The sequence below is a fragment of the Pseudorca crassidens genome, chromosome 15, assembly GCF_039906515.1.
Source record: "Pseudorca crassidens isolate mPseCra1 chromosome 15, mPseCra1.hap1, whole genome shotgun sequence".
Classification (NCBI taxonomy): Eukaryota; Metazoa; Chordata; class Mammalia; order Artiodactyla; family Delphinidae; genus Pseudorca; species Pseudorca crassidens.
This window is the reverse complement of record NC_090310.1, coordinates 50,535,540-50,601,216: the sequence shown is the minus strand read 5'-3', so window position 1 is coordinate 50,601,216 and position 65,677 is coordinate 50,535,540. Positions and strand designations below refer to the sequence as shown.

General features: G+C 48.7%; 1 protein-coding gene across 2 annotated transcripts; it reads right to left on the bottom strand.

The window, feature by feature from the left end:
- Window positions 1-6,528: 6,528 nt before the first annotated feature.
- JAG1 (jagged canonical Notch ligand 1) lies at window positions 6,529-42,265 on the bottom strand. Of its 2 annotated transcripts, XM_067707479.1 has the most exons (26): window positions 41,645-42,264; window positions 40,915-41,220; window positions 32,287-32,338; window positions 26,701-26,955; window positions 24,949-25,009; window positions 21,001-21,131; window positions 20,646-20,765; window positions 20,094-20,207; window positions 18,599-18,712; window positions 17,902-18,015; window positions 17,443-17,489; window positions 16,934-17,107; window positions 16,383-16,533; window positions 15,417-15,581; window positions 14,823-14,936; window positions 14,216-14,329; window positions 14,019-14,132; window positions 13,763-13,879; window positions 13,247-13,274; window positions 12,700-12,785; window positions 11,478-11,591; window positions 10,722-10,831; window positions 10,408-10,641; window positions 10,065-10,196; window positions 9,725-9,875; window positions 6,529-8,742 (listed from the first exon to the last, which is right to left on the bottom strand). In XM_067707479.1, the coding sequence occupies exons 1-26, from the start codon at window positions 41,723-41,725 to the stop codon at window positions 8,285-8,287; spliced, it is 3,657 nt and encodes a 1,218-aa protein (XP_067563580.1). In that variant the 5' UTR covers window positions 41,726-42,264; the 3' UTR covers window positions 6,529-8,284. The 2 variants fall into 2 exon arrangements, with proteins under 2 accessions (XP_067563580.1, XP_067563581.1); XM_067707480.1 differs by lacking the exon at window positions 10,065-10,196 and having other exon boundaries at window positions 41,645-42,265.
- Between the last annotated feature and the right edge of the window lie 23,412 nt (window positions 42,266-65,677).

Genomic DNA, 65,677 nt, shown 5'->3' with positions numbered 1-65,677 from the left:
ACCCCCTTTACAAGAGGCCTGCATTGGTTTGCTATTGCTGCGTAACAAATCACCACAAACTAGCAGCTTCAAACAACACATAGGTATTATCTCGGTTCCTGACACCTTTTAGCTGGGTCCTCCGCTTTGGGTCTCAAAAGGCTGGAATCAAGGTATCAGCTGGGCTGTGTCCTCATCTGGAGGCTCGACTAGTGAAAGGCCCACTTCCAGGCTCCTTTGGGTTGTTGGCAGCCGTGAGACTAAGAGCCCTGGGGTCCTGCTGGTGGTTAGCTGGGAGGGGTTTGCTCAGCATCTCCTGGCTGTTCTCAGGACCTTGCCACATGCCTACCCCTCCATCTCAGTAATGGAGAAACCCCTTGTGCTGAATCTTTTTCATATTTTGAATCTCTCTGACTTCTCCTTCTGTGACCAGCCTGAGAAAACTCCCTGCTTTTAAAGCTCCTGTGATTAGGTCAGCCCCACTGGGATAATCTCCATATTTTAAGGCTAACTGAATTTGGGACTTTAATTAGGTCTGAAAAATCCCTTCACAGTAGGACTTAGATTAGGGTTTGGTCAAAGAACCAGGAACCAGGAGTCTTTGGGAGCCATCTACCACCAGATCCAGCAGCCCTTGGCTCTTCTCTGACAGGGGCCCAGTTCAATGGTAAGAGCGGAGGCTGTCACTGAAATCTAGCTGGATTCCTTCATCTTTTAATGGACTCTCTGGTCTCACGGGATGCTAAGAGAAGTACTGAGAGCAGCGTTCTTTCTTCCTGCGGCCCTTTTTCATGAATACTAACAGTGGCACACATTTCTTATCACCATCTCACAGATGGGGAAACTGAGGCACAGGGAATTTTGGAAAGTTTCCCCGAGTTGGTAAGTGGCAGAGCCTAGAATCCAGGCCTGTCCAAACCCAAAGCCCAGAAATTGCTGTTGGGCCGCTCTAGTGTGCGCCTAACACCTCCCAGGCAGAAAATACTAACGCCAGGAGTTGGGATGGAATAGCTGCAAGGGAATCAAGGAAGTGCGGCTTCAGAGTGCAGGCCCCTGACGGCTCAGTGCTCAGCCTGGCCCTGTGCCCGAGAAGGTGAAAGTGACAGGCCCAGTTGGAGGCAGAGCACCCAGGAGGAGATGTTTGGGCCTATCTATTTAAATTGAACCATAGTTGACTTATAATATTGTGTTAGTTTCAGGTGTACAACTTCAGATGGTTTTCCATTATAGGTTATTACAAGATATTGAATATAGTTCCCTGTGCTATATGGTAAATCCTTGTTGTTTATCTATTTTATACATAATGGTATGTTTCTTTTAATCGTATACTCCTAATTTATCCCTCCCTCTTCCCGTTCACCTTTAGTAACCATAAGTTTCTTTTCTATGTCTGTGAGTCTGTTTCTGTTTTGCAAATAAGTTGATTGGTATTATTTTTTTTAGATTTCACATATAAGTGATATCATATGATATTTGTCTTTCTCTGTCTAACTTCACTTAGTGTGATAATCTCTAGGTCCATCCGTGTTGCTGCAAATGACAATATTTCATTCTTTTTTGTGGCTGAGTAATATTCCATTGCATATATATACACCACATCTTCTTTATCCATTCATCTGTTGTTGGACACTTAGGTTGCTTCCATGTCTTGGATGTTGTGAATAGCGCTGCTATGAACATTTGGGTGCATGTATCTTTTCAAATTAGAGTTTTCATCTTTTCCAGATGTACGCCCAGGAGTGAGATTGCTGGATCATATGGTTAGCTCTATTTTTAGTTTTTTAAGGAAACTCCAGACTGTTTTCCATAGTGGCTGCATCAATTTACATTCTGTTCGGGGCCTCTTTTGTTGAGTGTTGGACCGAGAAGGCACAGGAAGCAAATGCAGAGATACCGGCCTTGGGTGCTGGGAGAGCAGAGGGGGTGGGGAGGCCTGACTCGCCCCTCCCACTCCCTTTCCTTCACATCTCAGCCACCATGCCCTCAGTTTTGTGCAAAACTGTAGCTGTTTCACATTTGTGCTCTTCCTTTCTGTTTTGTGCCTTGGATTCTTTCAAAAACACTTCCCAAAACCATCCCTGCCAAGCCAGAGAGCCTTGTGAGGGTATCTGATTGTCTGTGTCCTGAACTTGGAGGGTTGACATTTCTGTCCCCAGGATGGAGTTTTCCCAAATCGGTCGGCGCTGGTGCCTCAGCGCATAGGAAACTTTAGCATACTACGCCTAATTCTGGCCTCCCCAACATGACAAACAGGTTAGAGATGTGGGACCCACTCCCATCCCTCCTCAGCGGGTGGGGAGAGCACAGGTGTTGGTGGAAGAGGCAGAGTGGCCCACGGGCGGTTCCAGGAACTCCCAGGTGCGTCTGTGCCAGCCCCGCTGCATCCCGTCATGGCGTGGCTGCACCCTGTCGTGGCGTGGCATCACGTTCAACTGCCTTGGCTTTTCATCTTTTTAGCTGCTCAAGGGCTTTTTGCTCCATAACCTGGACGTAACCTGCCAGGGAGGCAAGCGTGGTTAAGGGGTGTGAGAGGAGGCCTGTTGTAATTGCAAATCACCTGACACTGGCCGGCACCCTCCCAACTGCCTCAGACACGGAGAGTGTCGTGATCATCCTGAAAACCCCTGTGGAAGGGCGTGCACGTGTGTGCAGCGCAGGGAGGAGTAGGACCTAGGGGCCTGTCACTGGCTTTCCTTTCTGAGCCTCTTTTCCTGCGATTCATCTTCTAATTCTATGAAGCAGAAACTAAAAAGGACGTGTGAAGCTGCCCAAGAACAAGGAAATCACCTCCAAAGGGATGCGCTTTCATCTGCCTTTGGTTAGGAAAATATCTGTTGCTCACAGATTTATAAAGATGTCACTTTCTAGGCAAAGCCCAGAGGAGGCACAGCTCAGATCAATGCCACTGTCTTTACAGCAGCTTCCTGCGGCCCCCCTTTTTGTTAATTGCTGATCTCCCAATTCTTTACCTTTGAAAATCACATCAAGGGCAGGATCTGGACATAAACCTGGCAAATCCCCGGAAGACGCAGAAAACGCAGAGCAGCCCAGCTAGCAGGAGCCCCAGGTTCTAGTCTTGGCTGCCGCTAACTCTGTGTGGCCTGGGACAGGTCCCCGATCCTCTCTAGGCCTCAGCTTCCCCTTCTGGGAAAGTAAGGAGGGGTGGATCCTTTCACTGGTAAGGTCACCTATTGCATTAATACCCGGGCGAGTCTCCAATGAAGGCTTTTCAACTGCACATTTCTCAGAAAGGATGAAGTAAAGCAGCTTTTCAGTCTTCAGGTGCAAAACAGAGCCGGGGGCCAACCCGTCTGGGCGCTGAGTAGTCATTAGGAAGCCAGCTGCTAACTTGTGTTCCCCTGGGGATCGTGGAGGAGCCCCACTGTCCCTGCCAGGAGAGCTTCTCTTTGAAACAAAGCTGTTACTTTCATGTTGCTGGCATCTGCTTTTGCTCTCGGAGTAATTCAACCCTTGGGTGCCCTGATGTGGACAGTTGCAGGGGACGGGGCGGGGCGGCGGGGAGGCCTCCATTCAAGGTTCTCATTGGGTTTAAGAGCCTTTACTCTCCAAGTTAATTTCCCCAACTTTCATATCACAGGTTAATACGGGGCCCGTGCATAATGATACAGAATTTAAGACTTGTAAAAGCTGCCTGGGACTTGAAAGAAACACACTGTAAGCCAGGAGGCTGTGCCCGGCATGTGGGAGCAAGTGACACAGGTAGAATTCATGTCCAAAGCCAGGGAGCCGCACCCTCGTGACACGATCTCAGAGGGTGCCATGCAGGTGTGCAGGCCCGTCTGTGCCAGGCAGCGGTACCCACAGCCCTGCGAGCATCACCCCCACTTGCCCTTACTTTTAACCACCATCAGAAGGCAGTTGTTCACAAAGGGCAATTCGTTATTCTTAATAGACCCAGGAATATCTCACGGACTTAAAGTACTTAAAGTGACACAACACGATTGCCCTGATGGTTTCTAAACTTTGTTTTTAAGACTTCTGGGGCCAGAACCCCACAGAACGGCCTTGGGGCACCCTTCTACCTCTGATGACCAAGCTGTCTGTTGGCACAGTTGGAGCCTGACATAGCCCGAGCCGGCATGTTTAGCTGCTTGTGGGATGGAAAAAAAAATGTTAAGAAAAATAATTGTTGTTTTTGCAAACTATCTATTTAAAAACAGAACCTCAGGAAGCAGATTTCTGTTTCAATGCTCAGATGAATCAGAGTTTACAAAGTATAAATACACATTAGCAGGAGGAGACTTCCCATAACCCAGTACTTGTGTGTCTTCCCAGCCCGGGAACCTCTGAACTCCTGTTTCTCATTCCCAGTAGAGGCAAGAAAGAAAGCCGCCGTCGAAGCGGAAACTTTGCTGGAACTTTGCTCAGCCTAGGTCGCAATCCTCTGCAGGCCGGTGGGACATTTTTTTTTTTTCTTTAAAGGTAACTAACTGGTTTTTAGCCGCACGCTTGCTCACTTTGGGGTCGACAGGTGTATGCCGTTCAGAAATGTGGGAAACCCACAGTCTGGTTCCTTGGGCTCTTTGCTACCTAAGAAATATTACCAAATAAGTTAACTTTGACTCACTGACCCCCTCAGATCAGCCAATAAAATGAAGCTCTTACACCACAACTTGTTCAAGGGGAGGTGTCGTTAATTTACTTAAAAATGATGTCAGGTGGCAATTGAGCAACAAACCAGCTTCCAGAATACTTAATTCAGTTTAACAAGGAGGAAAAACCTTGTAATTAATGGAAGAGCTTGTACTTTAGTACTTTAGTGAAGCTGTTCTCAAAGTTTGCTGTACCTAAACCAGGGAGGATTGGGGGAGGAGGGGACAGCTTGTTGAAAATACAGGTTCCCAGGCTCCACTTATGAATCATGGGCCAGGCCTGGGACTCTGTATTTAAGAGAAACCCCCTCCCCAGCTTACAAGTTCTGCTTCTGCTCATCACCCAGTCTCACTGGGCTTTTAGTCAAGATATACCCCTCTGTTCTAACTCTGCATTACGTAAGTCTAGAATCCCAGGACAGTGTCCCATCCTAAAGCACCCAACTGTGAGCTGATGCTTTCCCGGAGTTTCATGGTATATATGTGTTCTAATGCTGGAGTTCTAGTTAGCCATGTTTCTGGACGGAAAATTCTTCCTTTTCCAGGGCCTGCTTACAGAGGGCACAGAACATTCCCAGGGGATAGGGAAGGTTCTAAGTCCCTTCTTTTGCACATTCCTGCCCCCAGGATAACCAGGGCCTGGAGAAAGGGGACCACCTCCCTTAACGACCAAGGTCGTGGCTTTGAGCCCTGTCCAGATGAGACCATCTCATCCTTTCCACTACCCAGCGTGTCCTGCATAGAAGGCTCCTTAAAGTAACAATCACAAGATCGCTTCCCTCCTGGAATAAAGAATTGAAGAGGCTCATTAAACTCTTTTCTTGGCACACAAGCCTTTGGCAACTACCCAGGGAATTCTGGGTCCTGCAGAATCCAAGTTTACAAACCACCGGGGCAAGGTAGCATTTGAACTCAGACTGTCCTGCTCGTCGGGTCTGTACCGGGAAAGCACTGCTCCCTCCCTCTGACCTGAGCCCCGCAGAGCAGTGATACGGGGTCCCGTTCCAGGACAGGCAGACATCGTGGAAACCCAGACCCGTCACGGTCCAGGTCCTTCGCGCTCCCTCCCCGAGCCAAAACTCTGTCCCGGACTGATTCCCCTGATGGCCTCCACTCGTGCACGAGGAACCAGGGGACTGATTCCCCTGATGGCCTCCACTCGTGCACAAGGAACCAGGGACGCTTCAACCCGCCATCCATTCTTAACCAAGATGCCCATCGGGACACGCCTCCTAACCTGGTAGAAAGAGAAGCTTCCCAAGAATGAAGAAAGATAAACATCCCCGTAGCTTTTCCTCTGCTCAGTTTGTCACTCCAGCTGGAGTTCTACTATGAAGACTGGAGGGGGGGTGACAGCCTGGGTGTCACAGCTCCGAGGAGGGTAAGCTATAGCTTCCTAACCAGAGGAGGGAACTCCTGGCAACTCCTCAAAGCTGCTGGAAGCTGTCCACATGCCTGTCACTGGTGGTTCATCCCTCGGTGCCGAGATGCCAGAGGCAAAGCTTCCCCCACTCTACCCCGCCGCGCCATGTGGGGCAGGCTTGTTGGCCTCTGGCCCCAGCAGCCACGAGCAACAACCACAGCTCACCTGCCCTTTACAGGTAGGAGCAGCCCGGCTCTGCACGGGAGGCCAGCCACTCGCGCACTCCCTAGGAGCAAGGTGGTGAGGGGCAGAAGGGCCCTCACCCCAGAAGCTTGTAACCACCACCTCCTGCGGAGACCAGCCCAGAGGTACAAGGTGCACGAAAGCCACAAGGGTGTGGTCTGCAGTGACGGCAGGACATCCACATTCATCCAAACAGCCAGGGAAAAATAAGAGAAAGCATCCAGTCTCCCTCCTAATCCCCCAGCACCAATTCCAAGCTATTTAAAACCCTTTTACTGCGGTGGGCGTTCCCCCGCAAGTGCTCAAAACAATTCAGTCCACACTGCAGGCCATTAATCCAGTGGTGTTTATTCAAGCAGTATTCACACTTGCTGTCGAATAACAAGGGCATCTAGGCCCCCAAGACGGGGCTCACAGCTCCAGCTTCACAGCAGCCCCTCGGGGTTTCGAGAATGTTATGGCTGAAAAGGCTTTCCGTTCTTGATGGGGGACCCTGTCAAGCACAGCCTACTTCTCACACCCCAGTCACCAGGACAGACCCAGGGCGCTGGCAAAGGCACAAGGCAGAGCCAGGCAGAACTACATAAGCTCAGAAGAGGCCACACTGGTCCGTGTTTTCGTACAAAAAAATTTAATAAATATGACTTTTCAAAATTTATTGCCAGGAACAACACATCAAAGATGTATGTTTATGTTCGTATAACACTAAGAGGGCAATACAAAGGATCTTCACGGTCTTAACGGTGAACCGACGAAGTCAATTTTTAATAAGTCTTTTTGATCTTAAATTTCGTCATAGCATTTTGATTTCCTCACTTAAGGCAGGCAGTGGACTCTGGCAAATCTAAACAGTGACCTTTCTGGACATTTTACGGTTCAAGTATTCAACTAGCTTATGAGAATACTCCCTAAATGCAGTAGATAACAACACAAAATCAAATCTACAAGTGGTTCAGTCTTACATTACGAATGATGAAAAGAAATCAGAATTTACAAGATAAGATTGGTGTGCTTCCAACTTCACACAATTAATTTGATATCTTTAATGATCTTCAACCACTCACGTTTTGGCTACGTTTAGTCATAGCTCAGCTTGTTCCCTTAAACTGCTCGGTAGCAGATCACCTGCCTGTCTCTTTCAAGTCTAAAGCAAAACAAAAAAAACGAAAAAAAAAAACACTTGTTCTAGACTAACTCTCAAACTGCCTCAGTCGGGGTTTTAAACATCTGACGTCGTACGAAAAAAAAAAAAAAAACAACTCCACCAGTATTCCAGGCACAGAAGGCCATCCTATTGTCTTAAAATAAACTATTTTCAAACACCTTAATTTTGGCTTATAGGCAACACGTAATAAGAAAATAAGGTCAAAAAAATAAAGCCATACGCTTACAACGCTATCAAAAACCTTCAATTCTAAACACGTACATATAAATAAAAAGGAATGATGTCTTAAGGCTCTTGATTATTAAGTTAATAAATCAAATATACACAGTGATTAATAAAAAAGAATTATTTACAGAACTATACAAAATTCTACTTTTGACACATTTTTCCTCTTTAAATTCTTCATTTTACCAGCAACTGCTGACATCAAAGTCCCCCTCCCCCAACAACAACAACAAAATACAATAAAAAAAATAAATAATAAACTCATTTGTGATAGTTGCTGTGGTTCTGAGCTGCAAAGGCACTTTTCAAATACAGAACTACTTGGACGTCATCATAAAACCAATATACAAAAACAACTCAAGAGTCAATAAATATAAATAAAAACTATGATCCTAAGACTGCATCACCATCGGGACATCTGGCAGAAGTGGAGGCTGGAGACCTCGGGGGGCCGGGTGTTCTCCTGGGAGCCTGATCCGACAGGGGCGGGGCCCCGGGGCCTGGTGTTTGCATAGCTGTGCGATGCAGTGCTGCCCAGCCAACCACAGAAACTACCATTGCCAGTGTAAGCCAGCTTGTCAGAACTTAAATTAACACAGGGGTTCTACGTCAAGGACAGCCTGGGACCGGAACACGACAGGACAGCTGGAGAAGCTTCAGGAACCCCGGGCGCCCTCAGACTCCGCCCGCCGTCTGCTATACGATGTACTCCATGCGGTTCAGGCTCTGCGCGCTCTCCAGGTCTCTGTTGTCCTGTTTGTTTGTCCAGTTCGGGTGTTTGGCCGGCGTGCCGTGGGGGGGCTTCTCCTCTCTGTCGACCAGCGTGTACGTGGCCTGCCTGGCGAAGCGGGCTTTCTGCTGGTGCTTGTCCATGTCGTCCTCTTCCACCTCCGAGTTGTGTGTCCTTATTTTGGACATTTTGGAGTTCTTGTTCTCGTAGTCCTTGATGGGGACTGTGTTGGCCCCGTGCTTCTCGATGGGGTTCTTGATCTGGTTCAGCTGCTCCCGCACGTTGTTGGTGGTGCTCTCCTCAGAGGCCGAGCGCGCGTGGCTGCCGGGCTTCCGCCGCTTGCGCACGCACCAGTAGAAGGCGGTCACCAGGCAGCAGACCCAGGCCACGGTCAGGACCGAGCTCAGCAGGGGCACCAGGAAATCTGCAAGGCAGGGGCACCCCCGTGAGTCCCGCGCCCACGGCTCCCGTCCTTGGTCCCTAAGAAGGGCGCATGGGGACGAGTCCCTTTCCCAACCACACATCGTCACCTCCCAGCATCCCTGAAGAGACTAGGCCGAGCAGCAGCCCGTAGAGGCTCCCGCCTCGGCGCGGAGCAGCATCTGGGCCGGTCACGGGGAGGCTGGCTACTTAGGCAGCTCATTAGAGGAGCCGGTTTTCGGAAGCATCAGCAAGAGGCTCCCGGCATGGACGGCTCAAATGCCCCCAGTGGTCCTGCGCCCGGCAAGTCGCTTCACTAGAACGGTGATGCTCGGGGCATCCACGGGGGACTCTGGACATCCTGCGGGGCCATCGAGCCATCTATCAAACCCGTGTCTCAGTGCTTAGGACGGGCTGTCCCCCGATACCGGAGCACAGGACAGGCTCCGCACAGACACACGCTCAAGGCACAGCCATGCTCTTCCCAGGACCCAGAGACAATGTGTGCCTGGAAGGGCGCCCGCCTGCTGGAGCACAGCTTGCAGGCAGGGGAACAAGTCAGGGACGCCTCTGCCCTTTGCCATGTGACCTTGGTCACGTCAGATGGCCTCTGTTTTCTCAGTTAAAAGTGGGGGGTCCTTGAGTAGGGAACCGTCAAGTAACTCCCCACCCTGGAGGTTTTACTGGACGCCGGTTGTATTGGTCTTATTTTATTTTTTTTTTGCGGTACACGGGCCTCTCACTGTTGTGGCCTCTCCCGTTGCGGAGCAACAGGCTCCGACGCACAGGCCCAGTGGCCATTTCTCACGGGCGCAGCCGCTCCGCGGCACGTGGGACCCTCCCGGACTGGGGCACGAATCCGTGTCCCCTGCATCGGCAGGCGGACTCTCAACCACTGCGCCACCAGGGAAGCCCTGTATTGGTCTTATCGATGAGATGGACGTGACAGTCCTCACAGAAAGGGACCACTGCCCCCATCCACCTACCTGTTCTGTTCTTCAGAGGACGCCTCTGAACTCTCACTTCCGCAACGGCGGCGATCAGTGAGCTGTTCCCTTCACGTTTACTAACAAGATCTATAATTTTGTCGGTGATTTCCTTGATTGGGTTTCCATCATCCCGGATGTCTTCAGCAGACTGGAAAAGGAAGACTCATCAGACCAGAGGGTCAGGGACACTCCACAGTCACCTTCATTCAAAATTATTTGACCACACGTGTATGTCAAGCTCTCCTTCAATGTATCTGCTCATCTGGACACTGGCTAAGTGAAGTTTCTGAGCTACTTGGCAATCGAACAACTAAGCGTGCATGGGTCTCATACTCACAATGGCCACGTGTATTTCATTGTTTGCAGAAGGGGAAGGCTCGCAAGCTATGTAGATTGAATATTCAGCAGAAACATTCTTCAAAATATTCAAATTCCGCAACTGGCTGCAAATATGCTCTGTGGTGAGACCCTAGAACGAGATTTTTAAATCCACACACACGTAAAAGAGCGGAAGGAAAAAAGGCTGCTGTTTGCTTGAAAGTGAAGCTATATTCAGAAGCTGAGCTCTGGTGTAAGACAAGAATCTAGGCTAAGGAGGAGGAGATCCGAGCTCGTGACACCCCTGCTTTAGGGCAAGCAGACACACCCCACCTCTCCAAAGCCAGCAAGGTGTTCCGTACCGGCGACATCATCTCCTTGTTGAAGGTGAACGTGATGTTGGCACAGTTGTCCTGGTAGTAGGGGTCGGAGGCACACTTGGTCTTCACGGGCTGGAGGCTGGAGGACCGGCACTCACCCACACCAGTGCAGGGGCGCACGAAGCACTGGGCGTCCAGGATGGGGATGCAGCTCTGCCCGCTGGGGCACTCGCTGTGCCCTTTGTGCAGCGAGCAAGGGCGGGGGCCACACCACACCTGCAGAGACAGAGTAGAGCTCAGGAGACGCTCGTTGGCAGTTCCAGAACCAGAACGCCGGTGGCTGGGGCCACGCCTACCTTCGAGCAGGCAATCCTCCCGTCCAGGCACTGGCAGGTGTTGCAGTCATCGTCCCACTTGGCCCCATCAGGTATCACGCTCCCCACGGTGATGCAAGATCTCCCTGAAACTGAGGTGGAGACTCGTGAGTGGGAGGAGTTGCCTTTTCTGGAGACAGTTCTCCTGATTCTTCACTCCCTGCCTGTCGGGAAGTGATTACACCTGTTGCCCCTTGCCCCATAACAACACAGTTGCTCCCACTATGGGCAAGCATCCCTCCCTCCCCGGTGGCCTTTGCACCCGGCCACGTGACCGGCTTTGGTCAGTGCAGTGCGTTGGGATGCGATGTGAGCAGAGTCTCTCCCGGGTGAGCTTGGCCCCTTGAGAGCCTACTGTTTGCCAGGGAAAGGACATGCCCTGGATACAGTGCTGGTCCAAGGAGGATGGGGTGGCACACAGACCTGGGCACCCAAGCCGAGGCATCCATCGCTCTGCTTGTGCCTTTGTGCCCACGAGCAACACCAATACTTGTCGTACACACGGAGATCGGGGATGGTTGTCACACAGCATAGTTGTGGCAACAGCTGGCTAAAACCAACAGCTACGCTGTTTTCACGGGACCGCCCCCCCTCAGGTTTCCCCTTCCCTGTGGTCCCAAGTGGATGTCCCCCCTCCGTGTTCTCTGAGCGTAGTTCCACTCACGAACAGTCAAAACAGTGACTGCAGTGCCCGCTCAGCCCGCAGGACACACGGGCAGCTGGGCCCGGCCCACTTACCTTCCTGGCATTTAGCACCACTGTGCCCTGGGGGGCAGACACACCGGTACCCATTGATCTCATCCACACACGTTGCCCCGAAGGCACAAGGTGAAGACTGGCATTCGTTGATGTCTAGGAAAAATGGAGTTCGAGCTTAGGCCCCAGTGGGAGGCAGCAACGTTTTTCTAAGTTTTTACTGACAAAACGTACAGATAAGCTTTCTAAGTATAACCTTAACGCATTTTCATCACATGACCAGCACCCAAATAAAGAAACAGATCATCAGTACTCCCAGAGTCTCCAGTCACTGCCCCGCAAGGACCACCACTAGCCTGATTTCTAACAGCTGAGAATCATATGGGGAAGCAGCAATTTTTAACTGAGGTTCCTTTTTCTCTGATAGTACGATTTAGAACAAGGGCCGGCAAAGATCTTGAAAAGGGTCAGCTAGTAACTATTTTAGGCTTTGCAGGCCATGTAGTCTCCGTCATGTCATGACTGCTCAACTCTGTTGCAGCATGAAAGCAGCCCTAGACAGTACATCAACAAGGGTGTGGCTGTGTGTCAATAAAACTTTATTTTGGCCCCCAGGCCATAATTTGCTGACGCCCGATTCAGAAACATGAAACAGATACACAGTTCCCCCATCTAGTAGTTCTTGAAGTCCCAGACCTGGGGACCTCAAGGACCAGTAAAACTTTAAATACTTTAGGGACAAGGACACAAAAGTAGTACAACTAAATCTATCACCTTTTTTGGCAAAAGAAAGGGCATGTAAAAAAAAAAAAGTAGGGAAAAGGCTCAAAATAAAGAATAAACTGTGAACTTCCTGAAAAACTGCATTGCCTGCCTCCATTTTGTTTAATCATTTCACCGGGGCCTGATCAAGCCCTGGAAACCGCAGCCCCAGTCCCTTCTGTGGCCTTAGCTCTGTCCCCTACCAGCATGGATGTGGCAACGTCCGCTTGCCCATAATTTCATGTTAGTCACGGGGACAGGCACACTCTTTCCTTAGGACCTCAGAGTAGATTAATCACCAAATTCTGTGGCTGACGCTCTCTCCCCTAGAGCAAGGAGGGCTGTGTCCCCCAGGGAGGGGCCGGCCAGAGCCGTCTTAATCCCAGCTGGAGGCAGATTACTTGTCAAGGCTACTTAGAACCATGGCCATAATTATTTTAAAGATGAAAACTCTCAGGCTGAGGGTTTGGAGTGGGAAGACCCAGTCGGAGGTGGTCCTTACTTATCCTGCAGTCGGGCCCAGCGAAGCCGGGGGCGCACTCACAGCGGTACCAGTTCTCTCCATCCACGCATGTGCCACTGTTGTAACTATGAAAGCAAAGACCCCTCGGTCACCACCAGTCCACCACTTCCCCTGCCAGTTCAAAGGTAGCCGTGCCAGTTACGATCAGCGGCTCTCACCCCTGCTCACACGCACCACTGCCTGGGAGCTTTAAAAACACTGATGCCTGGGTCCCACCCCCAGAGAGTCTAACATCACAGGTCTCGGTTGCAGCCCAGGGACTGGAACTTATAAATGCTCCCCGGGTAATTCTCGCGTGCAGCCAAGTTTGAGAATCACTGCTCTAAATGAGAACACAACCTGACTAAAGTGTGGTCCGCGGACCAGCAGGATCGGCATTGCCTGGGAGCCTGTCAGAGAAGAGGAATGTGCAGCAGCTCCCAGACCTCCTGCATCCGAACCTGCACTTTAAACAAGATCCCCAGGAGACGCCCACACGTGTCACAGCCAACAATAAAGCGCCGGCTTAAAAGGTGGCCATGCTTACCAGGGATGAGGACTGCAGTCATTGGTATCTGCAAAGTAAAAAAAGACAACTTAACGGCGAGGCCTTCTTAGCCCTAAGTCAAAACACCAGTGATTTCCACAATACCCAGATGATAAAGCTGTCGTTAACACCGGCAGAAGGAGCTTAAGACCTCTGCTCAATTGGAACCAGGCCCACACCACACTTGGTCCCATTCACCGTGGGACACATGTACACAGGAAGAGGCCCTGGGTGGGGTGGGCAGGGGGTGTGAGAATGGATGGAGACAGGCTGCTGGTCAGACCAGAGCTGAGAACCACGACGCCATCTGTCTCCACTTATCTCCTCGGCGACTTTCTCATGCCCAGGTCAGGGCTGCATCCCATCAAGTCATTAGAACAGACCCAGGTGATGCAGAAGCAGACATCAAACAGCTCTGCTTCTGGTTTCCATTGCCAGTCCCTGGGGGTGTCAGGATGGACTCCTGCAGCCCTCAGAGAGTTCAAGGTGGCAAGCGGGGGGAGGGGAAACACTCACTCTGTGTACAGATGGGCCCCTCCCAGCCTTCTTTGCAGACACACGTGAAGGACTCGCCGTTGACCACACAGGTGCCCCCATTGTGGCAGGGGTTAGGCAGGCAGCTACTGTTTCGGGCTATGAGACAAGAGCAGACAAGGCCACCCTCCCTGAGGATCCAGTGACAGTCTGGAGGGGCAGAAACCAGGTCCCAGGAAACAGTCATAGGCTCACAGGCCCACAGCCCCTGTGAGGCCCAGGGAGGGCGGAAAGATACCTATGTTACAGGTCGTTCCTTCCCAGCCTCCGGGACACATGCACTTGAAAGCGTCCCCCTCGTCATAGCAGGTGCCACCATTGTTGCACGTAGCCTCATCACACTGGCTGTCACCTGGAGGAGAAGATCCCGCCGTGAGCCCCTGGCCGGCCCTGCTCACGGAAGACAGGGCAGGATCCTAGCCGGCCACCACTTACGTGAGTGGCAGGTCTTGCCTTTCCACCCGTTTTTACAGTCGCAGTAAAAGTCGTTGACCAGGTCGCGACACGAGCCCCCGTTGTGGCAGGGGTTCTGGCTGCAGTCGTTAATATCTGCAATCAGAGGAGACAGCCGGCTGAAGACGCTCCCAAGCCCATCCACGCCCCGCGACGCCTAAGGACTGCATCTCTCCGCCCCCAGCCCCTGCTTTCCACGCCCACTTCAAAACCAGCAGACACCCGGGGACTTAAACACGGTCACCCTTTCCCAGGAATAAAGGAGCCCCCGACAGGCCATGGAAGTTAAAGTCAAGATGGGCAGAAAGGACAACCCAAACAGCAAGATGATCACTTTTCCTGCAAGTGGGGATATCTATCATCCTAATTACAGGGTCTAATTCTATAAGCTCCTCCGCAGAAGTTCCTTCCCGCTGGCTGGCGTCAGCATCAACACATGCAAATAGGACACAGGCCATGCCGTCCCAGGGCAGGAACTGTCGGGGTCCAACTCCCAGATATTTCCACGAAGAAGAAAGGCTTCCCATGTGGATTCTGTCCTGCCCACACCCCCCAGAGCTGTCTGTCCCCAGAGGACCCCTGAACTCACTGGTCTCACAGTAGGCGCCCTCCCAGCCACCACTGCAGATACACTTGTAGGAGTTGACACCATCGATGCAGGTACCACCATTTTTACAGGGGTTGCTCTCACAGTCATTAATATCTGTGAAAGGAAAGCAAACAGAAACACAGGTAAGCAAACGAAGGAAAGTAATGCCACCGCCAAGCACTGTTCTGCGGGCTTCCCTGCCTCTCCTGAGAAAATACACTGGGCACCTCAACATTTAACTCCGTCAGGACTGTTTCTGAATCCGGCGGGCAGTTTTATCAAGCAGGGGCCTCCAGAGAGCACCCCGTCCCTTTTATTTAATGTCTTCACACTAAGCTACTTGGAGAGAGTGGAGAGGAAACTCCTAGGCAAAGCGGACCACCCGATCTAGTAAGGTTCCAGAACATTCTAAAATAAACGTGCTGAAGACTTAAGAGGCGTCAGTGATCTCGTAAGTTAAACATGACCTCAGTCTTAGATTGTAGGTGGTAAACCTGGACTGATCTCTCCTGAAATTATTCCAGATGCCCCCCAGCTGGGCCGGGGCAGGGTTTGGGGGACCTCGGCCCATTCCCCGAGGATGCGGGGTCTTACTTTCATGGCAGTACGTTCCAGTGAAGCCTTTGTTACAGTCACAGGTGAATTTGCCTCCCGACTGACTCTTGCACTTCCCGTGGGGACCGCAGACATTGGAGGAAATATAGCGCACCCCTTCAGGCGTGTCATTGGAGGCCATGGCTACCGTGCAGCTGTCAATCACTGCGAGACAGACTTGGGGTCAGATCCCCGCCAGGGACCCGAAGACCCGGTGTTCCTGAGCCCAGGACCCACGCCACGCCTGCTCTCCTGGAGCCAGGCACCTTAGCCAGGCTAATGAGGGTAAGAAGCCAGCACCTCGGTGGCCAAGACTGGCAATATGCCGTGTCACGCTGTGACAGGCAAAGCCGAGACCCCAGGCGGAGTTTTTTTTTTTTTTTTTTTTTTTAGGCGTTTTCTCCCTATGGAGCCAGGAGCCCACGTGTCTGCGGGCCCTGTTCATCCTCCCTCTACTGATACATCTACCAAATTTGCTGGAAGCTGGCTAAGGAGGAGGAACAGCCTTTCCCTCGATGTAAGGGCACTTACGGCTGCAGGAACCTGGAAGCCTGAGCCAGCTCACACAGCAGCCACAGGCGGCCATTTAAATTTAAGTGAATGAAAAGTAAGTAAATCAGGGCTTTTAGTTGCCCTGGTCACACAGTAAACGTTCCGGGCCACACGTGTCCCAAGGCTACTGTACCTGACGGTGCAGATATCACCGTGGCAGAAAGTTCTACTGGCAGAGGTGCCCTGAGGAATCCACCTCGGCCTTGCACATCAGCGTCCCCCAGAACGGGGATGCTAAATGAATTCCCTTCTCTGCCCTGGGCTACTTGCAGGTATGGTCCCCCCGAACTGGTGGGCCTGAATAGGTTGTTTCCACGTGTTCTGGCTTCCCTCCGAGTGTCACGGGGCAGTGACGAACGGGCAGAGGACAGCAGCCTTGAAGACAAGCCAGAACCCTGGCGGGGAGGGAGGTACCTTCACAGGGGGTGGTGCGGCAGTGGTCTTTAAGGTGGGAGCAGTTCTTGCCTTCATAGTCCTCGGGACACTTGCAGAAATAGTCGCTGGCGCGGTTGTAGCACTGGGCACCGTTCTGGCAGGGGTTGGGCTCGCAATAATCGATGTCCAGCTGCGAGGGCCAGGGGCAGGGGAGGGGGGACACAAAGTAAAACAAAGCCGTCATTATGACTCCTCTGGGGCAGCGGCCACTGGAATTTGACCCTTCCGTCTGCTTCTGTTAGGAGAACACCCAGCATGATTTACAGTTGTGTCCTAGCGACTGTCCAGGTACGCATTTGAGACAACAGGGCAGAATGAGAGAGTGCTGGGTCTGGGATGAAACGGACAAAGAGAAATCGACAGGCTGCCGGACAACGGGAAGAAAATCACTCATCACCCTCCTTCCACGGCGCGTGTCTAGCAGAGATCCCTAGTCAACAGGAGGCTCCAGACAGTGTTGGGAATGGGAAGGTGAGGGTGAGGAGACTGCCTGTGAAAACTGGGCCATCGGGCGCTCCAGCCCGGCTCACCTGACAGAGGTTTCCAGAGAAACCAGTGGGACAGAGACACTGGAATCTGTTGATTTCGTTCTGACAGTGACCCCCGTTGAGACAGGGGTTGCTGGCACACTCATCGATGTCTGTCTCACAGTGATCGCCTGCATAGCCAGGTGGACAGATACAGCGATAACCGTTAACCAAATCCTGGAGGGAGGAGAAGGAGGGTGAGAAACACATGCTTTTTTTCTAGGTGCTCCACAAACACAGGGCTTCAGTGGTTCAGCGTGACTGTTGCGCTTCAGCTGATTCACTGAAAGAGATGCCAAACCTCTCCAAATGTGAGAGAGGAATTTCTACGTGCATGCCTCCAAGATGACTCCCGGGAGGATGGGGTAACATGAGCCCGAGTGAAACTTCCAGAGACTCACTTTTCACCTGCATTTTTAAATCTCCCAGGGACAGAGCTTTCCCAGGGTCACATAAATCTTAAGGCTTGTTGTCAATCACTAAGGTTTTGATACAAGCAAAGACTTACATACCCGACAGGAGGCGTCATTCTGACATTGGCCGAGGCAGTCATTAATATCTAAAAAATAAACAAGTCACCGTATTGGAGGGGCAATTTACATTGAAGTTGGGCTTCACTGAAAAGCCTTCTCTGCTCAGGAAGATAAAAACCTCCAATCAGATTTCTTGCGTGCTTCCCGTGAAATAAGCTTATTGGTGGGAACACTCCCTAGTTCTTCCAGACTGAGGTACTGAAACTTCACATCATTGTTTTAGCCACCTTATCAGAGTACGGCCGTTTTTTACCAGCTAATGAGCCTGATAACGTGTATGTTTTCATTTCTGTGCCCATCACTCCCTCTCCAAAAACATTCCCTCTATAAGGTTCTCCTTCCACTACTCAAGTCTTAGACCTGGAGCCTGAATACGGCTGGCAAATGCCTTCAACACCCCAGTCTCATGAAAATCAAAATTGAAACAGTCTCACTCACTTATGTCACAATTCTGACCCATCCAGCCCGGGAGGCAATCACAGTAGTAGCTGGCGATCAGATTCTTACAGGATTTGGCATTTACACAAGGTTTGGCCTCGCATTCATTTGCATCTGAAAAACAGAGAGGATGAACAGTGAGAAATGGGGTTCTACCCCACCTCCCCCCTCAGAAAAAACACCATACAAATAGTTTGTCTGAAACGAGACATTTTAATAAGCTAGCTAAATAAGAGATGCTACTGTGAACATCTGAACCCTCTCCCCTAGCTATGCTCCAGTAAGGAATGCTAATTGATAACGTTCCAGCTGCTGTTGACAACTAGCCCCCGACAGGACAGCAGAAAGCCACTAGGCACTTCTGTGCAAAACCCAGCGCAGCCTAGTTGCTGGGATTTAATAGTGGCAAAAAAGAATGCAGACAGCTCATTCCTCATGAGATCATCCCCGTTTGGAACCCAGCTGAACACTCCTCGGACAGACGATTGACATGGTTCAAGGAATCCCACGACTTTCCCACAGGGCCTCAAAGAGCCAGGCCATTTGCATGCGAGTTATTTCTTCCAGGCCTGCTGGCTGGACCCTAGATAATAAATGACTTCTTGGTACGATGGCACGCAAGCTTGCACCGCTGGCCACATGTACAGCTCCCTTAATCGCTCGGATCAAGCCAGCCCCGGTGCAGGAATTCTCTTACCTAACTGGCACGTTTTGCCCGTCCACTGGGGCGGGCACATGCACTTAAATCCGTTAACCAAGTCCTGGCAGGTGCCCCCGTGGGAACAGTTATTTGGAGAACAGTCATCAATGTCTGTTTGACAAAAAGAGGAGAGGGTTGGCAATTTAATCTCAATCCATTTGACAATTAGATAATTTAATACCACCCCTCACGTGAGGGGCCTTCACTTAAGAGCCAGACACCTGCTGCAAGTGACTGCTACGATGACGATAAGGCCTGATTTTAGCTTTAAATCCCCCACTGGCCCAGTTCATTTAATCCGCAACCTGAGCGGGTGGGAGAGCCAGCTGGATCCCCGGAGCATCAGCCCTGGGTAACTCAGGACATCTCTCACTGCCTACCCTTTATTTTTAAAGAAAAGTTCCATCACGGCACAGAGGTAACTAAGGAGAGGTAAGGAAAAATAACTTCTTCGCTGGTGAAAAAAAAAATCATATTCTTGTTTACTCACAGACTTTTCCCAAAAGCACATGCCTGGGGTGCCCAACCTCCCCCTTCTGCACTAGACTCCTGAGGTCTCTTAGCGATTCACCTCCTGCCCGGGTAGGAGGTGCCAGGCTCTCCTCATGAATCTGCTCACCAAGCCTTCACACCCCCAGGAGATGGGACTTGCTACTCTCCCGTTTAAACAGGGCACAGGTTGGCAGTGACTACAGTCCCACCATGGTGACGGGTGGCAGGGCCATGGTGCCAGCCCAGGTGATCCAACCCCAGAACCCAGCTCCTTAACCGTGTTGCATGCTGTTCTCAGGGGGCCGATGACCGTGGACCTCAGGCCTGGCTGCACCTCTGAAATCCAGGAGCTTGTGTGTGTTTTGTTTTTTGTTTTTGCCGCGCTGCATGGCATGTGGAATCCTAGTTCCCCGACCAGGGATCGAACCTGCGTCCCCTGCACTGGAAGCTCGGAGTCCTAACTGTTGCACCACCAGGGAAGTCCCCAGGAGCCTGTGGAAGGTACGAACTCCCCAATTCCAAAGGGAAACCGTAGCACCCAGAGACCTGTACTGGGAAGCACTGGGGTAGTCCTGGTGTGCGGCCAAGTCCCGCAGCCACTGTCACTCTGTAGCCCTGGTCCCTCTTTCAAAATTTGTCCCCACCATGAAATTCAGTCATGACCACCTCCCCCGCAGGAATCCTCTGTACAGCTTCGAGGAGAATAACCGTAATTCAGTTCAGAGGAGGCACAAGTCCAGGGAAAAGGACGCAGCTACCCCATGAGCGAGTTTCTTCCAGTCAGAGATGCGTGTGCTAACTTAGCAGGGTGCCTTAGGATGGGGGTGCCAGGAGACTTCCAAGGGCAGAGGCCGGAAGCTCAGGCCAGCCTCACCACCAGACCCCCTCCCACCGAGACAGACCCATCACTAAGACCGACGTGGACCCACAACCCTGTACCTTGACACAATACCCCCCTCCCCCCCGCCAAGAAAGGGCACAAGCCAAAACGCAGACTTACTTGTGGAGCACGTGGGGCCGGTCCAGCCCGGAGAACACTCACACTCAAACCCCAGGGAGGTCTCCTTGCAGCTGCCTCTGTTGTGGCAGGGATCAGAGAGGCAGGCGTGTTCCGCTGTGGACACCAGCACAGCAGTCAGCAAGGGGCGCCCACCGAGAGAGGCTACCTAACACTCCCCCCGGCAACCAAATCGCACGCCTGGGCCACCAGCTCGAGCTCGTTTCAAGAAATCAAAGCAAGTGTGGGACGTAACCCCGCTGTGTCTGCGGCGGAAAGGAAGTCATCTCTCTTGCTAAGCTCTCCGGCCCCATTTCTCCAAGCTTTTGACCTGGGAGCTGGGTCACTGCCCTGTACACGCCGCCCCCGATGAAATCAGCAGCCCCCAAACCACCTGAGCAACTGGACAGAGGTTTCAAAGACGCACGGAACGGCTGGGAGGACAGGTCTTAACATTGGAGGCTATTTTCATCTTTTTATGAGTCCCTAAGTGTATTTAAGCTGAGTGTACAGAAAAATTAGACAAAGGGATCTCACTGAGCCTGGACCACTTACCAATTTCACAGTTGGGTCCCGAGTACCCCTCAGGGCATGAACACTGATATTTGTCAGGCCCTGTGTTGCTACAGGTTCCCCCATTGAGACACGGCTGGTGGGTCCCGCAGTAGTTGAGATCTGCCAAAAAGACCCCAAAGAAGTCACTCAGAGACCAGAAACACTGTGTTCCTAGACCCATTCCTCTTTAAAAACTAAAACCGAGGGAAACAGACCCAGATTCACAGGGTTAAAGGCAAATTCAAACAGATTTAGAATAAAAGCCCCTGCAAATAAAAATAAATGAAAGTACAAACCAAATCACCCACACCCCACCCCCGACCTCCAGCCCCACCCAGGTCCTCCCCAGACATACCTTTGTCGCAGAGCTGGCCACCCCAGTTGGTCTCACAGAGGCACTGCCAGGGCTCGTTACAGGTGCCGTGGACGCACCCTGGGTGTGGGATGCACTTGTCACAGTACAGGCCCTGCCAGCCATACTGGCACCTGGGGACACACAGCAAACCCTGCTTTACCCTTTAGAACTTGCAGGGAGATCGGAGCCAGGAAAACACAAGGATGCAAAGCCCAGGCTTCTGGCCACAGGATGGTAGACTGTCAAGGTCTGTCCGGGGGTTCCCTCTAAGCAAACATTTTCCCAGTTGGACTGAGGTCCCCTCCCAGGCGACTCCCAACAAAAGGAGGGCTGTTTGGGGAGAGGCCAGCACTGGGCTGCCCTCCACAAAGCCCCTCTCTCTTCTCAGGCTCCCCCATGAGCCCAGGGCGGAGGCTTGGAATAAATGAACCCCTGGGGGGAAGGCAAGGGCTCTCCCTGCAGTGACAACAATAGCCACGCGAAGCCTCTGCAGACGCAGCCCTTTGGGCAAGTTTTACACAGCAACGCGGCTGGGCTGTGTCCCAGCAGCAAGTCACGACCCCAGCACACAAAAATGCACCGAGACACCGAGTGCGGCAGGAAACTGCCTCCCAAGGAGGCTCCCTGAAATCAGACGAGGAGGAAAAGGGGCTCCCTTCCTTGGAGAGATGGGGTAGGATCTCTGGACCCATTTCTGCAGGGAGGACGAGGAAAGCAACAGCGCTTGGAACCATTTCCGTACGTGATTTATGACCTGCCCCCCTCGTGGCTACTTAGGCTAATTTATTTTATAGTTATTTCTCACTTTGCACATACACACACACACAGTCAACTTGGTTTATCTCGTATTGGGGAAGGGAGTCGAGTTTCCTTTATAAGCGCCTCATTAATCGGACTCTCTGGAGGCCAAATGGTGCCTTTGATCCCCAAACAAAAACACAAACATACACCTTCACCTGGGGCAGGGGCTCCGCTACTCTCCCCTCAAGTTTCAAGCCCTCTGAAACTCTAACTGCCTTCTCAGAAATCAAGCTCTAGCAAACAGGAGCTGGCAGTGGGGGCAGCCCACAGTGGAGTGAAGGTGGGGTGAGCCAGAAACAGCGACCAGCAAATATTTCCATGACGGGACCCGGGAAAGCCATGGTCAGAATCGCCTCCCCCGCAAAGAAGGAAAGGCGTTCTGCGTCCAGAGAGCTGGAGGTGGGCTAAAAATCCTTGTCATGGGAAAATTACAGGGAACCAGCTAATCGCTAATCATCCACGGCCGGGAGTCAACTCACCCCTGAGAATTCTGACTCACCACTTCCTAACTCCTAAAAGCAAGCCATCCACGCCCCAGCACAAAGAACCACCAGGCTGTGCGGCTTAAAAATCAGAGGATTCTGGTTCATCTAAAACGAAACTCCGGTCTAAATGGCAAGGCACTATTAAAGGAGTCAAATAAGAACAAAGTAAATCCTCCGGTAGAAATGTTTTTTCAAAGTGGACACTCAAGGTAGTGGGAGATCACGGGGACGCTTGTGTAAAGACTGACAGTCTTAGTCTGAAAGGTAGATATTAAGAAGGAACTGATTGGGAAATAGCATTATTCTTACAGTCTTTCCCTCGTTGCCTTCCAGATGAAGGATCACTACACCTCTTCCATTTGCTTAATACAAGGAGTAAGAGGCAGCTGAGGACCCGCCTCGGCTCTTAATCAGTGAGAGCTGGATACCCAAGCATAAGAAAGGAACCACAAGAGGCCCTGGATGACTTCAAAAGAAAACAAATAAAAATACTGACCCTAAAAGAGGCATCCACAAGGTTATCCCAGTGTAATAATATATGATTAAGGTTCTCATGAGAAATTGAAGTGACTTTCCTCATAGGATGATTCATAATTGAGTCTGATATTATTGGCAGGCTCGCAATAAAGCAAGACTGTGCACCCAGAAAAAGGGATTCCAGGTCGACCTGGGAGCAAGAGAAGCAGTAAAGTGTTCTCATGCGGGGGAAAAAACAAGACAAAACACACCTCTGTAATACATGATCCGAAGGACAACTTACAGGTAACTTGCCATCAGCTATTTCTGGAGCAGGATGCAACCAGAACTTCCTTGGCGAGAAGGTTCTGTTTTGATTTTTCAAGGGAAGGAGGAGGAGATGGCCTGGGAGACCATGCAAATGATGTGTGGGAAAGTCACACCTTAAGTAAATAAGGGCCTTCGAGTCCAGGCAGGGAGTGGGAGGGAGACTTTGAAAGAGAAAGGCCTAAATTCTGGAAACAAAGCCTGCTGTTCTGGCTGGGAGGGCCCTCCCCAGGCAGCAGTGTGTTTATTCTGATGACAGGAGCAGAAATCGAGGTCGCCCTTGACTGATACTCATCTGAGCTGAGCACCCGCGTGCTGAGCACGAAGCGGGCGCAGCAGAGTCCCTGAGAGCACGGCTGATCTGACTCTCCGGAACAACCTTCACAAAGAAGAGCCTGCCCCCAAGCTTGACAGTAACGCTGTTAAATACCACAGTCGGCTGCCACCAGCGATGGGGGTTCGCAGGCGAAGCCCTTCAGTCTTCCAGAAAGTAAACTTATCTTTCTGAAGTGCAGGAAGAGACAATTTCAGGCCAGCCTGGTTTTGTTTTCCTTCCAGCTGCCCTGATTCCCACTTCAGCTTCAAGCCCCAGAGCTCAGAGCTCCCCGCTGCACGGGAGGGGAGCTGCGGCAGTGGGTGCACAAAGGTATGGAGGACCACAGGGGTCTTCAGGATTTTCGGAGCGGCAAAATCCTGTGGCTGTGCTCAGCCTGTCGAAATGCAGATTTCTGGGCCCAACCTAGGGACTGGGGTTCCGTGGGTGTGGGGTGGCACCCAGCAACCTGCATTTCCACACGTCCCTGGTTAACTCAGGGAATGACACTCTGAGTACTGAGGTTTGGGGGCAGTGAATCCCAAAGTACGGTCCCCGCGCCCCCAGCAAGAACAGCACTGCTGGGGGCTTGTTAGAAATGCAGAGACTTGAGTCCACCCCAAGCTATGGAATCAGGATCTGCGTCATCACAAGAGTCCCAGGTAATGTCAGTTTGAGATGCACTGGTTTAGACTAAGGATTCATAAGCTTCCCTGGGCTCAAACTGGGGTAGCTTTGGGGGAAAACATGACAGGCCCAAAGGAACCATTGAGTGTCACATTAAATCTGCTAATCCTTCAGATTTGGGAGGAGAGTAAAGTGGGCGATCATGTCAAAATGCCACAGACACCAACAGTATTTCCTGAAACAAGCCTTTCCCAGATTGGCATGATGTACATTTCAAGAAGTTCCAAAAACTGTAATCGGGAAGCCGTGGGGGAGGTCTCCATTTGGCTTCTTGCATTGTCCGGGACCATAAAAGAACAGACTTCAAAGGCCAGCAGCAAAAGTCTACATTCATCAGGCTCAACTGACAAGATTCCAGCGCAGCCATTAACCTCTCAGCACCGGCCAGGCTCCCGCCTGCAAAGGGGCCAGGAGATTGTCCTAATCCCATTCTAAAGAATGCTCCACTTTCCCCTATTGATGGGAAAAGTGGGGGAGGGCTGGGAGACAGAAAACCAGGCGGGGGCTGGAGGGTGGAGGAGGAGAGAGACCGCCGCAAAAACCAAACCCACAGCCCTCCATCTAGTCCATTAGCACTTTAAGGGGAAGATTATAAAAACGAGTTATCAATTTACAGAACCGTTAATACATGAAGTCACTGACTATGCCCAGAAGAGTTTTTTTTTTCCCCCGAGAGAGAAGCGTGTGCATTTCACTGGACAGCTGGTATAATTTAATAAGCTTCGGATGTGCCTACTTGAAAAAAAAAAATTTTTTTTTTTTTTGGTAATGCTTTCTTGTCCTCCAAAGTAAAAGAGGCGTATTCACAATAAAGTCAGTCCTCCTCTTGTATTAAAGGGATCATTATTAGGAAAAAAAAAAAAGAGTTTAGTTGTTTACCTGCAGTCACCTGGGAGTTTGCAAGACCCATGCTTGGGGCTGCAGCCCTGCCGGCAAATAGCTGTAAAAAAAACAAAAAACAAAAAACACAGAAGGATGTGTCAGCACACTGCCAGTTTCTTGCACTGTCACCATCATGAGAATGACCTCGTCCATTAAGCCAACAAAATCCACTATTTTAAGAGATCTCGTATCAAGCCCACTGTAAGGAGAGGAAGACGGGAGGTGCCCCAAGAACAAACCCAGCTTTAAACCTCAAGGCCATGCTAGCAGATCCTCAAACATGATAGCATTTGGGGACAAAATGCAGGCAAGCAGGTGGGGGAAGGGGAGCTTTACCGAGTCTCCGAACAATAGCTATGCTGCTCCCGGTCAATTCCCACCCTCGCCGAAAGCAAAAAGGAGGTCTAATCCTTCCTCAACTCTGTCATCTTTCCCACTCTGTACCCCAGCCTCTTCAGAACCCTCTGACCAAATAAATGCTTGGTGTCTCAAAAATCCCATGGGACTCAAAGCCAACCAGGCCGGCTTCACCTGGCAGGCTAATCCACGGGCCAGATCTGGTGGTCCTTTTTTTTTTTTTTTTTTTGGCAAAGTATCCACAACAAAACCATTCTGCTTCCTTTATTGAAAAAAGTTTTTGAACAGACATCAAAAAATAGTAGGTAGATACTTTTTAAGTAATTGTTACTGATTTTTAGGACACCAACTATTTAAAATATGTTTTATCAATCCTTTCATTTGGATCCCAGGAAGGCCATCCTTTTCACTCTTGTCTCTAATTATTTAAGAAAGCAATATTGCCCAGGAGACCTGCAAATTCCTCTCTTTGCCTTACCCTTCAGTCACAGTTCAAAAATTCGTTTTTCAACTTGAGTTTATCTTACAGGAATTTACCAAATTATGTGAACTAAGCAGAGTGCGTTGATGTTGGTGAGGGCCTATTACATGGTTGACTAGAATTATACACCAATTTGCTATGAATTAGAAGCTTTGTAAAGGTAAAGACCACAGATAATTCTGTGAATGTCTGTGAATATGTGATAACTCCCTGTATTCTAGTAGACAGGGCTGGGACAACAGACAGGAGGTCTGGAAGTTTATCCTACTGTGGAGGCGTTCAGTTCACCACTCGCCCCCTCCCCTCAATACCACGGCCCCCAGAGATGCCCAGTGAAAGCTGCCGTAAGGCCACCCTGAGCCCAAGGGCTGTCATTTTTCACAAGCTGTTCAGACATTGGCTGGGCTAACCCAGTCCCACCTGGCATCTGTTTTGCATCCGATGCCTTAAAAAGCAGAGCCTGAGAAGGGGGTTCGGGTACAGAGAAAGAGGTAGAGGGCAGATGGGCAGGGGAAGAAGCTGAGCAAGAATGTGGTCTCAGCGGGAGCTTGGCCTCAGCCTGATCCCAGGGGAAACTCTGGAGTGTGAACTGTAGCCCAGAGTTAACGCAAAGGGGGCTGTGGCCTTCTTACGCCCATGTCAGCCATTCACAGACTGTGAGCTGGAGGGACGGGGCGTGGAGTGCCACCTGTTTGGCCAAGGACAACGTCCAGAGAAGGAGACGTTAGCAGCCAATGCTCAGAGCGTCTGGGGGATGGGGTACCAACGGCATCTTCGTGCTTCAGGCCTAGAAAGCAGCCCAAATCTCACCATACCCAAGAAAGCCACCTGATGGCAGGGGCGTGAGAACATGACACCCAAAGGGACAGCCACCAGGAGCTGGTTAACCCACCAGGCACGCCCACACACACCTTTGTTACATTCAGGGCCCATCCAGCCTTCCATGCACGTTTTGTTGCCATTCTGGTCGCAGGCGTAGTGGCCAAAGAAGTCGTCTCTGGGTCGGCAGAACTTATTGCAGCCGAAGCCATAGTAATAGTCATCACAGGTCACGCGGATCTGATACTCAAAGTGGGCCACCCCCGTGTTCTGCTTCAGCGTCTGCCACTGCCGGCTGGGGTTGATCATGCCCGAGTGAGACGCCTTTTCAATAATGCTGTCGGGTTCTAGAGGCAAAAAAAAAGGATTAATCACAACAACATTTACATCAGATATCAGAGCTTCTCCCCCGACCATTGTGATGACTTTTAATAACAACAAATGCACACGGCACAAAATTCAAACAACACAAAAGGGCAAAAAATGAGCCATTCGTCTCCCTCCCCATCATACATTTACCCTTTTTACTGGGCATGTAGTATTTCTTCATCTGGAAATAAAGTGAAATCATTTACCTAGTTCCCAATATGTGCACTGAGGTTGTTTTGGCCTTTGGCTATTAAGCAAAGCCACAGGGAACATCCTTGAACATATTTGCCCGTATGTGGTTCTAGGAAAAAGAAATATCCCAGAAATGGAAGTGCTGGATCGAAGAAGACACACACAACCAACACGCTTCCGCCCAGAAAACCCAAACAACCAGGAACAAAAGCCCCATCTGTCTGCCCTCCCACCAGCAAAGGAAACTGTTTCCCAACAGCAGTGCCAACACTGCGTTATCAGACTTTCTGATTTAATGGGTATTTAATTAAGTGATGGTGAGAACCCTTTTGACAAAACCACGTGTATCAGCTCCTCTGAACTTCAATCTGTTTCTCTCCTTTGCCAACTTTTCTATTGCACTGTTTGCTCATACTGGTTTGCAAAAGCTCTTTACATGTGATAGAAAGTGGCCCCTTATGGAAGGCTATTCTTGAAGAAATTTCATTATTCCAGGTAAAGGTTAGCAATCTTTATTTTCTGGCTTTAGAGTTTTGTGTCTTGCTTTAGAAAGGCTGTGTCTATTTCCAAACTCTTCACTGGAAGCCAAAGAGTAATTTTTTTTTAATTATAAACTTTGTCACCTCTTAAGCTGGCATTTAAGTAACAATACCATGAACTTGATGCATTTCACCTTTCACCTTTGCCCAGAAGGCAGATGGGAAAAGCATTCATCCCAGTTTACAGACAGGTAGACTGAGGGTCAGGCTCCTTAAAGAGCGCCTACTGAGGAAAAGAGACACGCCTGGGGCCCAGACAGGTCCAGGAGGAAGAAGTGGTCCCTGCCCTGGGGTCACCTATCACTTAGTATGAAAAGAGACAGGTACAAAAATAGCTCCAAACTCCAGGTGCCAGGAGTTCAGGGGAGGGGCGTGAAAAGGAAGCAAGGCCCCGAGTCAGCACCCACCCTGGTCCTGTGTTTGTTTTCTTAAACCTGCCAGCACCAACCCTTGACGCCTTGTCAAATTCAAGGCCACCTTGGAGAGACCGTTAGGACCTGCTTGCAGTGTCTTTGTGATTCTTATCCACATACACCCGTTTTTCTAGGCCTGTGCTCATCTGCAAGGCTAGGCAAACCCCACAGGTGACCAGGAGACGGGCACTCCTGGGCAGCTTCGGCCACACTCCACTTCCAACAGCGCCCCAGCCCTCACCCTCTGGGCTCTTTACCTGTGGGCAAGACGGGCCTTGAACAAGCCTGCATACCTGCAGACCTACACCCCGGCACGCATGAAGCGCTTGCAGAGGATGCTTTCCTAATCTGAGTTTTGCAAATAAACACGGGCCAAAGAATGACAAAAATGTCCCTGCATTAACAGTGTGCTTCCTCTGCTGGTTCAATGAAAAAGTGTAGTGAGCTATTACCATGTGATGATGAGATCTTAATAAAGGGATTACTTAAACACACTAGCCTTCTCAGGCAGGCTGCAACAACAAGCAATTCAGACAAGAGTCCGGGGTTATCCTAAAGGCACAGGCTGACATGTCAGTCAGTGGTTTGGTATGCTCTCTATTTCCGAGAAATGCTGTGAAGACATCATTTCAGAATCCTCAATGGGGCTAACAGGTCTGTATAACTAACTTCACACCTGCGTGACAGATTTTTCCTAAGGGCCCAGAGGGAGTTGAATGTGTCTGTGACACACTTTCTGGCATCTGGATTACAGAGATGCTTCTTCTAAGCTGCTGTTGCCTGAATCACACTTCCTATCAGCTCAGGGCATTACCAGTGTTTTTGGGGTAGTTCAGTTGATAGCCCAGCTTTAAGATTGGAAGGGGATACTACCAGGCCTTCCTACAACCTTGAACTGCATGAAGATGGAGCACGAAGAACCCACAACAGCCTTGCAGGCCAAGGAGGAGGGGATGAGAGGCGAGTCTGAGCAGAATCCTGCACCCACGCCAACCACAAACCTTAACCAAGAAGGCTTAACCAAGAAGGCTACAGTATGAGAGAAACCTGGTCCTAAGTATGCCAACCTGTGTTTACATATCTATTGATCAGAACGAGAAACTGAAATCATTTGCTCTGGGGGAGAGAGTAAGATCTGCACCCTTATATAGTGCAGTGCTGAAATGCAATAGCAACGACCTTGGAGGGCTGGCCTCAGAAATACTTTCTAACATGTGTACATCACCTGGGTTTCACTTGGGCCAGGCTCTGCTCCCAAGGGTTCATTGCAGAGCGGACGTGAGAAGGAATTCTCTGTTCCCAAGCTCAGGGCTCTGCCTCTAATCTGAAGCCTTGTTTGGTCCCCAAAGAGCAGCCAACCCCAGTTGGGTTGCTACACAACCTCAGCGTCTGCCCTCACGGAGGACAGTGCCTTGGGAGGGACAGAGGGTGAAGGGAGTAAAAGCAAAACATTCCAGGCAGTGTGAACAGCACGTGCAAAGGCCCTGAGGCAGGAGAGAATGTGATGCATTTGAGGACAGAAAGTTCACTGGTGGGGTTTGAGAGAATACAGGTATGACAGATGACAACGTGGCATGTGAGATGGAGCTGGCAGGGAGACAAGACTGGGCCATGCAAGGGGCTTTGGGGCCACACAAAGATCTGTCCCGAGGGCAACAGGAAGTTACCAAGTGGCTCTCAGTAAAGGTGACACTCCAATGTTATGCTCTGAAAAGATCAAGATGGCAGGAGAATGGAGAAAGCGCTGGAGGTGGACCAGAGTAGACAGGGGTGCATTAATTCAGCCGCTACTGTAAGAATTCAGGCGTAAGCAGATGGTGACATGGACCAGGGTAGCAGCAGGGGAGGTGGAGGGAGGCAAACCCTGTCAGGATTGGGTGTGGAGCACTGGACATAAGATTTTCAGAACTTGGAGGTGGATTAGATACTGATGCTAAGAGAGGGTGGTACACAGGAGGTGCTGTCCAGATTTCTGGCTTATGGTAATGGGCGTTCAAATGCTGGTGCCAGTCGTCCGTAAAGGGCCCTAGGCGGGCTCTGCTTCTGGGGAGGGAAGATGACACATTTGGTTCTGAATATGCTGGAATCCGAGATACCTTGGAAGCATCACAAAAGGGAGGCTGCACAAGCACATGGATAAGCCACTCCCAGCAAACCCCCATCCCTCCTCACCAGGGTCACAAAAGTGAGGCTCGGGCTTCCCTGGTGGTGCAGTGGTTGAGAGTCCGCCTGCCGATGCAGGGGACACGGGTTCGTGCCCCGGTCCGGGAAGATCCCACATGCCGCAGAGCGGCTGGGCCCGTGAGCCATGGCCGCTGAGCCTGCGCGTCCGGAGCCTGTGCTCCGCAGCGGGAGAGGCCACAACAGTGAGAGGCCCGCGTACAGCAAAAAAAAAAAAAAAAAAAAAAAAATGAGGCTCAATGCTCCACAGTGGGCGTTCCGTGACTTTGAGGCAACCCCTCTCCTTCAAGAGTAGAGGCCTGAACGCCCTTTATCTCTACCCCACGTCTTCCTGTGTCCTTCCAGTGATTTTACCTCTTAGCAAGAGAGGAGAGGCTCCAGAGCCCCAAAATGGGGCAGACAACCGTGGGCAGCTCTGGAGGGGCACCAGCTTCTGGAGGAACAGCTACCTGACCCGTGGGCTGGAGGAAGGCCCAGGAAGGGCCCTGCAAACACTAGGGGCCCCTTGTACACCCTGACAGGTGTCCTAACCCAGCTCTTACCGGGAGCCAGGGTCAACCTCAAGGATGCTCACGCCACCGGCCAGCCTGTGTTAACATCTGCACCAGGACATCTGAAGAGCCTGTATCCCCCTCCCCATCCCCCATCTTCCCAATGTACAGTTACCATTGTAAGCAGGTCAGTGACATAACGCTCACCCAGCCCACAACGCGTGTGGCAGGGGAGGGAACAGAGAACAAACAGGTGCCCAGGACCCTGACTGGCATCAGCCACAGCCCAGGCAGGTCACTGCCTCCCCTTCCTCCACCAACAGCAGGACGGGGGTGTCACTCGGGGAGGAAGGTCCACGGCTCTGGACTTCAGATGCCAAAGCACAAGGAGTGACCCAAACGGCCTGAAGCTTCTGGCAACCGGGGCTCAGCAGTGATCGAGCGGCTCAAGGTGGGCCAGCGAGACAGTTGGGCAGTGGCTGCCTCTTGGATTCTAAGCCCTCACTGTGCCCTCTCTGGTTATTCACCAGTCCCAGAGTCAAGAAGAAAAAAGCAAGGCGAGAAGAGGGGGGAATGTTCTTAGCAGCAAACACACCAAGGGTCAGAGAGGATGAGACACGCAGAGGGATGGGATCGGGGGGCACACAGAGACACCAGGCCAGTCAACCCCTCCTCTTGCAGACTCAGGTTTCAGCGTGAATCAAGTTTTCCCATGACAACCACCCAGATCCTGCTGGCAAAAAGGGAGCTGGCTGGCAGTCTCAGCGAGGGAGGGGAAACGTATTTTGAAGCTACAATCCAAGAGCAAAGACTCCGTTCTAAGCCAGACAGATGCTGCCGTTTCTACCGGCATCCTCTAGGGCTTCCCCCGACCCCAGCACCCACCCACCCCCAGTAGCCCTGAAAAGCAGCCTGCGCTGAGAACAGAGCCACCTTTCAGAAGGGGACAAGGCCAGTGTGATGGCCGTGAGGCACTGGAACACCTGTCATGCACAGTGTGGGAAACCCTGACCGGCTGGGGGCTCACCTGCCCAACAAGTGAAATTCAAGGTCGGTCTTTAGAGCCCAAAGCCACCTCTTCGGGCTTTATCTTTCCGATGAGAGATTAAATGCTCACTTAAACTTTAAATGGACTTTTAAAAAGTCACTACTTTGATCCTTTCGCAAGTCTACAAGGTTTTAGAGTTGTAAAACCATTAAGATCTCTATCCCAAAGATAATCTAGGGGCCGTATTCAGGGACTGAGTTAACTGGCGATCTGTCCTGGCCACTTAATGTTCCAAGCGAAAATTCTAGGGGAATTGATGGAAAAAGACTCCACGGGGGGGTGGGGGGTGGGGTGGGGTGTGGGGGGGGGTTGGGGGAGAGGCAGGGGCAGTGGCAGAAGAGCTCTGAAGCAGCCTGGGGACAGCTCTGTCCAGCTCTGACAAACACCAGGTGCCAAGCTCTGTGCTTCCAGACTCACGCGCTCAGCCCATGGCTGTGATACTTACGGACAGTGTCATTGCTGGAATCCCACGCCTCCACAAGCAAAGTGTAGGACCTCTGTAACACAGATAAACAACAGCTCAGTATTCAGAAACGGGGGTCAGCTCGCAAAGGTCAGGCCTTCTCGGCCTCCCTGCCAAACAAAACCATGCAGCCAAAATGGAAACTGTATTTGCTGTCGAAGTGAGGTCTTGGGTGTTTAGGTCCAGACCGACTCCCCACCCCTCCCCCTAGCACCCACCCCAGGGTGGCAAAAGACACCGGGCCCACCGTGGTCCTCATGCAGGCAGCCTAAAGTCCCGACCAAGAAATGCCATCTCCCTAGACTTGTGAACACTTTGCGTATGCTTTTCCTAAACTTTCCAGACTCTAACCCTTGTGCTTGAGAAAACCACACAAAGAATTGATTCTAAGCTAACCAAACCAGGTGTTTGTACCTGGGAGTGGAGGTGCTCACCCAGTGAGGAGGGCTGGGGATTGCTGTTACACTCTGGGCCCTGGTGGGGAGGTCCCCGGGGAGGCCCCTTTTCCTTTGCAGAACCCCTTTGAAAGCCCTGTCTGTGTGAGACCATCTCGGCTCCCACAAGTATCAGGTGACTCCAGGAAGCAGGAGGGGTGGGTAGGTGCAAATAGACTCTGAAGACAAAGGCGGTAACCTAACTTGGGGGTGCAGGGGGGGCGGACTCTAGGGACCAAAGTATAAAAGGAAGAAAGCGCTGCACCCCATGGGTTGTATTTATTGATAAACTTATCTGTCAATAAGATCTAACATTCCAGGAATAATCAGAGTCCACTAACTAAACAAATTCCCTGGACACTGGCGGGATGCCAGCCATTCTACTGAAGGTACCTTTTATCTTCCAGGCTTATCTCAGAATTCCACCTCCTCCCCGTGCCCCCCACCACTGCCAAATCCAAGCCATTAGCAAATTCCCACTTTTACTCAAATCTTCATTTGTAATTTAGAATGAGGTCGGTCTCACAAAACACCAGGGTTTCAAGAAACCTTCTGCTATCTTGGTGCTGGGGAAATGTATCCAAAGGGGTAGAGAGTAGGGAGGAAAGGCACATGAACCCTTTTATGTATCCCCGCCTTGTCAGTGGCAGGTACCAGTACGTCGGAAATAGTAGCGTATATTGATCAAATAATACAGTGCCACCTACGAGGTGAAGGCAAAAACAGAGGGGGGAAGAAAAAAAAGAAAAAGGAACTTCATTCATAACTCAAAGCAAGCTTACTGCTCACACAGCGACCCAGCAGGTCTCTGAACATAAAAATATCTTGTGATAGACCCCGCCTTGGAATTCAGCCGAAATATGTTTCATACTCAAAGCAGAGGAGGATTCCATTTCGCTCACTGATAACTGTGGGAAAATGCTCAGAAAAGCAAGCAAAACTGGGCAAGCCGGGGCACATACCCAGCCCTCTCCTGCAAGTGGCCAGAGGTCCAAATTCATTGCTGTCGTCACTGGTGTTTTATTAGTGGAAGTTACACCTTATTTACTGCCTCAGTGTTTCTTAGGACTTCCTACAAATTACCAGACTCTTCCCTGAGAGCACCAAGAAATTAGAGGTTTCTCTACTGATCTGACATGACAGCCAAGTCCAAATGAGGCCAGATGTGGGTCTGATTCTGGATAATGAAGCCCTTCATTTGCTGGTCACGTCGAGACCCACGTTCTCCACTTCCACATATTGTTGTCATTAATCCTCTGATTAAATGCACTGGTACCCGGGAGTTTGTTCAGACTTGTACAGGCACTAAACACATACTATGCCCACAACCCCACAGAAAGGGAAGGCATCCCGGGACCGAGCTGGTGTGACAGTAGTAACTCTGCTTAAAGCTCAAGGGCGAGGGCATCCTTGGTTCTTGCACAAGATCCTAGAAGGCCAGGCTCTCTCCCGGACTCATCCTTCCAGAACTGGGAGACCTCAGAAGTCGCTGACCAACATGCCCCACCTGGAGGGGAAAGAGGAGTACAGAGCCCTTGACACCAGCTGGCATCATGATTTCCCCATGAATGGCCTTCTAGGAGGTGAAGGTGGGGCAGGGGCTGGGGGCTGCAGCACTGACAACGAGGCGTTGGTAGAAAATTCAAGCAGCAGCCCTGGACCGTCTCTCTCCCTTGTTTCAGAGAAGGGACTGTGGTTCTAGGACTCGCCTCCTGGGGCAGAAGGATTCCTCCCACCCAGCCTTCAGAGAAAAGGATTCTCTCCAAGGCTCCTATTAGGAGGCACTCTTAAGCTCCCACTCCAGCCCCACACAATCGAGATAATTTGGCAATGATTATTGGTTGCTAGGGAACTTTAAGTTTTCCCAGGCCCATGCTTGACCTCTGCACATCCCAGAATGTACATCCCGACTCCGGGATCCAGATCATGGGCACCTTATGCCATCAAGGCCAGGTACCAGGCCCCAAACTGGCATTCCACTACAATCACATCACACCCAAGTGGCCACTGCAAACCTAACCCTAGAGAGGCCAAGTCCCAGGGCCCTTCTCACGGCTTGGGAAGGGGTGCAGGCAAGATGACGGGCAGGTGTTTCAACTTATTAACAAGTTCATACAAAAAAAAAAAGAAAACCCGCAAAAAACATAAAAGACAGCAAACACCTGGATTTTTCTTGGTTTCAAACTAGGAGAACAGGATTCTTATAAAAAGCTACCTGGCATTCGTCTATTTTTCCTTACATTTTTTCCAGAAAAACGGCCTGGGGGTAAAGCAGGAGGGATGGGCAGCCAGCAGATCTTCAGTCTGGCTTCACAGTGTGAATCGCTTCTGTCCCTCCCAGCTCCAGGGAAACCTGGCAACACGGCAGCTGGTTCTCCCTCTCGTGCAGCAGGAAGGAGCAATGGTCAGCTTTCAGGAGGACCTCTGGGGAGGATGCCCATGGAACTCTACCTCCACGAGGGTCCTGGCATTGAAGGGCCCCCAGCGCCTCCTCCCGCCCTTAGCACTGGGGCTGCGGGAGGCCTGTGTTCCGCGCCCATCCAGCCCCATGGTGGTTACCTTGGCACCGGGCGGAGTGGTAAGCACTTAATTGCCATATTAAGAAGGGGGGGATGTGAGAAACAAAGGTAATTGTGCTGGCAGCTGAGAGCTTCCTCTTCCTGGCAACAGTGGCAGCCAAACTGAGCCCTGAGAAGCTGCTGCTTCCCCTCCTGCCAAGCTGATGGACACAAACAGCCCACCATGCAAACGGCACACGTGCGGCATCCAAAAGCCCGGGCTTCAGGGCAGGCGGTAGGGAGCGCGCCCTGGGAGCACCCACAGGGCCATTGTACAGAGGCAGCGGCCCCAGGTCGGTCTGGGGCCCTGTGCTCTGCTGACTCAACTGTCGCTTCCTGTGGCTGGCCCTGTATCTGCATTATTTGTGCAGCGGCTGCATTATTCCCCGTAATCCTCATTTCAGTCAATTCGGCCACACTATTGTCCTGCCTGCGTCTGGGTGGCCGGAGTATAAAACATTCCAAGCACAAACGTATTCAATAAAGGCTCCAGAGATGTCATGAGTGGGTACATGCACGCTCGCTCCAACGATTCATGTGTGGCAGTGTTTGGGCAAGGTGAGGCACGGAGGGAGGACAGCCACCCCATGGCATCCCGGCTGAGACCTCAGTCACAGAAAGCAATTTAGTCTGCAGGGCTTGACATTTCAATAGAGTCTGATCTGGTTACAAAGGGTGATTTTCTCATGAAAGCCCACCTCAAAGACTCACCAAGCAGGGCCCCGAAGCTCATATCCAGATTTGAGACTCTCAATGAGAGGCCCCCCACCCCCTTTCCCATCATTACCCCTACCTGTTTGAAAAGCATCCCACTGATAATTAAATGCACCAGTTACAAAAGGGTGGCGAGGTTAATAGATAGAATACCGAGAAACCAGCCAAGCACAACCGTCCGGTTCACACAGAGCAAGCCTGAACAAGATGCCTTTCTACTCGTTTACCAGAAGCGCATAAAGACTGGGCTGAACTGATGGAGGGCCCTGAATGTTTGACTATTTATGTGCCACTTTTAACCACTGCGAGCCACGCTGTTGTGTCCTCCCAGCACACGCAGTGCACCAGAGACAAATGTCACTGGTGCCACAGAAACAAGGGCCACAGGGCAGGGTAGTGCACGCGGTGATCAGAAACCAGCAAGAAGTCACAACACAGCCACTCACCCCCGCCCCATGCCAAGCTAGAGGCGGGATATTTCTGAACCCAGAACCCTACCCCTCCGCCTCTACCATTCTAGAGAACACAAGAATCATCACTTCCCATGCATACTAAAACAAACGTCTTCCTAAAGTTGAAAACTAGGTTAGGTTTGTTTAGGGCTAATTTTTTTTTTAAATGTATTTAAAAGCTGGGGCAGCTTGGAACCTCACCCTGGGGGTTGAAGGGGCAGAGCGTAGGAACATGCCTCTGAACGCTTACCAAGGGGGAGTTCTCAGGAATATTTGCCTTTATGGATTACCATGCTGATTGTATGCATATCCAGAGATTACGCATTCTTACACTGTAACTAATCTCGAAAGCCTGGCATTGGAACCAGGTTCTGGCCCTCCTACAATGGGCCAGTGGCTGCTACGAATCCGGCCAAGACCTCTGTTTGCATTCCTGTTTTCAGATCAGGACGTGAAGACTCCCTGTTGCCTTGGCTTCGTTTTTTCATGAATAACATTTTTCCTCTATGCTAAACTTTCCACATACCTTCCATCCAAAATGTCCCTTACAACTATTTGCTGTAAAGATTTTAGGCAGCATTCAGATTGCTGGCTTTCTGGGAGGCTACATGCTTTGTAAGTGGCTGCTGCCTCTCCTCCTTAACCATCCAACTCCCCCAAACAGCCTCCATGCCAAAAGCTTCACCATTCTTGAAAAATGCTTGAAGTCCCTGTAGAATTATGGGTGTGGAGCTGGTGGGTTGTAAACTCCTATAAGTACAGGAGGTTTGAATAAGTTGCTAAGAAACAAGACAACAAGGAGGAAGAACACACAGAGGTTACACCTGGAAGAGGAAAGAACGATCAGAAACCAAGTATCTTGAATAGGGATTCCATGGGGGGAGTAGCCATTCTGCAGACACTCAGTACGAAGCAGGCATAGCTCAACTTTCTCTCCAGCCTGGTTTTGCAATGCAGACATATCATTTCATCACTTTAGTTCGAGGTAGGTATCTTAGGGCAAAGGGTGTTTTCCCCATACACAGAAAGTCGCTTGCTCTGAGCACGTACACACGTGTGCTATTTGTATGCACGCATGCTGACCACGTGGGTGGCACAGTCTGACTGCAGAGAGGAGCCAGTTCAAATGAGAATCCCATCCCTCCACGTGGCTACCCATCTGCGGAGGCCTAGGGACCCGAAAGCACAGAGGAAGGCATAAAGGCAAGGGCATGTCAGTTACGGTCTGCGACTAACCTTATAGCATCCGATTTACCCAAACCCCTGGCCGTTGGTCATTCAGGCCTCAAGTGTGATGCCAAAGCTGGCATCCCTCTGGTATGCAAGAATCACACTTCACTGGGTTTTCCTAAAAGATGGAAGTTGATCTCAGCAAGCCTTTTGTCAATGTCAATGGCATTTAAATATGAGGCCAAGAGACCAGGTACCTGAACTGCTTCCCCCCAAATTTCTCCAGATTCACTTCACTCCAGGGCCAGCAAAGCATCAGTACAGCTAACTGGGGCTCTGGAGTTCCTAAAAAGCTTTTGGGACTGGGTAGTGGTAATTACACTAATGTACTTTTAATTATCAGGCACTCCTGGGATTTAGTACTAATTTTGGGAAGTGCAACTTAACCATTTCAGTGATTTCTAAATGGTTATTCCCCAATCATTTCCCGTTGAGCCTAATTACCTCCGATAATGCATGGTCTTATCACTGGGTCCCCTGATTGGAGGATCATAAATCAGGCTAGTTGATTCAAGTCAAGCCCCTCTGAGCAGCACTGCTATGCTTATTAGAAGCCACGAAAGAAAACCATCACCAGGCTGCGGCTCGGGCAGTGGACCCCAAGTGGGACACAATCTGATACTGTCTGGAGGGCAGGCCCACACCACAGAGCTTCTCACAAGGACACTGGCCTGTGGATTACACTTCAGATCTGACCAAATCGTTTTCTCCTCTTCCTCTTCAGAACACAAGCAGTTGTTTGATTGGGGCCATAATTCCAGACAAAACACATAATTACACCACCTTCTAAAGTGACCTTCTTTTGTGCACCCTGAACCACCTCTCTGCCACTGTCAGCAAACTTGGGAGGAACCACACGGACACTAATTGTGGCTGCCTAAGGGTTAGAAGCTTAGGGGCCAGGAAGTCCAAGGTAGTTTAGATTTTTTTTTTTTTAAACCCTGTATCCTCCTTGTTCCATCTTGAATTCTATACTAAGTTCAGCTATTACCTATTTAAGATATCAGCTTTAAATAGACATGCTCACTAATATTTAATTGCCAAACTGAGTGAAGCTGTGCGATCTACTTCGGTACTAATCCAGCTACCTAAGTGCTTTCACTTCAGTTAACACTCACACTGGAATCATTCTTGAAAGTTACAGACAGTGGTGTTTCTCCAACCGTGCTGGGGAAAATAACACGGCACACCCCACCTCCACTCTCTCTTGGGAAGTCAAGCTTACACTGCACAGCAGGCCTTTTTGGGGCGGTGGGGTGGGGACTTGTTTAGGAGGGAAGCAGGCATTTGGCCCAGCTTCAAAAGAACCACACTCTCAGTGTGAGCTCCAGCCGTCTCCCCCATTCTAGAAAAGCCGAGAGTCTATTTCATGGTTGGTGACCCGCGGGGCCTGAAACCACAGACGAGCACCAGCAAATCAATCGTCTCCCTGCCCTCACACACCACTGCCGCTCTTCCCCATCTCGGCTCTCTGCCAAGTGTCAAAAGGAGGCAGACACACCTTCTGGGTCACTTTCCCCAGCCAGCCAGGGGAGCAAGGCTCCCTGTGTTCATCCCAGCCGTTTCTCTGACCCTCCTCTCCAAGAGGAACCTCAGCCAGCCCTGCAGCTTTTCCACATCAGTAATAAGATTCCTTTTATGGTCTTGTGAAAAGCGAGGGGCTCCGGACTGATCCTCCAGGCGGGTGTAACCACCTGCAGGCCCCTTCCCCCTACCTCCAAACACACGGACAAGGGCAAGGGCGGTCAGTCGTCACAGTCAACTTGGGCCCAGCCAGATTAAAAAGCGGCCAACCTCTTTAGCTTAAAGTTCTCCCTAAAGGGGATTAACAAACAAGATAAACACTCTTTGTAAAAATGAGATCCCGCAACAGACTCAGTCCTCCATTCTCAGAGAATTCCACAAACCACAGGTTTTTATAAGCCCCTTTTAATGGCATGTTCTGATAAATGTCTCATCCCACCCAGGCAGAGGGCACTTTATAACGCCAGCCCCAGTCAACGTGGGCCTTGAGAGGCACCCCGAGCTTCTCACATACTCCAAGGCTGACTCTCTCCCCTCCCTTCTCACAGTTGCGATTGCAGCCCTAGCCCGCGATAGGAGGCAGCAGAGTGCGCCCCATCAGAGCACGTGGCGAAGAGTATTCCCCAGGGCACCGACCTCCCCCTCTCACCACCCACCCGCCCAGCACAGGCCGGGCCAAGCCCCAGTCCTGGTACTGAGTCACGCCTCCTGGACGGCAGGAGCGGGGCAGAGGGCACCAACATTTTCCCCTTTCCTCCCCTTCTGCAATCACACTCATCTTCCTTCCACCCATTTCGAGACGTTGCCAGGGCCTCGCTGCAGGATCGGCCAGCGGGGCCCGAGCCTCGAGCGGCTCCGGAGTCGTGGGTCTGTGCACTTGCACCCGCAGGGGCTGCCTCGCTCGGGCCGCCCCTTCCAGGCCTCGGCACGCCCCCCGACGCTCGCGGGGCCCGCGCGCCCACCGGACGAGGGCGCACCCCCGCCCTTCCCGGGGAAGTTTGCAAACACAGCTGTTCCAGAGCCCGGGAACCACTGTTAGTGAGGCCACAAGGGCTACGCCGCGCGGGGGCGAGGGCAGGAAGGGGCCGACAGGGGGCGGGTGGCTCCCGTGCCCACAGCTCTGGGGAAAGCCCGGCCGCCCCCCCGGCGGCGGCCGCCCCCCGGCCTTACACTCAGCCCAGAGCGCGCCCCCGCACGCATCGAAATCTCCCGGGGAGCAGCGGGAAGTGGGCTCCCCACACCCTCCAGGAAGGACACACCCGCCCTCCCGGCTGCTCACGGGAAACGCGAGGGTGCCAATTTGGACGGCGTTCGGAGGCCAGAACTGTGCCGAGCCGCCTTCCCCGGCGCATCAGGTTTAATAAGGCTGAGCAAAGATCATCTATAATGACCTCCTGGCTCGGGCGGTTACTCTCGGGCCTTCACGTTGTAAGTTTCAACCGGCCTTCCTAGGAGCCTTGCCCCACCATCCGCTCTGGGGTCCCACTTTCGTGCGCTTAGCAAAAAGCACTGGGGCTGGGGCCTGCCGAGATCTAGCTACAGAGCCTCGGCTCCCTAACCCCGCCACCACAGAGACATCCCGGGTTAGCGCCGAGCTTCCAGCCAAGGCCCTTTAAATCCCTCTCCTCTCGCAAGAGAAAGCAGAGCTCGGCCCACGGGTGCAAACCACTGTCCGTCCGCCCCCCGGCCGTCACTCACCGGCCAGGCAAAACTGAAAGGTAGCACGATGCGGTTGCGTTCGTTGCCACGACTGGCCTTGAGGTTGAAGGTGTTGCCCCCAATGACAGGCGTGGACCCTGAGCCAAAGCTGCAGGGCCCCCCAGCCGTGACGCGCGACTGGTACTCCTTGAGGCACACTTTGAAGTACGTGTCACACTCGTCGCGGGAGCACTTGCGGTCCCCCGGGTTCCGGGCGCCGCCGCAGCAGTTCCCGTTTTGCAGCTCCCCGTTCACGTTCTGCATGGAAAGGATCTCCAACTCGAACTGGCCGGAGGCCCCGCACACCTGCCGGCGAGAGAGGGAGGGAGGGAGGTCAGCGCAGGGGAAAGTTGTTTTCTTCGGGGGTGGAAGTGGCGACTCCGTCCCCGCCCGCCCCGACGAGCCCTTGGCGCCAAGTGAAAATAATTTTACAAAACTGGGTGCAAGGACTCAACGTGATTCCCGGGCTTGAGAGGCTAGAGTGGGAGCAAACCGATACGACTGCCCCCCCCACCCCGGGAGCAAGACCGGAGCGAACGCGCGCTCTGCCCAGCCTGGAGTGTACATTTAGGAGCCAGGGGGCTCCCCCAGCCCAAGTGCAGCTTCTTGGGCGCAGGGGCTGGGGCGGGAGCCGGCGCCCCAGGGCTACCGAGCCCGCTCCAGAGGCTCAACCGCAGGCGTCCGGGGAAAGAAGAGGACGGGTCGGGAGAGTGGCCCGGCGGGCTCTTACCTTGGCTCGCAGGGCGCAGAGCAGGGCGAGCAGGAGGCTCAGGGGGCGCCCGGGCCGGCCGCGCGTCCGTGGGGACCGCATCGCTGCACCGCGCGCCGCGGGCACTCGGGACGCCGCCGCCGCCGCCGCTGCTGCTCGCGCTGGTGCTGCCGCTGGTGCTGCCGCCGGTGCTGCCGTCGCCGCTGGCCCTGCGGCCGCCGCGTCCCGGCTCTAATATACTCCGCCGATTGGAGCATGCACGACTGGAAAACAACACCACTTTTCAAAAGCCCTTTCAAGAGCGGCCCGTTCCAGAAGGCAAAGAGCCCGGCCTCCTTTTATTATTCTGATCGCTTCTTTGAGGCGCTCCCCCTCCTCTTCCACCTCCCGGCTTTCTTTCCTTCTCTCGAGCTCCCCTTCTTTTATTATTATGATTATGCGCAGCCTTTTATTCCCTTTCAGATCAGCTGCTTAGAGAGGAGGGAGGGAGGGGAGGAAAAAAAAAAAAACAACCCGAACCCAGCTCGCGGGCCGGTCGCAGGTAACACAATGACGCGTGCCCGCCCGGCTCTCGGAGAGGGACTCAGAGAGCCCGTCTGGGAGCCGCGGCCGGGGCTAGCCACCTCTACCCAGCGCGCCTGGCAGGCGCATGCGCGCTTATTAATATTCATGAGGGGCGTATCCACCATCGACACGCCCCTTCCCTCCCGTTGGATGGGGTGGGGGAGTACAGGGAGGATCTTGGAAGGGGCAGGGGGCTCAGGGAAGCGCAGGGACGCGTAGACGTCTGGGGGCCCAGCGCAGACCCCCGCCCTCGGGCGCTTTGGGCCAGGCGGGAGGCGGGTAGGGGGTAGGGCGCGGGGAGGAACGGAAGGTCTCCGTTGCTCTGGGACGCGCTAAGCCACTTAGACGCCCGGGGCCCCCCGCGCGGACCGCCCCCTCGGGCACCTCGGGCCGGGCGCCTCTGGCCGCCCGTCGGGGCCCCAGGTGTAGGCCCTGCGGCGCTGCCTGAGCAGTCGGAGCGGGGCAGCTTCCGCCTTCCGAGCCGCCTGCGTCAGCTGCGGCTTTCGCCCCGGGAGGAGGGCCTGCCCGCCGGGAGCCGGGCCGGCTTCCCGCGAGCAAGCTAGCGAGCGAGAGAGTCGCCCAGAGCGCGCGGCTGGCGGCGGCGGCGAGGCTGGCGCGCTGGCCGCCGTCTGCTCGCCCCGCGGAGGCGACCTGGGCAGGCGCTGCTGGGAACTTTGAAAAACTTTCCCGGAGCCAGGCTGGCCGCAGATTCGAGGGGAAGCCTCGGCCGCGCCCTACCCTCTTCCAAACCCGAGTCTGCGGAGCCTCGGAGGGCTCCCAGCTTCCTTTCCAAACCGCGCCGGGGCAGAGGAGGGGAAGCCGGGGGCAGAGGGCGGCTGGCACGAGGGGCGGGGGGGAGGGCCCTGCGCAGGCTTTGCAAGAGGCAGGCAGCGATGCAGATGGGCTGGGGCTCGCACCCTCCCCGTCCCGCTGCCCAGGCCGCAGTGCCGGGATTGCACCTGTAGGCGGCCTCCGAGCAGCTCTGGGTGGCCGGAGACTAGCCTGGAAGACTGTCTCAGCGCCGTCGCCCGGCAGCAGAACTTGGCTTCTCTGGGGTGGCAGTGGAAACCGATGCTATTTTCTACCTTGAGGCGAGCCTCGCAATTAACAGCGACACTCTAGGTCACAACCAAGGTCGAAGGAAACCTGCGGGCTGGCAGACGCCTCTGCCAACCCCTCTGCGGGAGGACCTAATGCTATGTTGGAGGAGATCTCTTTAGGGAAAAGACTGATTTCCCCTGAAAGGTGGACAAAATTTTGGCCCCTATATTGGGTACGTCCTGAGGAAAAGGGGCCGGATCGTGGCTCAAACCCTCCGAAACTGTGGGGCATGATGGGCTGCAAGGGTGAAAGGAAAATATTTTCCAACATACTGAGTTATGAGAAAATAAAACGGTGGCTAATTTGTGGTTATTTATTTACTGCATTTAATGGGTGGATCAACATGGACAATGTTTTCAGTATTAGATCTCATCATGCTAGGGAATAAAAGAAAGCAGCTAACTGACCTCGTGACATTGGTTCAAAGTCACCAAGGATGGTTTAGGAATTTTGGCATTTTAACAGCCTAAGAAAGGCACCTTCTCTCTTCATTGTTATTTATTTATTTATTGACCATTCCACGTGGCTTGCAGGATCTTAGTTCCCCGACCAGGGATTGAACCCCGGCGACCGCAGTGAAAGCACAAAGGCCTAACTGCTGGGCTCCCAGGGAATTCCCAGAAAGGCACCTTCTTAATGGTGATGTGTCCCATCTTGATGATCATTGATGAGAGAACTAGTCCATATTTTGGAAGGGACATATCTAAGATCAGAACCATAAGCAGTAGCAACGTGGGTGTTTTGTCTTAATGTACCGCAGTCCCCACTCTTCCCAATTATACTAAATGCAAGACATCCAGTTGTCATATGTAATCCCATCTAGACTTTTCTCACCAACGTTTCCATACAAACCAATCTCCCCTACCTCCTATCTGCCCCTTCTCACCTCTACCCCCAAATTTTCCCTAATTAGGGTACTAAGGAATGGTTTAAAAGCAAAATGCTGGTACTGGGAAAAAAATTCACGAAGGGCTGGTAAGGTCTTCAAATGTGCATTCCTTGGAGTTCCCCATATTTGAACCTGTTTTGATTCTGTGCCCCTGTGGCCTGTTTTCCACACACCCCTCAGAAAGGAGCCAGGCCGTTAGCTGAAGAGTTTAGATCCAGCCACCTGACTTAACTCGAGAGGGCTACCTGAGATGGCAGATGCCTCCAGGTGGGGATCTGGTGTGCATGTAAACCGAGGTCAGCTCCAGGCCAGAGGTGAGTTTAGCCCCCTTGAATAATAAGAGAACATAGGTTTCTAAGGGATGGAAACTATCTGATTAACCCTAACAGAAATGTCAAATCACTAATAAACATGAAATTCTCATGCCAAAGAGCATGGTGCCCCTCACCCTTCCTGAGCTTGGGAACCTACTTTTGGAGAAGACAGTTGTGGGCTACAGGGGATTCTTTGGAAAATTTTCAGTTGAGACTCTTGCAACTAGTTGGTACTCCCCCAAAAAGCCAGTCACGTTTCCCACAACAGACATCAAGTGGACGCTCTACCCTCTACTTCCTCCCATCCAGTTCTCAGCCTCCCTCCCTGGAGAATGGGGAACTACTGCAGAAAAAACTCAAATGTGCAGACTCCTCCTTGGCCACTTTGCATCCTGCCTTTGGGTGTAGCCTATAGTAAGTGACCATTCCAGAAAAATGTTCCTGTGAAAACTGCTACGTTTAGCCATCACACTTACACCTGCAAGAAGGGCAGAGGCTGGTGGCCAGTTCCTGTCTAGCCTGTCTCATGTGTTCAAATTGTAAGCGTCTTTGGGTATCTTCCTTCTTTAATTTTAAAAAGATGATGCCTCATTTTTCTTTTTCTACAAAACTTGCCCTACCTTTGCTGAATCATCAACACACAGCAGTGCTGAACACCCCCCCAACCAAGGCATAATAAAAGACATTCAACTATACTAACTGTATTTAAATATATTTAGTTGACTTAAATCTCTGGTTAATAAAATCTGTGATAAAAATCAGCAAATCAATATTTATTGAGAACTTTGTGACATGCAACAACATGGATGATCTCAAAAATATCATGCTGAGTGAAAGAGGCCAGACACAAAAGACTACATCCTGTCTGAATCCATTTCTCTGAAGTTCTAGAACAGGCAAAACTAATCTATGGTCAAAAAAATATTGAAAGACTGATTGCTTGGGGAGATGGGAGGGTGGAGAAGAGCTGGGATGGGCTTGAGGCCTCTTCTTGGGGGTGGATAAGGTTCTGTCTCTTGATAAGGCTTTGGGCTACACAGGTGTCTGCACTTGTCAGAATTCATTAAACAGCACACTTAAGATTGGTGCATTTCATTGCATGTTCAAAAGAGAAAAAAATGTAATACTTGAGTTAGTAGTTACATGAGTGCTGAAGTATTCAGAGGGAAGAGAAATGATATTTTCAACTTGGAAATGCATAAAAAATTAGAGGGACTGATGGATGGATAAAGGATGGCTGGATCAATAGGTATATGCAGAAACAAAATAGTAAAGTGTTAGTGATAGGATCTAGGTGGTGGGCATACTGGTGTTCATGTAAAATTCTTTCAAACTTCTCTATGTTTAAAATTTTTCACTATAAAATGTTGAGGAAAATAGTTATTGATGTGCCAGGTATTGTGTAGGGTGCCAATAATATAGCGGATAACACAAAATAATGGGCTTAATAAAGTAGAGGGCATGCTTGTAAGGGATGATGATAGTTTAGATTGTAGTAGTGAACCCAAGAAAGGTAGTTCCATTCCCCCACACCTTTTCTCCCTAATTTCTTTCTTCTTTCCAATAAGTAAGAGAGAAAGGTCCAAATATAGAGAAGGGACATGTAAAATATTCTTCAATATCTTCCTTTTTCTTCAAGGATGAAGTTAGTGCAAGTTCACGAGCCCTCTTCCACGGAAAAGCAGATGTGATAGCTTTCTGTCCCTTTCCAGCAGGACCAAAGGACACTTTTTTCTTATTTATTTATTTTTTATACAGCAGGTTCTTATTAGTTACCTATTTTATACATATTAGTGTATATATATATATCCAAAGGACACTTTTGTGTCCTACAATCTCTCTACCATATTACTATGTGAGAAAATGTAAGCCTCTGTAAACTCTGTCTAGCCAACTCCCCCAGAGAAGCTCAGCATCTGAATATACAGCCATTTCCGTGGATTATTCTTATTCTTCCACATCACAAGAAGTCATGAAAAAGAAAAAACAAGAACCACCTATGGGCAACAAATTAGACATTAAAAAATCAGGATAAAGTTACAGCTCGCACAGCCACCATAACCAGGCCACAGGTTTATACGTCCAAGTATGAATTGAGTAGATCCAACCATTTTTTTCAAAGCTTCATTTTACATACAAAGGAGATGTGAATTCATTTTCTTTGGAAACTAGAACTATGAATTTCTTGCATCTTCATCAGTAATTTTGTATGAGCTTTTAAACATTGTTCTGTTTTTGCCTTGAGTTCAGGTATTTCTAATTTTGACTGTCTTGCCCCAACCCTGTTTCACAGTTATTATCTGGAAATCTATCAGGACAAATAGAGTTACATGTCCATGTCCCCTTTAACAAGACAATCGCAGAAAGTCGCAAAAAACCCAAGATGCAAAATCCAGGAACTGTGCGACTAATTTCCTCATTTCACTCCTTGAATTAAAACCAAAGATTTTTTAAATGACTTTTCATAGTTTTATATAGTTTTATAGTTTCATAATTTACTGGGGAGAAAAGAGTACTTATAAAATGTCCTTTTTTCTTACAGTGGAGAGTCTTCTCTGAAAATAAAAATCTTGGGTGTAAATTGCTGTTAAATTGGCATTCTCAAACAACTGTAAATGATTCATCTACCCTCCTTTTTGTGGTGATGATGTAGTGAGTTTTCTGTTCTATGAATGACACCTGAATGACTTGACCCACAGATATTCTGGGATCATATTTTTGAAACCAAATTGGCCCATTTGTACAGTTGACTGATCTAAATGAAACTAACAATTTTCTATAATTTGAAAGTGTGACTGAACTCTTACAAACCTTTTCATCTCCTAAAAGGCTCTGGAAATTACACTTCCAGAAGGAGGTAGCATTTGGAAAGTACCACAATACAATTCACTCTTGAGCAACGTTTCATCTTGTTTGCACTCAGATTTCCAAACCTGTGCAAACCTAAATCTGCCTCCAGATCTCAAAAAAAGAAAAAAAAAAAATCAAAGTAGTTGTTGAAACTCAAGAAAAGGAGAGCTAAATATATCCAGTTATCTGAGAAAATTTCAAAACATATATAAGTGTGAGAGTCAAAGACAGGTGATTACCCTACCAACAGCACGAAAGCCACAGGGCTTCTAATCCCAGTATTTCATGTTTGGGTTAATGGGTCTCAATAAATTACAAGATTGTGTCTGTGTTTGACATTTTTGTTCTCAAGCCAGTGATTTCTTTCCCGATGGCTTTCTTGAAATTAGAAGTTACTAAGGACATAAAATGTGGATGATTGCAATGCTTAAGCTTCTTTTTTTTATGTGGAAGGTAAATAGTTGTTTTTCATATTGTTTTTATGCCAAGAGCAGTCAACGATGGCTAAAGAAACATTAGCTTGAGCACAGAAACACTGGCACAAGGACTACCTATAAATTTCTAAATCCTTAGATACTGATCATGATAGGTTACTGATAGACAGACTTTCATAAGCACCATTCAGAAACGATTTCAGAACCTATCAAAGATGATTTTTTCTTTTGGAAATAAAACTAGGACATAGAAAACTTCAAATGATTATAAAGGTGAAAGTTTAATTACAAAAGATGCATCCAGTGAAGTGGTAATTTTTTTCAAAGCAGGTAAAAGCTAGGGAAGCCAATTACATTATTTTAGGATAATTTGGCAGTAATTCATGTGCAGAGGCGGTGGGGATTTTAATAGACCACACCTGTGACATGCCTAATTCTATAATCAGGCTACTAAGAAGGGTAGGGCCACAGTATGAAGCTGAATTACTAGAAATGCAGGGGGTTAGCGATCCTGGAGAAATCATAGCCTCAGCAGATTCTGCACTAGCACTAACACGACTGAAGGGTTCTGACCAGCTCTGGGCACCGTCTTTTAAAAACTGCGGTAAAATACACATAAACTAAAATCTGCCATCTTAAACATTTTTAAGTGTACAGTTCAAAGGTGTTAATTACCTTCACACTGTTGTGAAACCAATCTTCAGAACATTTTCATCTTCTCAAACTGAAACTCTGTACCCATTAAAAAATTCCCCATTTCTCCCTCCCCCAGCCCTGTCAATCACCGCTCTACTTTCGGTCAACAAATTTGACTGCCCTAGGTACTTCATGTAAGTGGAATCATACAGCATTTGTCTTTTTGTGACTGTCTTATTTCATTTAGCATAATGTCCTCAAGGTTCATCCTTGTTGTAGCATGTGTCCAAATTTCCTTCTTCGTAAGGCTGAATAGTGGCCCATTGTATGTGTATGCTGCATTTTATTTATCCATTCATCCACTGATGGACACTTGGGTCATTTTGGCTATTGTGGGTGATGCTGCTATGAACATGGGTCTACAAATATCTCTTCAAGACCCTGCTTTCAAATCTGTTGGGTATATACTGGGAACCATTTTAAGAGGTATATTAACCAATTGGGTCATACCCAGAAGGCGGTGAAAGGCCCAAAAATGCAGATCTTTAAGCAGAGCAGTTGAAGGACTGGGGGGGGTGTCTAGTTGTAGAAGAGGGAATAGGAGGCATAGCAGCTGTCTGCAATATTGGAAAGGCTGACTTGAGTCAGAGGGAACAGACTTGGGATGCTGCAAATGGCAGAGTCAGCTTAGTGGGTGGAGGTTACAAGGAAGTTGGTTTTGACTCAGCAGAAAGACAGACTTTGTTTCCATGAGAGCTATTCCGCAATGTAACAAGCTGCCTTGGAAGCAGTGAGTCCCTAATATTGAAGGTAATTAAACAGAGGCTGCTGGGACCACTTGTCAGCGGCAGGAGAGAGGGGGATTCCCCATCCTGGATGTGACATTGAACTAGGTGGTTTCCTAGGAACCTCATCTCTAGGAGGCAACGACAAAATAAACAGGGTGGGAATTCAGGTCTCTACCTGAGAATCTAGGAGCCGGTTTTTGATACCACTGACTGGGGATCAGCAGAGACTGGTGTGCAAGGGTGAGAACGGCGTGGACCCATCTGCTTTCCTGAACTGACTTTTTGAGGCTCAGTCACACCCATATTTACATAATGGCTGCAGCAAATAAGTCAGCTGTGTCACAGAGCTGGTCATCTTAGCCCTGGCCCATGACTGTACTCTCTCCCTTGCTACTCGGAAAGCCGTCTGAGGCCAGCAGCACTGGCTTCACCTGGGAGCTTGAGAGAAAGTTGAACTCTCAGGCCCCTGCCCCAGACCTTCCGAATCAGCATCTGCAATTTCACAAGATCCCCAGGTAATTCGTCTGCACATTAAGGTCTAACCCACACTGAAACCGCAAGTCTACACATTAAGCAGAAGTTATCAGATGTTCTTTCCACTGAATGGTGGCAATACTGTGTCATTGGGTGGAAGTGTTGGTTAGTCAAATGGACATTTTGGTGGTCCCATCATGAGCTCAGAGTCATAATGGGAATTTCTCTCACTTATTTAACCAAGTCTGTATACAACAGCCTAGTCTTAAAAAAAGACTTCAGGTGACTTTCAGGTAAAATATATAATAGTATCAGGACCTGGTGATAAATATCAGGACCAAGGAAAATGGAGCTGAAGGTAGGAGACCAAGATCGGGAAGGAAAAATAATAAATGAAGACAGGTGGGTCAAGCACAACTACCTGAGTTGAGCTGAGAATTGGATGATGAGCTTGCCAACAGCCAAAGTGATCAAGAAAACAGAGTCGGCTACAAGATTAACCTCAGAGTGCCAACAAGCTGGTCCCTCAGATGGAGCAAAGCTTTTCCTGGCATTTTGTGATGAAAGATATCCCCATAGGTGGAAGTGTATGATTACGAATATCTAGGGGGGCTTGGGTCTTGCATTGATGGAGCTCTGAAAAATTAGACTGTTTCTCAGAACGAAGCACCTGAAAATTGAGGACCTGACACCAAAGCACTGCTCAGAGAAAGTGGTATGGGGGTGGGGCCGGGGAGGAAGATGACATGCTTCCAAGTGTACAGCTTTCTGAGAGTTTTGCTTAATCCAAAGATGATCCCCAACTATCTAGTGCGGTGGCTTTTTGGTTTGTTTTTGTTTTTTCATAGCTGCTCAGCAACGATTATTGAATCACTGAATAAACTCTCATGTGTGGAAATGATTACAGATTAAATTCCTAGCAATTTAATTGTTCTTGTTCAAGAAAACGTTCACAAAACGCCCTGCCTAAAGATTGACCCAATGTAGGCTCTAACAACACAGCTTTCTGAGATCTCTGATCTTCCAGTTTACATGCTGTAATTACCCAGGTCAGTAGCACGGTGGATTTCATTTTTTTTTTCAATGGAGTTCTCCTCTCATGTAAATGTGCTGATTTTGATGAACTCAGTAAACTTTTTCTGGGAAGTAAAACTAATGGGATATAAGCACCTTTTTTTGTGAAGGATGCTACTTATAAAAAGTCTTTTTAAAAAAATAAGTAGTGAAATAAGCCATTCAGCTTTCTCAAAATGTAAGTTTTATGAGAAGAAATGATATGACTAATCTTCTATCAAAAGATACTAGACTTAATGTTTTTTAAATATCTTGATTTCCTCCGCCTGTCCCTACCCTGGATCTCCACTCTGCAGATAATAGTAATAAGGTTATAAGCTTAGACCCAGGGAGTTTAAATTTACTTCTCTAATGCATGTGTGTGGAATCTAGAAAAATGGTACAGATGAACCTACTTGAAGGGCAGGAATAGAGAGGCAGATATAAAGAATAGAAGTGTGGACATGGGGCGGGGAGGCGGTGGTGGGATGAATTGGGAGATTGGGGTTGACATATATACACTACCATGTATAAAATAGATAGCTAGTGGGAACCTGGTGTATAGCGCAGGGAGCTCAGGCTGGTGCTCTGTAATGACCTAGATGGGTAGGATGTGGGGGGTGGGGTGGGTGGGATGGAGACCCAAGAGGGAGGGGATATATGTATACATATAGCTGATTCACTTTGTTGTACAGCAGAAACTAACACAACATTGTAAAGCAACTATACACCAATAAAAAGAAAAAAAAATTTACTTCTCAAGCTTTCTTCATCTAGCCTTTCCTGCTCTCAAAATTGCATTTACACTTCACCTGGCACAAATCCAACATTATATATTATGTCCAGTTCTGTTTTTCTTTTTTAAATCCTCTTCATATTAGCCCACAATTAAAGCAGTACTCTTTAGTAGCGACATGAGAATAAACTGGACATCAAAATCACACGAGTAACACCTAGAGTAAGGTGGTCATACAAACAATCCAGTATATTCTTATGCAAACATTTGATATATATTCATTAAAGTAAAGACTCTATGTAGACCTGTTTAGCAAAGGTGTTGCAATTAGAAAATTACTCAATTACCTCTAAGATATTTTTTTAAATTACAAATTAACCTATGAGTGGTGAATTGCAAAAAATCGTCCCAACTCTTTACCACCACGTCCTGTCCCAGTCTCATATCTCTACCCCTTTGGGATGTGAGTTTAAAGTCCTTCCTACCTTGTGGATCTGTATTGGCCTCATGGTTTGCTGTGGTCACGAATCAGTGCAGAAGTGACGGTGGGCCAGCTCGGAGCCCAGGCCCAGAGAACTTGCTTCCCTCTTGCTTCAAGACTCTGCCATGGTCATGGGACAAGCTGGGCTAACCAGCAGGAGGATGAGACATTATGGGCGGGAAAACTGAGTAGTCCCAACCAAGATCTTCCTTGACCAGTCTCACTGGACCCGCCAGTTGACTCCAGACACACCAGGAAGCCCAACTGACCTCAGCCGAATTGGCCCAGATCAGCAGAACCTCCCAGCCAACTCACAGACTTGTGAGAAGTAACAACTGCTTCCTTTAAGTCAACTTGTTTGGAGCCGGTTTGTTATACAGCACTATTGTGGCGGTAGATGAGAATCTGGCCTCCATGGGTGAAATTTTTGAAAAATTTTTATTCAGTTTATTTAAACTAAAAAAAAAAACCAAAACAGTTCACCCATTTCTTACCTCCACCACACTCCTCCTCTTGCGATCACCAGTCTATTCTCTGTATCTAAGAGCCTTTTTTTAAGATTCCATATATAAGAGAGATTATGTGGTATTTGTCTTTGTCTGATTTATTTCACTTAGCATAATACCCTTGATGTCCACCCATGTTGCCACAAATGGCAAGATTTTATTCTTTTTTATGGCTGAATAATATTCCATTATATATATATTTATATATATATTTATACACACACACACACACACACACACACACACACACACACATACACATACATATCACTATTTCTTTAGCCATTCATCCATCCATGGACACTTAGGTTGTCTTCATATCTTAGCTGTTGTAAATAATGCTGCAGTGATCCTGGAGGGTGCAAACATCTTTCTGAATTAGTGTTTTTGTTTTCTTTGGACAAATACCCAGAAATGGAATTGCTGGATCATACAGCAGTTCTATTTTTAGTTTTTTGAGGAACCTCCACACAGTTTTTCATAGTGGCTGCACCAATTTACATTCTCACCAACAGTGCACGTGTCCCCTTTTCTCCATATCCTTGACACTTGTTCTTTCTTTCTGATGTCTCTGATTAATAGCCACTCTAATAGGTGTGAGGTGATATCTCATTGCGGTTTTGATTTGCATTTCCCTGATGATTAATGAGCACGTTTTCATGTACCTGTTTGCCTTCTGTATGTCTTCTTTGGAAAAATGTCTATTCAGAGCTTCAGACCATTTTTTAATTGGATTTTTTTTTTGGGGGGATTGAGTTGTCTTGAGTTATTTTGGGTATTAGCCCCTTATCAAATATATGATTTGCAATTATTTTCTCCCGTTCAGTAGGTTATCCTTTCATTTTATTGATGGTTTCCCTTGTTGTGCAGAAGCTTTTTAGTTTGATGTAGTCTCACTTGTTTATTTTTGCTTTTGTTGCCATGGATGAAATTTTAAAGAAAACAGAAACGCAAAAATTGCTTGCAAGCATGCAATGAGTGGTAATTGCCACTAGTAAACTTTTGTGAGCTAAGCATAGCCTGGGGTAACCAACCTTAACTCAGCAGCCTCTACTTCAGAAAGCAAGCTGAAATGTGAGCTCAAGTGACATTTATTGTACAAAAATTCTTGCATCTGTTCACGTTATCTCAAAAAATAAATTATTTTCGGGCTCCCCTAAAAAAGTCATGACAGAGACTCTCGTAACATCCTTTGCTTAACCTAGTCATTGAATTGACCTATGTCCTTCATCCCTTCTTTAATAAATACTGACAGTAACCCACAGCATGGAGAATTCTGGCAGCTAATAGACTAAGTTCTGTTCCAAAGAGGGGTAGGATGTTATATTTTCCAAGAGGCAGTTTGGATGAGTTCCCAAAACTGTATATGCCAGTTGTTATTGTAATTACATCATTTAATTCACTATTACATAAACCGATGAAATATGAGTGCTGAAAGAAAGATGTTGCTTCTAGTCAAACTAAATTGAATATAGCTTGATGAGAATAAATGTGAATAGCTAAAAATAAATTCTTGGTGAGTGAATATGAGCGAGACAACTTTAAAAGGGAGTGGGAATCCTTGAGCATCTTGTTAAAAGGCAGATCCTTATTCATCGGTCTGGGGCAGGCCTGAGAGTCTGCATTACTCATGAGAGCCCAGGTAATGCTGATGCTGCTGGCCCCAGAACGCACTTAGAGGAGCAATGCTCTCAATGCCATTGGCATCAGCACAAAGCCTGAGATGTCCCTTGGCGGGAAGCAGAGGTCCTGAATGGTCCTTTAATTGTGTCATCCACACAATACAATTTGCCTTTCATTTTGTCAATGAAGAATTTGAAGAGGGAACACAAGGGGGGAGCTGTATTAAAAGAATGAGTCCAAGGAGGGGTGCCCAGGCCCCACATTCTTCATGAGAGAAAGGAGGGAGAGCTGAGGGGAAGCAATTGGGACCATCAGAGTAAGAAAACCCACCACTGTATGCTAAAATTATCGCCTCCTGGAAGCAACCAGGGATACAGTCACCTGGTCACCGACTGCGGGAACATGTGATGGGAATCTAGAACAATCACTGGTGACCACCGACAGGAAGAGGGAGGGTGAGATTATAGTGAAAGCTGCGACAAGGCCTGAGGGTTTTAAAACCTCTCTTTTTTTTTTATAATTACCTTCCCTAGTCTATATTTTTTACTTTTTGTTATGTATAAAAAACAGCTAGGGCTTCCCTGGTGGCGCAGTGGTTGAGAATCTGCCTGCTAATGCAGGGGACACGGGTTCGAGCCCTGGTCTGGGAGGATCGCACATGCCGCGGAGCAACTAGGCCTGTGAGCCACAACTACTGAGCCTGCGCGTCTGGAGCCTGTGCTCCGCAACAAGAGAGGCCGCGATAGTGAGAGGCCCACGCACCGCGATGAAGAGTGGCCCCCGCTTGCCACAACTAGAGAAAGCCCTCGCACAGAAACGAAGACCCAACGTAGCAAAAATAAATAAATTAATTAGTAAACTCCTACCCCCAACATCTTCAAAAAAAAGAAAACCACAGCTTTAAAAAACAAAACAAAACTAAACTAAAAACATGCATGGTTTGTAAGGAAATGACAAATTTCAGAAAAATCATAATCTGAATACACTCTATACCTAGCTTCTAGATAAAGACACAGAAAATCGCCAGACACTCAGAGGCCCCCTGGTCTCATTCTAGTGACTCCCCTCAAGGTTTACTATTGTTCTGGTATCTAACAAAAAGATCACTTCACCTGTTATTGTATTTTTTTTAATTTTTTAATTTAATTTTATTTATTTTTTTATACAGCAGGTTCTTATTAGTCACCAGTTTTATCCACATCAGTGTATACATGTCAATCCCAGTCGCCCAATTCAGCACACCACCACCACCACTCCCCCGCCGCTTTCCCCCCTTGGTGTCCATACATTTGTTCTCTACATCTGTGTCTCAACTTCTGCCCTGCAAACCGGTTCATCTGTACCATTTTTCTAGATTCCACATACATGCGTTAATATATGACATTTGTTTTTCTCTTTCTGACTTACTTCACTCTGTATGACAGTCTTTAGAACCTCTCTTCACATCTTTCATGACGGAGCTGTTACTGATTTATTTTCTTTACTTACATATAGTAATGTTCACTCTTTTTCCTGCACACAGTCGTGTAATCACCATTACAATCAAGATGCGGATATTCCCTTAGCTCCCACATCCCCTCGTGCTGCCACTTGGTATTCAGCCCCCTCCCCCAAGCCCTATAGTGTTCCCTTTTCTAGAACGTTACATAGATGGAGCCACACAGCAGGCAACCTTTTAAGTTTGGCTTCTTTCACTTAATATAATACACTTGGGATTCATCCATGTTAATCAATGTGTCAACAGTTGGATCCTTTTTTATTGCTGAGTGATGCTCCATTGCAGGGATGTACTGCAATGTGTTTATCTATCCCCTGCTGAGAGATCTTTGAGTTGTTTTGGTTCCTGGCATTTATGAAGAGAGCTGCTATAAATATTTGAGGGCAAGTTTTGGTGTCAACCTGTTTTCATTTGTCTTAGGTAAATACCTAAGAGTGGGATTGCTGGGTTCCATGGTAAGTGTATGTTTGTAAGAAACTGCAAACTATTTTCCACAGTGGTGGCACCGTTTCTTCACTGCCCCCAGCAGTAGCTGAGTGATCTTTCTGAGCTGCATGCCAGGCACTGCCCCCAGTCCCTCGACACACGCAGTATAGACAGCCTTCACCTCGGGATCTCAGGCAGGGTAATGCCAGGAGCACGAGCCACCCGGGAGGAGGCTGAGGTCAGAGGCTCTGGGAAAGCCAGGGAGGCTGGGCTCACCTTCCCCAGCCCCTCCCAGCTTCTAGACCCGCCTGTTGAAGCTCTGTGCCTTCTCTTTGAGGGAGGCTTTGAGCCCACCTCTCTCCCCAGCAAGTGTGCAGCCCCTCAAACACCACTCTCCTGGGTCAGGCTTTGTTGCCAGACAATGTGACTGTGAAAAGAAGCCCTTCTCCTCCCCCCAAAAGGAGGCTAAGAAAGGCCCTCAGATCAATCCTCAGCAGATCCATGGAGTCACAAAGCTCCAGCAAATCCTTTATTCTCCCCTTGGAGCAGCTGCCGCAGCAGCTCCGCCCTGCAGCTCGGGCCCCAGTAGAAACCTGAAAGCTATTCATATCATTTAATCCCGTTGAAAATCCTCTTCGCTCTTTCACTGAGGTGCGGTCGGCCGAGGTAAACCTGGGCTTAATTCATATGTTGGAAGGGAGATGAAAGGTGTCACATGATTTGACATCCTATCCAGGAGGCTGACTCTCCCCTAATCTAGAAGCCTCCAGTCATAACCCCGGTTTGAGATTTAAATAAGGTCTTCAAGGAAAAGTGCTATCTGGACTTTCTTTTACTGTGCATTCACTTCAGAAAAGACCAAAATTGCAGAGGCAAAGTAAAGATGGTTTGAGGGGATTTGAGTAGCCTTTCACCTATAGCTCATTCACGTTAAGGATCTACCAATTTTTTTACACTTTATCCTAACCATGGTGAAACAGCCTTTTAAGACCATTTTACCCATGGTCAATCACAGCCATGTATCTTGGGTCTCTCTCCTGCACCAGGAAGTGTGAGATCTTAGAGCCAAGTTCTTTAATTTTAAGAAATTTGGTCCTAAGATACTGATACATCCAGAATGATCAACAAACCTACTCTTTTCATTCTAGAACACCCATTCATACTTATCAGTAGTAACAGGCTCCCAGATCTTCTCTGGTCTTTCCGGTCTGGGAGAAGACTCCTCGTAAGAGTTCCATAGTTCATACGGTTACAGAGAAAGGAAAATAACATAGGAAATTATATTCATATTTCAAAGAATAAATTCCTTCTGGTTTGTTTTGGGACCCAAGTAGGATCTGGAGAATAAGTGATCCCAGGTGGCTGATTTAGGGTGACTTCCCTATGAGGAAAATTATTATAAGACCCCCATGAAAAAACTCAGTTCCCTGGCAGGTGACATTTATTAAGCTTCCACTGTATGTAGGATGGTCCAGGAGGCATACTGGAGGAACACAGGTGTAAGGGCCATCCTGGAGAGTTTTGTCATCATAAGGTACTTGAGAAATATTAGGACAGTAGCAGGAAGATGAAGCCTGTAGTCAGTGTTCCCGATCTTTGTAACACATTAGAATCACCTGGGGAATTTTGAAAAGTATCCATGCCTGGGTCCCTCCCCCAGAGACCTTGGTTTAATTGGTGTAGGTTGCAGCCTGGGCACTGAGACTGTTTAAATCTTCCGATGTGTAGCTGAGGTTGAAACGTGGTTCTGGACAAACTATCTACTAAGCAGGCAAATGAACGAATGGCATAACCAGAGCCTTCTCTACCACGGAGGGACCATCAGATGTGTGTCCCATGGTGCAATGGGCCAGGAAAACTAGGTGAGAGGAAGCTTTAGGATGCATAACAGCTGGGATCTGCAGTGGTGGTGAGAGAGAAACTGAGAAAATGCCACATTAGCGCTTAAATGGGGAATGGGACTGAATAGCGGAGGACTCCAAAAGCGTGGGAGAGCCCACAGAAGAATGTGTTTCTGGTGGATCGTGTTTTGCAAGTTCAACTTACTTTCACATGTATTTTCTCTTATGCCTCTAGAGGCAATAAAGCATAAAGAATCAAAGATAGACTTGGGGTAGAATCCCAGCTCTGCTATTGATTAGCTGTGTCATCTTGGGCAAGTGAAGCCTCAGTTTCCCCATCGGTAGAGTGGAAATAATAATAGTAGCTTTCTCACAGGGTGGTTGGGAAAATGAAAGAATGTATGTAAAATGATGCTTGGCACAGGGTAAGCTCCCCATGCGTTTTAGCTGCAGTTACAATGATCACACACGGGGTGTGAGGACCAAAGGTCAACGTCAATCAAGAGGTAGAGGGGAATGAGAAATAGTGAAGTTTTTCTGATTGAGTGGAGTAGGAACTAAAAAATATTAAAAGTTCCGGAAACTAAGCCTAGTAGAGTTCTTTAAGAAAGACATCATGATGGGTATGTTTGAGCTCCGAGAAACTTCTTCTCTCTGAGGAAGTCTGTTTGCTGGGCACTTTCAGAGGAAGTGACGTAGAATGTAACCAGGCTGGGAGGCAGGAGGTGATGTAATAATCGCTCCATGAAGAACTTCTTGGGTTGATATGAGTTGAAACTGAAGGGTCTGGAGTAGCAGTGACACGGACCTTTGGATGGAGCTCGATTCTCCATGAGAACACAGCAGAGTGGGTGGGGGGCTCAGCCATGGTCAGTGGCAGTGGGCACGTCCTGGGGTTGAGTGGACGCACTTGGGGAAGGACAGCGAGCTGAGCGTGTGTGTGTGTGTGTGTGTGTGTGTGTGTGAAGTCAAGATAGGCTCAGCTTGAGGCCGGTAAAGAGCGTTTGTTTAGGTTTCTGGCCTTGAACCTGCACTTCCTTTGCATTACCACTGGAAAAATGAGAAGGCTGTCAGGCAGGGTCCAGTGTTTCACTAAAGATCAAAATTAATGTATTCCTGTTGGATGGATGGCATCATCCTAAGGACCCGCTGGCGATTCCAAAGGGGGCCTGGGGGCCCACTCTCTTCTCCCTGCCCCCCTGCCACGCCCTTGCTGCATTTATAAAGTCCTGCAGGGCTGACCTCTCCGACAGCTGCCAAAATGCTCCCGAAGACCTCCCAGGAGGGGTGCTTCTCACAGTTAAATGTACAGAAGAATCGCTTTGAAAATTTGTCAGACAGATTCGTTCCCCTCTCCCACTGCAATGCGGATTCAGCACGGTTGGGGTGGGCCCTGAGAATCTGCTTTTTAACAAGCTTCCAGATGCTGTTGCTGCTGGTCTGAGGTCCACACTCTGTGCAACCTGCTTCAGCCGCTCTCAGGATTTCCGGGTGTGTGCCTTTGCTTACCTCCAAGGGGAGGGGTTGAACTTTAGTAAATTCTCTAGGGGCTGTGGGTTGGAATTCTGGCCTCACATGGGGCTTCTCAGTGGAAGTTTATTAATAGGACTCAAATGTTGGTCCTTCTGGAGGCGATTTTGTGGAAACCACAGTGTGTGATGTCAAGGTTCTTCCAACGAGAGCCACGATTCCTTATTGGGTCCCATCTTAGCACGTGAGATATGAAGGCATAAGATGAGGATGAGAAGTGTTATAAAATTTTGTAAATTTAGAGTCTGTATGCCAATGACACATATATGTTTTTTGCATCTGGGGGATTGTCAAGAGGAAGACAGGCTTCTTCTCTTAACAAACTTTTTGACCATCTTGTCCACTCTGCTGAGCTTCCTTTGTAGCTTGTATCTCAAAACCAAAACTTTCCACAGGAGATCCTCGTGTTTCTCCTGGATCTGCCAGGATGAAATCCTCAGTTCAGTTTGACCCCATCCCACTCTCTTTCTGGACCTCACAAACAACACTTATAATGTGAATAGAATGTCTTTTTTAAGGAGCAAATTCTAATCTCAATGTTCTGTTTAAAAAAAAAGCTCTCTGGGTTAACAAATAGTCGTAGTTTCTTCAATCATGTGGACTTCTCAGGTTTGGTACCCAAAGGGGGGTGTAAGTTTCTGCTGCTTCTCGGAGACTCAAAGGTTCCTCTACAGATGGCCAAGCTGAGAAATCAGAACAGCCCAGAGTTTGGTATAAACAAGTTCATCTTAATTCCTATTTGGGGTTTGTCACTGCTTGAATAGCTGAGAAATCTCAGTGTGGAGTCATTTTACTTAACCAGTCTTATTTTGTAGACTTACCACCTGTCCCAAGGTGGCCTAAATGGAGTGAGGCCCAGTGTCCCCACAAAAAGAGGTGGTTCTTAGGCAACAACTGGAGTTTATTTTGATCTCTGTCTTTTGAAGCCAGAAACTGTTCATGTGTAACTTTAAAGAAAACTGTGATTTTTTTTTTTTTTTCCTAGAGCAAAGCTGCAATTTGAAGGCAGGATTCTATTAAAAACAGACAAATAATTCCCATTCCTTCCTTGTCCTGCCTATTGTTTTCCTAAGTTTGTTTGCATTCCCAGATTGAATCCTGCTGGCTAACCCTCCAAAGAGAGGGTCCCGGCCACTGCCATCCTGTGAGGTGACTGTCTCATGAGCTCCTTGGGGAACACATCCTGTTTCCCCATCAAAGAGGCATTTGGAGGATGTGGGAGAGTGTCTCCTGTATTCCCCGTTCAGACAGCCTTTATTTCCTCCCTGTGTTTTGTCTATCGACTGCTTCAGTCTTCCGAAGAACTGTCCCTGGGAAGAAATATTGGTCGAGAGCCAATATCATTTACAAGTCATAAGTAGTTAGCTATGGGATTGGTTGCCCTGCCGCCCAAAATAATCCCCCTCCATCAACCCCCAGACAGACACATCAAAGACAATTATCTGATGCTCACATGGTGCCTTTAGATGTATTCGCTGATGATGCCCTATGTGTGCCACATCCTTCCACGCTGCGGAAGTCATCCCGAATCATGTGACCGTGGCTCCTTTTTCCCAAGGGGACCTAATGTACCCAAGATTGTTCATGTAGCCAGTGTTCATTAATCAGAGCCCAGATGTTAGTTGCAACCTAGTAGCCCAACGCTGAGTCAGTTGTTCACTTTTCTCTTCAAAGGAAAATATTCTGGAGACAGTGATATAGTGATATCGTCACCTTCGTATGACTTTGACTTTCTTTTTCCATAGGTCCACACGACCATGCTGGCCTAGACAGGGAGAATGATGCCATCTTGTTCTAGATTTCCTTGCTCTGTGGAGGTTGCAGGTTCTTCCCAGTGCTTGCTGAGAAAATTCCTAGTTGAGAAATAATGAGAGGAAACTCTTTTTTCTTCCCCTTCAGTCTCAACCTGAAAGTTCCACTGCTGATTAAATACATCTGGTAAAGAATCACTTCTCTTAAGCTTTAAACTGAAACCTCTAAACCCAGAATATTCTTTCCCAGAATATTCCAAAGACAACCGGGCAAGTTGTATGATTTCCAAGTTGCCTTTTCCTTAGGGAAAATGAGTGATGTTCAAGCCAGGCAGACACGGAGCTCTGCTCATCCTGATAAAGATAGGGACTTTAGGCTAGCAAAAAAAAAAAAAAAAAAAATCCAAATAAACAGATTTTCAAACAAACCAGCTTTCCTTTTGGTAGCTGAAAAGGAAACCCCACATCCAGGAGGAATGCAGATCAAAGCAGAGTCTACAAATGATGCAGAAAGACATAAAATAACAAACAAGCCTGGTGGGAAGAGAGAACTTTTTGTAAAAGAATAGGCCTCTTCATATTACACTGAAATTGAATGCAAGATTGCAGGCAAAGATACATGAGTTGGGAATACAAAGCTATAGTTTCTTTCCCCTTTTTTGGAGCCAAGGGTATACCTTTAATAGGTCAGACTGGAAGCCACTAAAAGCAACGGACAAAAGATAGGCCCCTTGTTGGAAACCTTGCCTAGCCCACCTTTTGCGGTTGCCTTGGCCTCTCTCTTTCTCGGTATAAAGTGGACAGACTAATGAATCCGTTCTGGCTGTAAAGGTGGAACCCAAATCACAGTGGTCTCTGAGCGTTCCATGTCAAAAGCTGGGCCTTTTCACTCTGGCAAACCTGGTTCTATTTAGAGTGTTCCCAGGTGAGGTGCATCTTTAAAATTGTTGACCCGATGACATCTTCATTCAGAGGCTGTCCTCTTCCTTGGTGTTAAAGTTTTTTTTGGGTCAAAGTCTCAGTTGAATCATAGTTAGCAAGGTGCAAAACCAGTCTTAGGACATTTTATCTTTGGGAATTAAGCTCATTTAAAATCCTATCTGTGTTCTGATAGTGAGGTGCTGAGTGGCTACCGGAGACCTGGACTGCTATTGGTTGCTATTACTCACTATTTAAGAGTCAAAGTAACTGTCAGTGTTAAGTGTCTTCTGCTTTTTGAGAACCCTTGGAATGAACGCTTGGCGGTGTTGGATCCTCCTTAAAGACCTCAAGGTGTTAAGTGCACATTTAGTTGAGCTTCTAACTCATTTACTACCCCTGTTTGGAAAGGGGAGCTGACAGTGACTGTTAGGTAGTTTGTAATAACTTGCCCCTTTAGCAGCATTAGCCTCACCTGGGAGCATTCCTGGGGTCTATTCCTCAGAGCAGAATTTCAGGTCCCTGCATATTTATCTTCAAATATATTGGCCGGTGCCAAGTTGCTCTCCAGAGTGGTTGCCTCAATTTCCACTCCTGCCACTGTGTAGTAATAATTCTGTGTCCTATTGTTTCGTATTCTTCCTATATCATACTTATTTATTTATTTTTACTGAATTTTGATGGCTGGGAAATGGTACTTTGTTTGAATTTGCACTTTCCTGACTACTTGTGAAAAAGATTACCTTTCTAGATGATGACTGGACATTTGAATTTCCCCTTCAGTAAATCGCATCTTTTGACCATTTTTTCCCCCTTATGAATTGTTTGTCTTTCTCTTGCATATTTGTAGGGGTGAATTATCTATTCCATATAGTGATCCTTGACCATGACAAGCATTGTAAATATCCTCTTCCAATCTGTGGCTTGACTTTTTATTTTTTAATGCTGTCTTGTAATATACAGAAATGTTAACTTTTAATGTAGTTGAATTTATTAATCTCTATTTTTGTGATTTGTGTGGAAGAGTTTGGTATGTTGTTAGGAAAATCTTCCTTACCCTCAAATCATAAACAGATTCTCCTATATTGTCAACATTAGGCCTTTAGACCACCTGGAATAGGCTTTTGTGTACAGCGTAGAGCAGGGATATAATTTTGTGTGTAATGAGCTGTCCTACCTGCAACATAAATACATAGTCAATTGTTTCCTCAATAATCTATGGTGCCTCATCTGTTACATGCCACATTTTCATGTATAAATGGGACAGTTTCAAGAGTCTCTATTCTCTTCCATTGACCTTTGTTTATCCTTGTGCATTACTACACTGCATTCATCCCTATCACTAAACATAAAAATATTAGATTTGGGGAAATGAGTTTCTCCATTCATCCTCATTCTTCTCCTTAAAGACTGACTTGGCTATGTTGGGCCTTTGCTCTTCTATGTAGATTTTATAATCTGACTATTAAGGTTCATGAAAAACCATATGGACATTTTTATTGGAATTACATTAAAATTATATTTTAATTTGCTGATTAACATTTTTATGATTTTGTCTTCCCATCCATGAACATGGTATATTACTTTGTCTATTAACGTTATTTATTAATGCCCTTCAATAAAGCATTTGTCTATATTGTATTTGTCTATAAAATACTTGCATATCTTTTGTGAGATTCTTATATTTTCATTGCTGTCAATTTCTGTTGTTTGCCACCAAGAACTCTGACATGTGCATTCACATATATGCTCCCAGTTGAAGATGTCTTAGGTGCTCAGGGGACTGTATAAAACATGGTTCTTGCCTTTGGATCTCACATTTTCACTGAGGAAGCAAGACAGATGAAGTGTCAATCATCATCAGAGCTAGCTGATGCTGAGTAGTACAGAAGAGGGAAGAAGCGATAGGTGGAGTGTTTGGTTGGAGAAGGTCTCATAAAAGAGGTGGGGCTAGAAGTTTGAGTTAGCATTTTGATCAAGAGATAAAATGTATAAATTAGAAGAAAGTCTATGAATATAAACTTAAGCCTAGAACATAAACACATAGGGAGCCTTCCAAAACTGGTTGCTACGTCAAACCATAATATTCTGATTATTCCCTCTCCACAAAGAGGTAAGAGAAGTAGGCTTTCCTTGAAAAAAATCTTTTAAATTTGTTTTGATTCAGAGCTGGGTGTGAACTAAGACAAAGCAGTTGTTCTACATGTTATCAAATGCTTTAAAGACAAGTTTTAGAGTAGGCATCAATCTCAAGTGTTAAGAAAACCTGGAGTTCTAAGAATTGCCAAGGAAGTGTGGCCCAAGGCCCAGTATACAATGTATCTTCTTTTTACCATCATTTTCTTTCTGTAAAAAGTGTCTTATTGCCAGGATTTCCCAATGCATCTTCTTGGGGTTTCCTGAGACATGGTAGAAGCATGGGCTAGAGCTGACTGAGAAATATGAAGGGATCTCCAGGGGTCTGTGACCCTCAGGAGGAAGTTCTCATTATTCTCCACTGCCCGACAAGTGATTTATTTTCTTCTCCCTCAAAATTTCTTTTCAATTTCATTGAAAGTTATGCATCTTTCTCCACTAAGCATCATGCATTCTGTTTCCTGAAAGAGCCAGAGCATGGGAGAAAGAGAGACATATCTTAGCTCCCATGGCAGTGCTGCCTTGACAATGATGGGGGAGCTGACAGGGCCTGTGCGATAAGGGCTGGAGCTGTGGCTTCCAGCTGCCAGTAGGCCTCAAGGATGGGTCATCTTCTCTTTTTAAAGCTCAGGAGGCAGCTCTCTGAAATAGCCACAAAGCATGCTTGCCAGGCCTGTCCCAGCTCCATGGAAATACAAGGAGTTATCATTTCTTGGGAATGTTGATGTTCCAGGAAGATAGAAGCAGGAAACTCTGCTGCACTTTTCATTCTCGAAAGCATCAGAAGGCTCTGAGTCCCCAGTATCATTCAGTTCCTTCCCCTCACCCAGGATCCTTGCTCATTCAGCTGGCCACTCTCATTCTTCCTTCTCTAGCCTTCATCCTCTGCAGTTGGGGAAAGTATCCCTGGCCATTTTGCCATGAAAGGCCAACAAAAATGCACCCTGCACCCCACCAACACACACACACACACACACACACACACACACACACACACACGTCAGTGAGTCACCACCAACTGCTCAATGTACAGTGTGTGTCACATTTCTAGACAATGGGCAGCCTGTCTCAAGTCAGAACTTTTCCTGAGACCACGTAAGACTCCTTGGAAACCATAGCTCCAAATAACCTTGACAGTTATTAGGCTATTGTCTCTCAGCTCTGAGTTCCCTTACATACTCTGTGATGCTGGGACTCAGACCCTGTTAACCCCAGTTCAGCTTTGCCAGTTGCTGCCAGTAGGGGGTGCTAGGTTGAGACTGCAAGGCTGGAGGAGGGAGAAGGGGCTTCTTGGTTTGGTGAGCATCACCTGAGCATCCTTTGTTCTCTGTGGCAGCAGGAGTTAATTGCAGTTTGCTGTTTATTTCCCACTAACAGAACCAGGCTTCATCGCACCCCCTCAGACACTTGGCACTGGCCGCCAGAGCCCCTTCTCAGAAGCCTGGGTCTCGCCCACTGGAGTGGCTGAGCACTGATCCTTCTCAGTGACCCATTCTCAGTTCCAC

What these genes read in the sequence shown, in the direction of transcription:
- JAG1 (XM_067707479.1), bottom strand. Translation starts at nt 41,725, where the DNA reads ATGCGGTCCCCACGGACGCGCGGCCGGCCCGGGCGCCCCCTGAGCCTC. An exon ending in TCTGCGCCCTGCGAGCCAAG is followed by an intron (nt 41,221 to 41,644) that starts GTAAGAGCCCGC and finishes TCTCGCCGGCAG; the next exon opens with GTGTGCGGGGCCTCCGGCCA. An exon ending in AGGAACGACCTGTAACATAG is followed by an intron (nt 13,880 to 14,018) that starts GTATCTTTCCGC and finishes CTTGTCTCATAG; the next exon opens with CCCGAAACAGTAGCTGCCTG.